Raw genomic sequence first — 72,089 nt, forward strand, 5'->3', positions numbered from 1 at the left:
AAAAATTAAAAACCCTCCTACAGCTAACACATTCCTCACAGATGGCTATGTTCCTCAGTTTCACCAAGAGTACATTTAGTTTATTGTATTCCATTTCCTAAACCACTTACTTATCTTAGAGTGAGTATATTACACTCCCCAGAAAACATTCTCAATAAAGCCACTCTTCTTTTATAAATAGAATGTGCGTGTTTGTTTTCATTTAAAGTAGTAAAGAATCAGTGATCATGAAGGCAGTATGCTATTTTACAAATGTATTTCTGAACATTTTATATATATATATATATATATATATATATATATATATATATATATATATATATATATATGTATGTATGTATAAATATGAGTGTATGTCAGACTTTCAAACTATGCAAAGCTTGAATAGTAAGACAACGATTAAACTGTTCAAATCACAAAGACTTGCATACACAAAACTTTGAATCTCTCAGATTCAAAGAAAAACAAAAACTATTTTTTGCTCTTCTGCAACCTCGGACCTAATGCTGATAATATACACCACTGCACTACAGTGAGAAATGCTCAAATGCCACTCTCCCCACTGCATCTAAACAGCTGCAACATTCGAAAAGTTTATTTAGAACACTGAAGCCAATAATTCAAGACCTCGCACTCTTGAGAATTCGAATGTTTTAATGAAATCACTGAGTGTGTGTGTGCATGTGTGTGTGTGGGCGTGTGCGTGTGCGTGTGTGTGTGTGTGTGTGTGTGTGTGTGTGTGTGTGTGTGTGTGTGTGTGTGTGTGTGTGTGTGTGTGTGTGTGTGTGTGTGTGTGTGTGTGTGTGAAGTGGAAGGAGTAGAACCAACATGAGACTATGGCTGTGTAAGGCATAAGCAATGCTGATGAATGATTTACAGTTCTTCTTCTTCTTCTTTCAGCTTTTTCCCGGTTAGGGGTCGCCACAGTGGATCACCTGTCTGCCCATGATTGGCAGTAGAGTTTTACGGTGTCGAGTTGACAGCCCAGAGCCCAACCTTCTACAAAAGGCACACACACGCACACACTCACGCCTAGGGCCAATTTAGAGTGTCCAGTCCACCTACAGCATGTATTTGGGAATGAATTACACTACAGTCTGTAACATGTGTTGATGTAAGATTTGTTCATTCTAAATTATGGGAGTCATGCTATTATGACTATAATTGTGTACAGTCAGTGTAATGTCACTTTTTTCAGCAGTATGAGTGCACTTCTGTATTCAAATTATTGTGCTGTAATGTTCTGAAAGGGGTGTGGTCAGGTTACCTCCTGCTATGTCTTGTAGTGACACTTCCCTCAGCTACAAGAGTACACTGATGCATTCAGATTATTGTGCTGTAACGTTCTGAAAGGGGTGTGATCAGATTAACTCCTATGACTTGCATCCTCATCCTTCCCCAGCCTCTCACCCTTCTAGCACCTTTGCAATGTTTTTTTCCTCAAGGTGAGACTCTGCAGTTTACAGGTATTAATGCACAACAATAACAAAGCAAAGAAAAAACAGCTATGTAGCAGTACTATTTATTTATTTATTTTATCCATCTATCGAGCTAGCTAGCTATATTTCTTTCTCTCTCTCTCTCTCTCTATATATATATATATATGTATATATCTCCCTTTTTATTGACTGGGTCAGGCCTACTAATTTGGAAACCCATGGTGGTATTTATACTGATTTGAAATTTGCCTGAGGCAATAGGCAAAACTTCCTGATAGGTGCCGTGGGACCTTTTACATCCACCTACTACCAATTCAAACAGAGGGGCCTTGGTTTAGCATCTCATCTGAACAGCAGAAAGATTTTGTAAATAAAGAAGGTGCTTCTCTCCATGTGTAACAGTTTCATTATGGCTTGAAGTCTGACAAATACTAGACCCCTAGAAATATAGTTACTCTAAATTTCTCTGGTATATCATTCGGCTGGATTTTCAAGCAATTTTAGTTTGCTAATTGCCCTTGTCCTCAGACCAGAGGACAAACCATTAGCCTGTACAACTCTAGGATACATTTGACAGAACTTTAACAGCAAAACATCCAGAAATAAAAAATAGAAAATGTAAAATTGCAGACCAGCCACTTCTATGAAAATATATTTCCCAGTAACAGTGAGTTGCAGCACCTCCAGTTACCTTATCAGATGGATATAATGGGTTCCACTGGTTCTGGCCTTAGAAATCATATTCTCCAAAAGAGTGACATATGAAACTGTTGCTTGACAGCAGTCTCTCCAGTTATAATAAATAAATAAATTCACTAATAATATTTCTGATTCCTGCATAAGGAAAGAAAAGTCCAGATTAAAAAAAATGCTTGATGTTTTATGACATTGTGAATTAATGTTTATTTTCAGTGCACATTCTAGGGAGCAGAGATTTAATTAAGTGACCCTGAATGGAATTCTGCTCCCCAGCTTTATATGCTGATGCGGGAATGGAATGCAGTCAGGTTGCACAAGGAGTGCCAACAGTAATCGCTCTTCTTTATATAGCTACAACAAACATTTCCTTCAAATGGAAGCATTTGATGCATGGCAGACATAATATATTTCAACTGACATTAAGAATTCTAAAAACAATCTAATATATTTGAATGGGTCTTTTGTCTACTACTGCTAAAAGACAAACAGTAAACCAAACCATCTAAAGTGAACTAAAGATATTTGCATATCATGTATAATGTATGTGTGTAGCTCACCACACATATTTCCCCTTATACATATATGGAACGCCAACATTATATGAACATATTGTGTAGAGCATGAACTTACAACGCTGTTCTTTTCTGTATCACTTGCCTATGCAGCGGAATGTATAAACACTTCAAACTAAGATAATATGCATCAGACCAATGAGCAAAGAACGAAGGTTACCAAGAGAAACAAATGCTACTCAGTAAGCACCTTTGATTCAAGTCAAAATAAAAACATGGAAAATAAACATTTTTAAACCTAATACTCTTAAATTCATGAAATACATAAAAGAAGTGGATGGTTTACCATTAACATTTCACAGTGCAATTGCACAGCTATGAAATATTCGAACAACAGATGTTCAAATACTTCATATTTCAGCAGTTTACATGAGTGAACAGTATAACTGCGAATGGACTGTGCATTCGCAATTATAACGTTTGCTCATGTAAAGGGATCGTGGTACAGTGCAGTTAGGGAAATACATCCCTTTCCTCACTGTAGTGCGATCTCGGTGTTGGAATATTAAGTTGGGGGGTGTGGTGGGACACAGCCCCCACAGGGTGGTGCAGGGAGGCTTTCCCCCCACAGGGGGGTGCAGGGGGGGCTTGCCCCCTTGCATAAACAGGATTTTAGGCTAGCTAGTTAAGAGAAGGGTGGGATTGCTGTTGTGTCGAAAATGTTGTGAGCGTCATTTTCAACATTAACAGCTGTTTTCCGACATTAGGGACGTTCAGTATTGTGTACTTTCAGCAAAAGACTTCGCTAATAAGTACACTTTTTTTTTTATTTTTGAAATTATGATAGTAAACCGAAGTGGACATGTGAAATGGAAACATTTCTGCTTTCTTTCTCCATTTTCTCCAAGCTTAAGAAAAAGATACAGTAAGATAATTCTCCATGTAACAATTCCTGAGAATTATATTCTCAGACTGTGTACAAATTATGTGTTAAACTTTGCTCTTGAGGTCATGATTTTTTCATGAATAGCTGTCAGAGTATAATTTCCCCGTAAGCATTGTTATAATAAGTGTTTTCCCCTGTCCAGTGTTAATGTTTTATAACCTATTATTCTTTTTTGTTTTTCAGAAGTGCATGATATTTGAGTAGATCTTACCTTTTATATTATACCATGCACTTAAACATTCAGCATTCTCAGGACAATGTCAGATTTTATATGTATACCTTTTAAGACAAAATCTCATAATAAATATCTAGCACATACATAAAAATGACAAACTGTTTGTGGGTAGAGAGCCATTTGGCAGTTATGTTCTGAATCTAAACATCTATAAAAGGATATCTGCCTCTGTAGCAAGCTTTGTATATCATGTTATATGTACATCGAGAAGCTGGTCTTTTATTGCTGTATACAAGCTATTTATTCTAACATATATTCTGTCATAGTTGCAGGCTAAATATTGATTACAATACAAATTTTATTAGATGAATTGCAATGACAAAGCTGAACTATGAAATATATCAGGCATGAAGGGATACAAATGAAACCTTTTAGTCTAATTTAGGCTGTGTTCTTGAAGAGAATAAAGTAGTCAAATTCAAAAGAATCAAGGTGTTTGCAAAAACAGAAATCATTTCCATAAAAGACTGCAGTCCATCACACAAGTAAAAGCATCTCACTAAAGAGAATTAAACAACATACAGTTCTCAGTATTTTATTATATTTTGAAAAGATAGTCAGTAATGGTGCCCTGAATACACCTGCACTGCTATTCTATGGACAGCATTGTATTTGTAAAGCTTTCACTAACAGAATATGCAGATTTCATTTAAAACAAATGGCTATCTTGGAAGACATATGTATTATTTCTGCTTCCTTCTTCCTCCAGAACTCTGAGTGGGGTCATTTGCTTGTTAGAATTGGTCTTACGTGATTTCCCCTTCCATTCTGTTCCATTGAAAAGAACCTAAATGAAGAGAAGCAGTGCAACACAATATGCGAACAATGCATATACAAACATGTTTAATAAATGCCAGATGTAACGCAGTTTGATTAAATCCAGTATCTTGTTTCTACTTTGATGCGTGACCTTAAAGCAGTACAGCTTGGTGAACATCTTAATATTTCTCTAAAAGATGGGTAGCAGTATTGCTTTACGCAGAACAGGTTTTCCCATACCAGATTCATCCATTTCTTTGGCTGGATCACCACTGAGGTGAGCAAAAGAACCTCACGAATGTGGCATTTTTTAACTTCAACAAAGCCATTGACAATGAGCCTCAAATGAAACTGGTGAGAAATTAAAGCATATGGAATGAGGCCTTCCTTAGTGAAGGGATTCTCCATACTGGGATACTATCTCCTTTTAACTGCACTTCTTTCTGCAAAAAATACATCACTCATTCAAACTGGCTGAGAATAAAATACTTCAATTCATACTTAGCTTACAAGTACAAACATTATTGCACTATTCTCAGCTCAGACAATTGGCTACCTATTGCAGCAAGAGCTACATTATTGCTCAGTACATGTAGAATATTAAATGATGGCTACTGCCCACCTCTTCTCAATAGGCTGCATTTAGAAACCAATCTTATACTGTAATAATAGTATTTAGTTGTACAGTTCCCCCATTCTCATTTAGTTAATGTGAAAATAGTTCCAGCTGTTTGTAACAATCCTCCAGAGGAATATAGACCAACTAATGACTTTCAGGTAAACAGCCGGAGATCATCTGTTCAAAGAAAGTAAGTTCAAGTGCTATAGAGACATAGTCTAAAGCAATGGTACATTAGTTCTTATATTATATATATTATATATTATTATATATGGTTCTAGTCCAAAATTTGCAGGTTTCGTCTGTTTGATACTTTAGGACAATAAAAATGATGCAGATATAATTATTCCCAACACCCCCTTTTTCCACAGCCATGTAACATTCACAAACTTATTCCTTGTGGTAACACCTTATTGTGCTGTGAGCTGTACAGTATACTTACATAAATTTTGTATTTATAATGACGTTTACTTTGTATATTTAAGTATTAATGCCATATTATTTCCTGTAAATGCTGTTTACTGTTTTATTTGTTCAGTATCTTACCTTGGCTATGTATTGTATATGTAATCTTTTTCAAATGCCTTAATGGCAGTATTGTTTTTTTCTTTCTGTCTTTCTTTCTTTGTATCCATAAGTGCATTTGTTATTTGTTATTGTGTTTGCATTGCATCCTGAGTCATGTCTGCAGAAAGTTCCCAGGCCAGTTCACTTAACTGGTCAACAAAGTATTAATGAATAAATAAACAAAATAAAAAGTAATTTGAAAGCCAGATGAATGCCTGGAAATAGAGAATATCATTGGAGTGAAATCAGAAATCTGCAGTGTACCAAATGGATCAATATTATGTTAATTTATTTTAGCATATTTGTGTCTGTGTCATGCAGAGGTTGAACAGTAAGAACAAACTGCTTGCTGTTGACATCATGAATGTCATATCTTGATAGAATAAATAAGCCGTTCCTGTAATTTCTTAGTAAATGTCAACCAGTACATGTTTTGGTAGCAGCTGGCATTTAATGCAAACATGTAAATGGTTATGCACTTTGGTAGACATAATCCAGAGAAAATATTTTTGCTATGGGATTAGCCCAGAGAAGGACATAGGAAGAAGAAGATCTGGGACTATAATCTTAGACTGATATAGGAGGAAGAAGATCTGGGACTATAATCTTAGACTGATATAGGAGGAAGAAGATCTGGGACTATAATCTTAGACTGATATAGGAGGAAGAAGATCTGGGACTATAATCTTAGACTGATATAGGAGGAAGAAGATCTGGGACTATAATCTTAGACTGATATAGGAGGAAGAAGATCTGGGACTATAACCTTAGACTGATATAGGAGGAAGAAGATCTGGGACTATAACCTTAGACAGATTTATGCTGTACAAAAGGGCAGTAGTGAAGAATAACATATCACTGGGTGCATAACTTAGAGAATGGACTATATAGAAAGGCTGAGGTCATCCTTTCATTTACAGAATTGTGGTGAGGACATATCTTGAGAACTGCATCATGTTTGGTGAACATGCAGAAAAAAATCAAGCTAATGCAGAGCATGTAACATTTTCAGAATCATTAACAGGAGTTTTAGAGGCAACAATATAAGGAACTATTCCGAGAGCTTAGTATGCAAGAACTAGAACAGAAGAAGGCAGGAGGGTTATTATGGGGCCTTGCCATGTTCTCAAAAGTGCAAAGAGAGGGAGGCATTAAAAATGGAAATGAAAGGAAAGTGATTGATAACAGTCAATTACGGAAAGATCTGAGAAAGACTTCTAGCCCTGTGAGATCCTAGGACAAATTCTAGAACAAATTGCTAGAGGCACAGATGAAGGTTAAGTCAGTAGAGTGGTTCAGGCATGTCCAGTTTAGAAGGAAGGTACAACAGGGCAGGGGTAAGGGAGGCACAGTTGGGTATAGGTTAGTTATAGCTCTTACACAGCCTAGGATGACCATGAGTCATATTCTATTGGTTTCCTAATAAGTGTTTTTTACCAACACTCCATGTTTTATGTATTTCTCACCAAACTACATTTTGCCATAAATAAGTCATCATAGTTTTTAGCACAGACAGGGATTTATGAAAAGTGATGCAGTGGTGTAATTGCAGATTAACCAGTGCATGTTGAATTATACAAAGTGCCAGGAACCTCACTGATTGTGCAATAACACCCTCTAATGAAAACACAATACTAAAAGTTTTACTTTGCATTTGACAGAAATATGTCTGCACAAAATGAAAAAAAATCTCTCACTCATATTGTGTATTCAGTACCTCACGTAAACTCTAAAGAACACAGTTTAGGTTTAGGATAGAAATGCAGTAAGGACACCCTGCCACTGTAGATGCTTGACTACTGTACTGTGTACTGAAACTGCCCAGCCTTGTGCTTTCGGAGAACAAAATCAGCTCTGGAGAATACAAACAGGAAAAACTTTAGGGTTAAAAATAAAGCAGTAAACAGTACAAGTTTTCAAACTATTCACAGTGCTTTTTCAGGTATGTGTAAACTGAAAGGAAAAAGTGTACTTTGTCCCCCTTAGGGACTCTAATCTCCATTTAGCAAAACCTCTGTTATAGTACAAATTAAACATTTCTGATGACTCACTCATAACTTCTCTCCACTCCTTTCTAGTGATTCCATATCCATGTAAGTTAAAAAGAAAAGTTACAGTAAGCGAGTAGTAAGATCAGCCCCAATTTCCCCATTTTCAGTCAAAAAGAACACATCAGATTCACTATATCTACCTTCTCTGCTTGGTCTCTCTCTGTAAAATTCCAGATTGCCTGTGCGAGCAGGTGGCTAACAGGAAAAAAGAGGAAGCATAAATATTAATTGGAATTATTGTACTTTAATAGGTATATAACTCAACCCTTCTGGAAAAAAACAGTAAGTTATTTAAAATACCCCCAGGATTCAATAAACTCTGTGTAGGCTTCAAGCATAGCCTACATGGAGTGTTACCGTGGATGCAATGTTGCTCATCATGCTGCATTGCGCAATGCATATTAATATGGAGCGGCAGACCTAAGCAAGGTTTTGTGGCTTGCAGCACTATTCCTGGCTGTGAACTCTCTTAGGTGAATGCGGATAGCATTTTTGTGTAAAGTTGCTGGCCATAGAAGCTTGCAAGCAAATGTAAGTCCAAGAAGCTCCTCTGTGTGAATTTGTGTGAAATGCCACAATGATCACCAGGACTACACATATCATACCTCTCAGTTGTACGGCATTACGAGATAAGTACCTCATTTGAAATTTTAAAAAGTTCATATTGCACAAAGTTTCACATTGAAAGGGTCTGCCATACATCCAGTGTTATGAAATGTTTTACTGATATCCAGGGTAAATTGAAATGAATCGTATTAATTCATTAAAAGATCTTTTATGCAAGTAAAACCAACACATTTTAACCATCATTTAACCTTCCTAGTTTCATGTTAGTAAGCCATTCATATGTTTTCCACATTTTGCCCATTTGTTCCACATTATGAGAGCTACTGTTCCTCATTTTGGAGTTAGAAGATTGAGAGCTATGACACAGAGAGCACTGATTCTGCTCAAGGATTGTATGAAATCAAAGCATTGCTTTTCCCTTTCTTTAGTTTTCTACATTTAAATTTCCCTTGGCGACTGCTTGCTTGATGCACTGCACAGTGCAAACACTGGATGTAAAGAACCTGGACCAAAAAAAATAGTAAAATAGGAGATGTCATGTAACTAACCTTTTGGCAGTGTATTGCTATTATGTGGACTGGCATGGTCTTCACGTTTGCCTAAAACACATACACAAAGACCTGTACATCAAATAAAACTGAAATTGTATTGCTAGCCAATGTTGCTCACCATTGCACACTCCCAAACACTGTGTCTTTATGATGGTAAGCATTCCGCAACATTTTCAAACACTGTGCACACACCCAGTAAGTGTGCTATAATGGGAATTTGCAGCAAAACATCAGGATACAAAATGCAATTGGCATAAAACCTCATTATGCATTGGGCTTGACCTCTGGTAGTCATGGCTGGTGTTTGTGGGGAGGGAGCAAGCTTCCAGGCTTAGAGGTGCAGAGTCCAGGAGTCCAAAGTGTTTTTTGGACTCTTAGTTAAGCATTGTGGGGCCCGGTTACTGCAGAGGTACTATTCAGGTTCAGAATACAAATCTGAAACGGGATAGTGTTGCTAGGGATTTGACTAGTGCCACAAGTATCCTCTATACTGGTGATCAATGCTGGCATTATTTTGATGACCTCAGGAGGAATAAGAAGGATATCCTTGACCATTAGATTGGGGAATTTAGGACTGGGGACACCCCTCATATGTGTAAGTATTGATTGCAGTGACTACTTCTAAGAGTTAAGAGCTGAATATAGTCAAGACTGGTATTCATAATTGTATTCTGTTCTGTTTTTTTTTCCACAGCTTCCACAGAGACAGCTTTCAATGTGAAGACCCATGCCACGTGATTGGCAAGGATGAGAGAAGCATGTGGTATGTATGCATCAGAAAAATACTGTTATTGTAGCATTAAAAGTTAAAGACAGCTTATCTGGTATTTAATACAGTTGTATCAAACTGAGCATGCACATCTCAACTGTAAAAGAAAAGATGCATGCCTTAATCTGTAACACAAAGCAACAATTCCATATTCTCAAATCACAGTGAGCATGTGTCTCTCAACTGTAAAAGGAAACTATGCATGCATTAGTTTGTAGGACAAAATAACAGTACAGTATTAGAGGGCAGTCAGAAGGTGTGGGTTCAAAAACTACACTTCTCAAATATACAATACTGTTAACTTTTCATCATTATTGCAATGTAACTTCAGACCTCTATACCAGTGATACAAATGGCCTGTTGTAAACTGTAATCAGTGTAATATGGACATGCATATGTGCAATATATGCACACATAAATGACTGCTTTCTGCAATATGTACTATAGTGTGCATCTGTTGTGAGCTGGGTAGTCTTACAATTAATAAATAAATTTGTTAGGAGTTTGTAGTCTTAAAGTAAAGGTAACAGAATAGAGTCAAATAATTGTATCAGTATTTTGCATGTCACATATGAAGTTTTTTTTTTTTTTTTTTTTTTTAATTTATACTTTTTTCTTTATTTTTTTCCCACAGTACAGCAGGTTGGGCCTATCCCACAGGACTGTCCTAGCCCTACTTTTTTCTTTATTTTTTTTCCCACAGTGCAGCAGGTTGGGCCTATCCCACAGGACTGTCCTACCCCTACTTTTTTCTTTATTTTTTTCCCACAGTACAGCAGGTTGGGCCTATCCTACAGGACTGTCCTACCCCTACTTTTTTCTTTATTTTTTTCCCACAGTACAGCAGGTTGGGCCTATCCCGCAGGACTGTCCTACCCCTACTTTTTTCTTTATTTTTTTCCCAAGGTACAGCAGGTTGGGCCTATCCCGCAGAACTGTCCTACCCCCACTCCACCGGCTACAGTACCGCTGCCCAGCACATCTGGGACACAACCTGGCATCACCCACTCTGCTGCCTCTGCACTACCTGGGCCATCAGGTAGTTCTGCCCCACGTGATAGTCTAGTGGTTCCCTCCGGGAGCAGCGGTGGAGGTGGTGATTTTATCATCCGTGATGAACTGACAGGGTTTGTGTATAGGATTGTGCATCTTGCTGTCAGTGCACAACTATGCTGGATGGAGACACTGCTGCTCATCATTATACTTAATAACACAAGAAGGAGATGCAAACGTCAGGCACTGCAGCCATCGGTGCAGTGAGGTGACAGCGGTGACAGTCCAGTGGTTGAGGACTCAATTCTCACTGTCACCCAGGTTGACATCCATGGGTTTTCGATGTCCCAACCCTCGCCCCAACCATGTTGCTCATTGAATTCTTGTGTTCTTCACTATCCCTGTGTCTTGTCTTGTATGGCCTGTCTGTCTGCTTCCTCACCTACCACACTTACCTAACTCCAAAAAAAGGGCACATGGTCCAAAAAAAAAAATTGCCTCATACATAGCTCTCCATTTCAAACATGTGTCTTCTTGACACACTTGATTTGGTCCAATTGGCTATGCAACATGATTGTGTTCTGGTCTCCCCTGTCTCTGAAGGTGGTATTATAAAGTCATATAATATTCTGCATATATGATCATTTTTTAGTGCTGAAGAAATGGATAGCTCTGGTTCTTTCCTACCTCTCTCCTGCCCATTCCTGCCATGCTTCACATTGTTTTTCCCTTGATTGCTCCCCATTTCACCACTTTCCTATCTTCCCCATTTCTTTTCTTTACAAAGTTATTGTGCGATGGTGCGCAACAATACAAAATTATTTATATGTGCAGAATACTACCTGAATTTGCACTGTCACCTCTGGAGACAGGTGTGCGAAATGGAGCTATGTATGGGATGAATATTTTTTTGGTGGACAAATGCCCATTTATTTTTATTTTCTTTTAGAGAGAGTAGAATGTTGGGGAAGGGACATAGGTATCTCTGGGTTGGGTAAGTTGGGTAGGTGAGGAAGCAGATACAAGACACATGGATGGTGAAGGACACAGGAGGTGTGCGAACACCATGGCTGGGGTGAAGGTGGGACCATCTTGGACCCATGGATGACAAGCTGGGTGACTGTAAGAATCAAATCCTTACCCACTGGACTGTCATCTCTGTTACCTCACTGGGCCAATGGCTGCAGTGCCTGTCTGCTTCTCCTCCCAGTATTTTGTAAACATATGGAGAGCAGGTACTCTTTCCAGCATAGAAAAGTATGCAGAAGCACTGAAATCCAATAAACTCTTCTCAACGGGATACAAGATTCTTCCCAATGTGGTGAACAAGTCTTTCCAGCATAGACATGCACCAACAGTGCAGTTCACAAAAATGAATACCGTCTTGACTGTATTCAGCTTTTAGCTCTTACAAGTAGTCACTGTAATTGATACTTACACATCTGTGGGGTGTCCCCAGTCCTAAATTCCTTGATTCAATGGTCAATAATATCCCTCTTCCTCCTCGGGAGTTCATCATAATGGTGTCAACATTTATTACCAGTGTGAGGGATACCTGTAGCACTGGCCAAAACCCTGGCAACTCTATCCCATGCTTCAGATTTGTATTCTGAGCCTGAATAGTCCCTCTGCAGTAACCAGGGCCCATGATGCTTAACTAGGAGTCCAGCAAACACTTTGGACTCCTGGACACTCTACTGCTGAGCTCTGAAGTGCATTCCCTCACCAAGACCACCCCTCCATGCTTATCAGAGATCAAGCCCAATGTAGAATGAGATTTTCCTGCCAATTGCATTTTGTATCCTGATGTTTTGCTACCAATTCCAGTTATCAGTAGGAAAAAATCCTCAGTTCCAGCACAGCTGTAAAAATTTTAAAAACAAACTTTAATCTTCAGTAATTTGTAACAGACATCAGGATGTTTGCTAGGAATTTGACCTTAAAATCTATATTTGGAACTGAAACCAATGGGAGAAAGGCTTGTTATAAAAAGCCAAGTAACTTTAATCTGATCAATCATCCTACAGTTGAGTTATTTTCTTAGCTATGTGAAGACAAAGTAGCTAAATCCAGACAAGAGAAAAAAGGAACAGGAGGATACTTCAATTTAACCTCAAAAGAAAAGGAAGCTCTGAATAGTTTAAGGAAGAGAACTGATATTGTTATCAAACCAGCAGACAAAGGAGGAAGTATGGTAGTGATGGATGCTACTTGGTATAGGAATAGAATGCATGAGATGCTACAAGATGGGAAAACCTACCAAAAATTAAATAGAAGGGAAGTAGAGACAATTATTAATAGGTTTCATAATAATCTGTATAAACTTCTCATGGAAAGACGTCTTACACAAGAACTTGCAGACTTCTTCGAAACTAAATATCCCACCATACCCAGTATCAGTGGTCTCCCAAAACTGCACAAAGATGACCGTAATCCACCTTTGCATCCTATTGTTGCTGTTAGAGGGTGGATCACTGAACTTTTGTCTATATATATAGAAAATGAACTGAAAAAAGTTTTGCCTAAAACTGAAGCAGTATTAAAAGACACTGGATCTTTTCTGATGGCTTTATTTAACAAAACCCAAGGCAGAACTGTGGGTAATGAGATATTGCTAGTCCCCATGGATATTACCAGCCTTTTTACAGTCATTCCCAATGAATATGGGATAGCGGCAATTCACTCCTTCCTGCATCAAGCAGGGTTCAATGCTGATCTCATATGCCTATTGTTGGAATTTGTATTGGAAACTAATGTTTTTGTTTACGGTTTGGAATTCTTTCTACAAACATGGGGGGTAGCAATGGGCACCCCCTGTGCAAACAGCTATTCAAACTTGGTATTGGCCCAATAGGAAACAGAGAAGGTTATGAGCCATTCTAACCCATGGTATAGTCATCTGAAGTATTATGGCCGTTTCATGGATGACATCTTTATCCTATGGGAGGGTAATGAAAGCCAACTGGATGAATTCACTGAATATCTCAATCATAGTACGGGATTTTTGGAATTCAAAGTTAAATCTTCAAGAGAGACTATTGATTTCTTGGATGTGAAGATCAGCATTCATGCCAACTCGAGTCCCACCCACCGCTTTAAATTCAGAGTGGTGGAAGTAATTCCCATGAGTTTATGGGAAGGAGATATTAAAAACAGAACTGAACTACGTGAATCCAGCTGGATAACCAACTTGAGAGCCAACCGTCCACCAGGTCTTAGTAGTGTTGCCCCATTGAAACCTATGCTGAAAGCAAGAAAAATGAGTGTAGCTTCTAGAAAGGAAGATTAATGGATAAATGGATAATTTATGGCAATGGAATATAAGAGCTGCAATCTAATCAACCAGGAGAAGCCATTATTTACATCGGTCAAGCATGCATCCTGGCCATGTCTTTAATAATAATTTTGAAAACCAAGCAATAAGGATCTCTAGGCTCTGCACAAATGACCAAGAGTTTGATTCAGAAATTCTGAATTTGCAATCTAACCTAGAAGCAAGGGGTTATGGTGCAAAAAACCTAATAAAGGTGAATGAACGAGATGACATTCGGAATGGAAGAGGCCAACCATATTTCTCCGACCAAGGACCAGATCTACATAAGAAGAATGCAAAACCAAGGATTCGAAGAAATCAGCTTACCTGCAATTTAACTTACAGTATGGATAACAACAGAGTATGTGGCATCATTAGAAGGTTTTGGCTCATACTCACTGCTGATGAAAAACTTAAAGATATTGTTGGTGAGTCACCTCGATTCACCTTCAAGAATAAAAAGAATCTAAAAAGACTACTTTGTAACAAAGATGGCACTGCTGAACAAGAAATGTCAAATAGAAAGGGTACTTATAGGTGCCATAGATGTAAAGCATGTAATCACTTGGATAGTGACAATATGTTTACACATCCGGGCATGAACCGTATCTATAGTTTCAATACATATGCAAGCTGCAATACACAACATCTAATCTATCTTGCTTGCTGTACACATTGTACTGTTTTTTACATAGGCAAAACAGATCAGTTTTTTTTTTTAAATTGGATCCTGCGTCATCTTACAGATATTAAGAAATTGGATCTCACAAATGCTCTTGCAGCACATGTTGCCGGCAATCCCACCCACAGCTTTAAATTCAGAGTGGTGGAAGTAATTCCCATGAGTTTATGAGAAGGAGATATTAAAAACCGAACTGAACTACGTGAATCCAGCTGGATAACCAACTTGAGAGCCAACCATCCACCAGGTCTTAGTAGTGTTGCCCCACTGAAACCTATGCTGAAAGCAAGAAAAATGAGTCTAGCTTCTAGAAAGGAAGATTAATGGATAAATGGATAATTTATGGCAATGGAATATAAGAGCTGCAATCTATTCTATGCTTTGCCAAGTTGTTCTGCGAATATATTTATATCATTTGCAGTTTAATTATCTGAGGCAGAGAGTGGTAAAAACAAGGAAAGCTGCAGCAGTGATTATCTACAATACCCTTTGTGGTGCAACCTTATTATTATGGCAATGGGATAAAAGAGCTACGAATTATTTTCATGCTTCGTCAAGTTGTTCTGCAAATATATTTACATCATTTGTAGTTTAATTATTTAAGGCAGAGACTTATAAAAACAAGGAATGCTGTAGCAGTGATAACACTCTTTGTGGTGCATTATTTTATGCTGAATTGGTGACCAGGCAGTATTTTCTATAGAACAAGGAGAAAATGGCTAAGAATACTTCAGGAGACATAGAGTATGTTACCCTGAAAACCACATAGATACATGTATTAATTTGCTATACTGTGTAATACACACATAATAGGAATTTATATGCAAGAGCACCAATGCTATTGCACTTATAAAACTGTATCTTAGGTGCTATTTGCTTCTGTGAAGTACTGCATATTGTTGAATGAACTGAATAACAATGTGTTCTGGCAACCAAAGGAATTCAGTCCCTTCGATGCTATTGGATAGCTACAGGACAAGAAAATTGTAGCTTGGATATTTGAAAGCATAAATATGATTGGCTACAACAAGAAGCAGGATTTATGCTGTATGCAAATCATTAACTTTGTTGCTATTGGATAGTTCTGCCGCTAGGAAACCAGACATTTGATACCTTGAGATACAATAATGATTGGCTCACAGCAAGACACAGAAGATATGCTGTATGCAAACTAATGAGTTTTCATTGGTTAATGTTATATGTCTGGAACATTAATTGGTTTATTCTATTGGTTTATTCTGTCTTTAAATTCAGGGTGAGCACAGCTAAGACATATGATCTGATGAAGGCTAGTAAGCTGAAAGCACTTATCAGGGAATTTTACTGTGCTCCTGTTTTTGTTGTTTTTACTGAAGATTAAAGTTTGTTTTTAACATTTTTACAGCTGTGGTGGAATCGAGGATTTTTTCCTACTACATTTCTACATTTATGCTCGGAGCCTTCAGCAATACAGGTATGTTTTCTTCATTTCAATTCCAGCTATCATGTGCTTACTGGGTGTGCAGAGTGTTTGAAAATGCTGCGCGATGCTTACCATCAAGCAAACATGGTGTTCTGGACTGCACAATGGTGAACAACATTGGCTAGCAATGCAATTTCAGGGTTATTGGATGTACAGGTTTTTGTGTATGTGTTTTAGGCAAACGTGAAGGCCATGCCAGTCCACATAGCAGCAATACACTGCCAATGGACTATTTATATGACATCCCTATTTTGCTATTTTTGGTCCAGGTTCTCCACTTCCAGTGTTTGCACTACACAGCACATCGCACACACAACGGCCCAAAAAATGTAAATGAAGAAAATTAAAGAAAGGGAAAAGTAAATGTCATGCTGTCATACAGTCCTAAGCTTTGAATAGCTTGATGTGACCTGTGATGTGCACCATACGTTTGGACTGGAAAATCCTGTAAGAGATATGTTAGAAAGTAGTAATACACACTGTAGGTTCTTACTTCACCCCTCAGAAGAGATAAACGTTTTGACATATTGATGATATCAACTGTCAAACGTTCCAAGGTCAATATAAGTTAAAGGTACTATGACCAGTTAAACACCAAAAATGCAGATATACTAAGCAGTAAGTTAACTATGCACCTGAGCATCAGATACCAAGATTTTGTCCCCTGAATCCAAAATATAGAAAACAAGTATGTAGCACAGTTATCACATGAACAGTGTGTTGTGTGGTGGTCATTACAGACAGAAGTTACAAAGGGATGATACAAATTGTGGTGTCTGAATTCACAACCCTTACAGCAGCATTCACTATAAAGTTGTGACACGTAGATGCTCTCAACTCTCTACATTTCCAAGGCCAATATAAGTCACAGGTACAATAAACAGTTCTCTGACACAAATGCAGATATAGTGAGCACTAAGTTAGCTATGCACCCTGAGCACCAGACACAGATGTTGTATCCCTGAATCAGAATGGTAGAACACAGGGGTATGGCACGGTTATCATCAATTACATGGAGTGTTGTGGGGGGGGGGCAAGAAGCCTAGGCTGACATAAAAGGTCAGTGAGTCTGTATGAGTAAGAAAGCAGACATTTGGACAAAATAACAAAAATTTGCAGATAGAGAAAATGAATAACTGTTGTGTGTGTGTCTGTAAGGGTCCTCCAGATGAAATTAGTGTGTGAGTATGTGCATGAACACAGCCAAGCTGAGTGCTAGCTCTACATCCTGTGTTGGACAGGTGTGAGCCATGCATGGCAGAGGTGGAAGTTCATCATTGTTGTCCCTGACCATGAGAACTGGCTCTGCCAGGAGTTGCACTGGCACTTTGATCTCCAGGACCACGCTCAGATAAAGTGCTGCCAACTGAATGTGACTGCTGTCTGCTGGACAAGGTCCCTTCATGGCAACACCCAGGACCACAACCCTGTGGCCTACTACGTCTGTGTGTGGACAGCACAGTCACTGATGTAGCAGCGGAAGTACTGCCACTATGGGAGCGTGATCAGGTATGACCATGTTGGCTGACAGCAGATGATGTGTTTGACTTATGCCCATGAGGATGCTGTTTCCCTTCCAGCAGTTGTTCCATCACAAACAATGCTCATTCCAATGTGTCATTCATCTGATCCAGTGAACTGGAAACACAGTGGGGCAGTCATACATGTCAGACTGTGCCACATCCACACTCCTGAGCAGTTGTCTGGAGCACCTATGGGAATATGTTTATGCCTCCATGATGACCATAAACATATGTGGAGTGGCAGGGGAAGTGACACCTGCACCAGGTGGAGTAGGCACAGCAGACCCTGTCCAAGCACCCCTATAAATCCTCCTGTGTGGCATCTCACCTACACTTTGGCTATGGCCAGACTCAATAGGCACTGAAGCCACAGTAGCCACACTCCCCTGATCAATGTCCTTCCCCTCCACCTTTCCAAGATCTTTGGGCTTAGTGGACTGGGTACCCATAGGCATACTGGCTGTGTCCAATGTAAATGCAGGGGATGGCTGTATGTCAACCCCTGTGTCAGATTCAACCTCTGCACCCCCTGACGGTGCCTCAGTTTGGCCAACATCATCATCAGACTCTGCTGCCACACTGACATCAGGTGGCACAAGGCCCACCGTTCCACTGTAAGAATCATCTGTGATAATAAACAAGACACACAAGAATACATTAATACCGGCACTATTATAGTGCAATACATGCTAACAAAGTAACGATGCTGCCACTATTACAGACAGTCCAGCAATACACATAACACGCCTGAGATCAAACTCACACACTGCAATATTTGTTTAAATTTATCAGCAGTACTGACATCAAACTAATTTGGCTTACCAACTGCAGAAGGCAAGCTTTCCTGGAGGCCTGAAGGTCCTGAAAGAAGTTAAGCAAGAGGTAAGGACAACAATATCACAATCAAATGTAACACAGGGAGTAATGCATTTGCCCCTTTATAGCTACAGTGAACAAGCATTTAAACAAAAAATGTGGCTGACAAATCCAAGCTAAGCTTATAACAGTAGCAATCTTCAATCCCCCAACCAAATAAATATACTTGACACAGAATTAACTTAGTTATTTAAATTCACTGCATATACAGCAGTATTCAACAGTTCAGATAACAAGGCCTACCTGGAAGCTCCTCTTGGGATGTAGTTGGTATGTCTGACACCCTGGCTCCCTGATCCAGCACATGGTGGACTTCAGTTTCCTGCAAGATTTGTGTGGTCCTTACATCAGCTAGGAGCTGTTCATTGGGGGTCCATGGTGGTTCCCTAGCAGGGCCTCCACCTGTAACCAAAAGGTCATGGCCTATTGCAGCTGCTCTCCTTCTTGCAGCAGTGATTATATCAGTAGTCATGTGATGCACCTGTTCATAGGTTCCGCCATGGCTGCCCACGGCATTCACATTGGCAATAATTTGTTGCCATATTATGAGCCTACAGCATATATCTTGCCTTCCCCTTTGCAGGGGGAAGGCACCATGTTGCTGAAAACCATCAATTATTATATCATTTTTGGCATCTGTAAAGGGTCTTAGATGCAGATTCACACATTTTGATGCCATGATTGTAGATGGCGTAAAAGAAAACAGATGTATAATACACATAAGTATTGCATAACTACAAAATATTTGCTTACATATACAACAGAAAAGGTAGCCAGTCAGTATCACCCAGTGGTAAAACATAATACAGTCTAGAGATGTGAAATACTAACAGTAGGCAGGATGCAAAACAAGGAGAGTAACAAGAGCAAGATATCCTTGTTTGTGCCACAACAGTAACTCACCTTAACCCCCACCCCACAAAAGAACAGACAGATGACCCTTTTGGCTAACAAAATATCTTTGAAATGCTACAAGTGTTGTCAAAAAACCTGTTCCTGAAACATTTCTACATATTTCTCACATAGCAGTCATTTCCATTTATTTAATGCCTTGCCAGCTATGTCTACCTCTGAAATGGCTGGACAAACATGGCCATGACATCAGTACACTTCTAAGTAATGCATACAAATAACAGTGTAAAAACCTGTGTTTCACATCATTGTCAAATACATTTCAGCATATGCAGTATGTAGGTGCCAAAATGGAACTATACCTTGAGAGAATGAATACTCTTCTGTAGAGATATCATGAAGAAAATGCTTGTTCTCAGTGTTTCAAACATACGGAACTAACAGCCTGCCTAGCTACAGGGTTGCCTTTTTATATGGTGTACATTATTAATGGATTTCAGTTCTGAGAAATTACTGCTTGGGAGGGGGGAATCACAACAGCACTGCAGGCTGCCTTACTTCCACTAGGTATGTGAGCTTAGATTTAGAAAGTATTACATGTAAGGTTGGAAATGTAAGTAAGCAGCACACAATTCACAGATTATGCCCCTTAACATCCAAGCTGGCCTTCATTTCTTGGCAGCTCCATATCATATGGTTTTCAACTCATATCCAAACACATTTTAAGGACAATGATATAGAAGGGGTTACACAGTGCATGTCTCAGAGTACTGTGATACAGTCTGCCATGCATGACTGGCTCCACTGTGTTGCCTATTTACAGCATCGGATGAATGAGATGTGAAACAAGGGGTGTTTGTGATAGATCAAGGGGTGTCTGTATAGAATGGGCAGTGTCTGTGATGGAATGTATGTTGGGAGGGCAACAGCATCCTCATGGGCATACATCAGCCAAATCATCTGCTGTCAGCAAATGTGGCCATGTTCAGTGACTCTCACATAATGCCAGTACTTCCAGTGCTCCATCAGTGAGTGTGCTGTCTACACACAGATGTGGCAGGCCATGAGGGTCATGGTCATGGGTGTTCTCTTGAAGAGAGCAGACATCAGTCATGTTCAGGTAGCAGCACTGCATCTGACCATGGTCCTGGTCATCAACATGCTAGTGCAACTCCTGTCAGAGCCAGTTCTCCATGTTGAGGATGCCAACAATGATCTGCCACCTCTACCATGCACGAATCACACCTGTCTGACAGACCAAGATGTAAAGTGAGCACAGAGCTTGGCTGTGGTTATGCACACACTCACACAACTATTTCATGATGCGCACATCACAGTTACTCATTTAGTCTCACTGCCCATTTGTTGTTTTATACATATGTCTTTCTTCTTCTTTCTTACTCACACACCTTGTGTGTCAGGGTAGGCTTCCTGACCCCCAGCCCCCCAACAACATCATCTGCAAGTGATGATATCTGTGCCATATCCCTGTTTTCTATCTTTTGGATTCAAGGCTACAAGTGCCTTCTGTCTGATGCTCACACTGTATAGCCAACTAATTGCCTAGTATATCTGCATTTGTGTTTTTGAAGTGGTCATTGTACCTTGAACTTGTATTCTCCTTGAAAAGTTTAACAGTTTATACCATCAAAATATGACAACATTATACTGATTTTACCTGTGAAGTTTGTGAAGTAAGAAACTTCAATGTGTATCGTTAATTTCTAACTTCTCTCTTTAAGGATTTCCCAGGACAAACATATGATGCACATTATAAGTCACGCCATTATATTCAGCGATTAGGACTGTATGACAGTACTGAAACCTGATCAGAACATTAAAACAGTATAATGATCCCTTTGGAATTACCCTCACTAGACACATGCAGTAGCTGGATAAACCATAGGCCTTTCTTATCAACAAAACAAAGATACTATGAACCATGCCATGATGTATGTGGATAGATTAAAAGCCATGTCACTGTAATGTGTGTGATATAGGATGAGGTCAAATCTGCCTGACCTCTGGCCAACTGTCTAACCCTGGTCTGTTGGGATTACTGCAGATCCAAAACTATCATCTAGTTGATGACATCAGAAGAGTCTGTTAAGGGCAGAATAGGTGTCCCATATGCTGGTGTAACAGGCTCTGGGTAATATCAAGCAACAGCTAACAGGCACACAAACACATGCACAGTTGACTGCAGTGAAAATAGAGCCCCTACCTATTTAGGTGCACAGACTATAGAATACAGTACTTAATGCAAGTACCACAGCACAAGTCTAACTTTTATCGGAGTGCAGGTGAATTTATAGTAGATGACATCAGCAGGCCACGTGGGAGAAAATAGGTTGGGAGGGCTGCATGAAATGGATGTGTAGGCTTGTGCAAGTATCAAAATACCGGCAATCAATGCCCTAGGAGAAGTAATTGTAGGATACTTCTTCTACTCTGCTGATTAGACACACACAAACACAGTTGACTGCAGTGAGAATAGAACCCCTACCTATCCAGGTGCACAGACGACAGAAGACAGTACTTAACACAAGTTCCAAGGCACAAGTCTCATTTATACAAGAGTGCACGTGCACCTATAGTAGATGACATCAGCAGGCCACGTGGTGCACAACAGCTTGGGAGGCCTGCCTAGGCACATAGCTTCATAGCATTATATGAGGCTAGTAGCCTAATAGCACTAATAGTAATAGGTTATTTAGAAGTCAACTGTGTAGCAACACAAGTACCCTTATTGAGCATAGCTGAATGTTTGAGTTTAGAAGAGCGAGGTTGTGAGCACCACCAACTGTATCTGTTCATGATGGAGCACACAATGTTATATATATATATTACACTTTTCAGTGTGGTTGATATATGTGTGTGGAAAAAGGACTGAGACCCAAGGGTTGTAGTGCATGGCGGTGCATGGGGTGGGGGGGCAACACATGAATGTATTCTAAATATGTGATGTATAGTTAGATTTGGCCCTTGGTATGTAATGTTTCCACATGTAGTTTAATGTCAGACAAAGGAAATGGAGAACAAAAAAACAGTAATGAAACATGATATGTACAGTCCCATAGAGCAGTGATCAGCTGGTTTGCGTGATGGTGAACAAAGTGTACACTCATGCAAAATACACCTGTTTGCACATAGGTAAGCATTGCACAAATTTGAGCCGCATTGCAAACATCTGATAGTTCCATCTATACTCCAGGCCTGGTCTTTGTGATGTCCAAGAGCATTAATTGAATATGTCTGGTTTATACTTCTGGCTGTCTGCTTCTTAGGTGGTCTGGTTTGTCCTGTTTCCATAATGCAGTACTTCACACAAACCAAATGAGCACAGCCAAACCTGTAATGTATTTGTTCTCCAGTAAAAGTAATAGGAATAAGAAACTGAAAAAAAGGAGAAATAAATGCAGTGAGGAAAACCAATGTATGACATAAAAAGTAGAACATGACAGTACACATGAGATATTTTTACATAATTCAGGATTTGAACTCTCACATCAATGCATCTTCAGAAAACAAGATGGATACCTCATTCCTCTTTGCCACAAAAACAGCTTTGCAGCAAAGGACTAAAGTCATTATTCACTCAACCAACTACAGCAGAATGTACACTGCTATTAAACCATCAGCTGTTATTTATACTGTACATTTAATTATCGTTATTATATTTGGATGTAGTGCACTTTCTGAGCATACAACCTGTTCATAGGTTCACTGGTTCATAGGTATGTACTAGGCTAATGGCCCTGGAGACTTTACAAGCCTAACCCATAGAAGTGGCCTGGCATCATGCCGCAGGAAGTTAGTTCCCAGTGCATCTATCAAGTAGAGCCACTGGAGTGATCCCTGGGGTGAACTTTCTATTACCCATCCACTCATCAAGATTTCTCTTGAAGAGGGACAGCAAGGTGCTCTGCTTGACGTGTATGGGAAGTCTATTCCAGAGCATGGGCAGTCTCTGGGTGAGGAACCTGTCTGTCCAGCATGTTCTGTTGATTGTGGTAATGAGGTTGAAGTCTCTGAAGCATGTGGTGTGGAGGGATTAGGATTTCTTTAGATGTAGCATTTCTAACAGAGCTGGGTCAGACATGGCTTTGTAAGTCAAGCAGAGATGGCCTCTAAGTAGGCGATATGAGACAGAGAATACAAGGAGTTTTTTTAGTCTGTCCATGTAGGGTATGCATTTAATTCCTAGGATCCTCTTCGTTAGGTACTTCTGTGGTATCTACAGCTGTTGCAGGTGTCTAGTGAGGTACATGCCAAATGGAGCATTATACTCGATGATTGGTCTAATGAGGGAAGAGTAGAGAGAGACAATGACCTATTTCTTCCTGGATGCAAAACCCTTGGAATTAGGATGTGCTACATAGAAGGATTTTCTGACCACAGTGGCAATGTGGTGGTCGAAGGAGAGGTTGCTTTCAACCTGCATCGCCAGATCTCTTATGATGCCTTCAGCATTCAGTGGGCTCCCATTGATGTGGTAATTAGTGGGAAATGGGTTTTTACCAAAGGTGATAAAGGCACATTTTTTGGCTTTAAGCTTAAGGCCATAGTTTCAACACCAATCATTAGTCTCAGTGAGGCCTTTCTGTAGAATGTCTACATCACTTGGGGAGTTAATAATGGCTTCAGCTTGCAGTCGTCTGTGAACTTGGTCAGCCAAAGTCCCTTTGTGTTGGCCTGGACTTCTGAGAAGTAGATGTCAAACAGGAGATGACCCAGGACTGATCCCTGTGGGACTTCACTCATAACTGGTCAGCAGTCTGACTTGGAGTCTGCTACTTTCACACTGTGTGTTCTATCTGTGAGCCAGTTTGCAACCCACCTAGTGATATAGGGAATGATGCCTAGTTTGGTGAGTTTATCAATAATTGCCGAGTGAGAAATGGTATCAAAGACCTTGACCAGATTGTGGTAGGCTGTATGCACTGCCTTACCTTCATCAACAGCCCTGGTGACTGAATCAAATAAATCAACCAGGTTGAGCAGGCATTATCTCCCTTTCACAAAACCAAATTGTGTGGGGTCTAGAGTTTGGAGATTTCCTATATCTTTGTTAATCAGGTCCATGATGGTACATTCCATAACTTTACATATCAGACTCGTCAGGCTAATGGGGTGATAATTCCCAGGGTCTGCAGTCGCTCCCTCTTTATGGAAAGGGATGACTGTACCAGTGCGCCATTCAGTAGAGACAAACCCTGAGGTGAGGCTGTGACTGAACAGGGCACACAGATGTGGTGCCAGTTCACTTTGTAGTTCATGCAGAAAACAGCCAGTGATATTATCAGGTCCCATGGAAGTTGTATTGTTGACCTTGGACAATGCAGCTTTAACCTGTGCTGCAGTAATGCTGGGTGCCTAGCATTCTTCTGGTACTGTGATTGGTCCTTTGAGGTGGGGAACAGGGTTAAACCTGGCACTGAATCTGTCGGCCAGTATGTTGGCAATATCATTTCACTTAGTATAGGAGGTACCATTGTGCAGTAATTCAGAGCAAATTTGGGTATTGCCATGGAGGTTCTTGATAGAGCTAAATAAGGCTTTGTGCTTGTTTTTAGTGTCTGCTGCAATTCTGCTTTCATAGCTGGTTTTAGAGGATTTAATGAGGGATCTCAATTTTTGCTGAGGCTAATAAGGGAGTTTTTCCAGTTTTGGGACTTCACCTTTTTCTGCAACAATTTCTTCCTTTTGTTGTAGTGTTTTTTAATAGCAGGGGACCACCAGATTGGCTTCCTTTTTTTGGAGGAGAACGTCTTTGTTCTGTTGGGTATGGCTACTTCCATGCATTTATGTACATGTTTGTACAGTGCATTGGTGTATGATTTGGCAGTCATGCAGCTATTTTCCAATAACATGGGTGCCACAAAGTTAGCCACCTCTGTTTTTAGTAGTCCAAAGTCAGCTTTGGAGAAGTTTTTCAAGGTAGTTACCTTTCTGGGAGGTGTGTGAGACGTGGATTTCCATGGTGATTAGTTTATGGTTGGATCTGACCAGGAAGGGATTGACTATTGGTGTAAAGCAATGGTCGCCCATTTTAGTAATAACCAGGTCAAGGATGTTGCTTTCTCCAGCGGGGTCAGAATGAGCTGGTCCAGGGCACTGGAATTGATGAATTCCAGGAAGCATTGAGTCAGTGTATTGATGCTTGAGTAGTTTTCCCAGTTGATGGAGGGGTAGTTGAAATCTCCTAGTAACAGAGTATTGGGTTGGACCTTGCTAGATTCCAGGGTGCTTAGGAACATGGAGTGAGAGTCTAAGGACATGGTTGGGGACCTATAGCAGGCTATGACCTGGATTGCCGTCTTACCCCATGTTAGTTATACCTGAAGTATCTGAGATGCATTGTGCTGGGCTACTAGTCTGGAGATGTGCAGATCCTTTATGAATATGGAGACACCACCACCACCTTTGGAGCTTTTGTCCATGTTTCAGGGCCGAAAAGTGTTGAATGAATTATGGCCTGGTAGCGCAGGGGTGCTTTCTGCTGCTTTAAACCAGATCTCCATTACAGCACAAATGTCAATGTTCTCCATTTTGAGAATTGCTTCGAGTGAGTGCATCTTGAGGTTTAGACTTCTAGCGTTGAGCAGCATGATCCTCAGATTACATTTATTTATAGCTGTTATGGTGGTAATTTGGTCTTTGGAACACCACCTAAAAAAGTCACTATAGGGGTGGCAAGAACTTTAGCCAGGGGTGACAGATGCAGGCCATCTCTGGCAAAGCATTGAGGTCTGTCAATCATGTCATGCCAAGCAGACAGATACTGGATCCCCTTAGAATGACACCAGAAACTTAGCCAATTGTTGAAGTCAATCATTTTTTGTTCGTAATGCAGTATCATTCTGGGTGATGGTAGGATACTGCTCAGGGCTAGTGTCATACCTGCCTGTGAGACATAATCCGAGAACTCCACCATGTCTCTTTTCATGTAGTCCAGGGAGGTGCAGCTCAGGTCATTCACACCCACATGTGCAATGACAGAGTCATACTTGTACTTGTTGTGGACTGACCTGAGTGCATGTGCTATGTGTCAGATTCTGGCACCTGATAGAGAGCTAACTGTTACCTTCTCCTTATTCAACCTAGTGAGTGGGACATCTGTAAGAAATCCACCTGGGGTTTCACAAAAAGGTACTGTTTCCAGTAATAAATAAGTCAATATAACAATTGAAGAATGGCTTAAAAAAGACTTTCTTTTCAATAACGCTGACAACAATAAAAGACATGATTATGGCCATGGGGATGGCAGTACGTATTTGACTAAAATAGAAAAGTTACACAACTGTATGATGAAATTTAGGAATTTTAGTGTTGAAAATGCATATTTAAAGGAGTGTCTGAGAAGGGAAATAGTCCCTAAAGGTTTGAGGGTTTATAAATACCCTAATAATGTAACTATAGGCTCACAATTTCACAAGAGTTTACTGAATGTGTTTAACAACTGTGGTTTGGAAATTATAAAAGTCATTATTGAGGAAAATGAGCGTAAACAATGTGAGTTGGGGAAAGAAATAGATGAACTGGATAAAAATATAAAATCTGATTTAATTTTCAGTATTAGAGAGGAAAGAGATAAATATTTCAATATTAGGAGGGATATAGATGTGAAATGTGAGAACATTATACAACGTAAAATAGGAAAATTAAACAGGGATATTTATGAGTATGAAAACAGTATCAGTTATCCTAAACCTTCTAATCAAGGTTACAATTCAGGTGTTACAAAGAAGAAATGGAACAATAATTTTTTTAAAAATAAAGAATGGTATGGTAATAGGAGAGAAGTTGAATGGGAAAAATAATTATTTAATCAAGAATTTCCACCATTAGAACATGGGGGGACTAATGAGCTAGAGACCCAATCAAGGGGGGAAAATTTTCAGAATTGGGGGGGGGGGAAAGAGGAAGAGGGAGATACTAATGGACAATACCCTCCAGCCTGGTAATATTAACATCATTAGTGACTGTTTAAACAATGTTTCAATAGAGGGAGACCATATTAAGTATACCCATAATGATTTTAGTATTTATAATTTTAGTGAAACTAATTTAACTATTCCACATTTTTCCCTTCTAAGTAAAGGGTTGAAATTCATACCTACTACTAAAGGAGACTACACGCGAACTATCCTTGACATTAAGTTGTTTATAAGGAAAATTAATCTAGAAATTCTGGCCTCAAGAGCGGGACTGAATAGAGAAACAGGGAAAGAACTCGTGTTAACTAGAAAATCCATTTACAACCGCCCTTTACTACCACAGCTAAAAGTTTTGAGAAGGTTTTGGTAGATGGGGTTAGAAAGAAAAGTAATAAAGTTTGGGTCAATCATAACCTAAGTAAGGAAGAAAAAGTTGTGCTAAATGATTTAAGCAGAAATCCACTTCTCAGAGTTATGAAACCTGACAAGAGAGGGGGGATAGTTATAATGGATAAAATGATGTATGACGGCAAGATGAATGTCATTTTGGGAATGAGAAAACATACACAGTAGTATCCCTAAATGAGATCAATATCGCTTACAAGCGAATAGACAATTTATTACAGGATTTATTGGTCGAGGGAGTCATTGACAACAAAATATTGAAGTATTTGGAAGTTAGTAAACCAAGAATGGCTACAATATTCGGGATACCAAAAATCCATAAAATATGTAACCCCCCCTTTGAGACCCATAGTGTCTGCAGAGGGTGCTAAAACCGTACCCTTAGCTAAATTTGTGGACACTAAGACAAAACACATTTGGGTGAACAACCAGGTTATTCTCAAGGATTCTTGGGACTTCTTGAGTAAATTAAAACCTGAGATGTACAAGGAAGATATGATGTTTGTCACCATTGACATTATTGACCTCTTCAGTTGCATCCCTCATGTGGAAGGGATGGAGATGTTCGAGTTGAGTGTTTTCAATGGCACGACTCTTTGCCATAATGACAAAATAGCTAGTGTTGCATTTATGGATGCAGTTTTGAAATACAATTTCCTAACTTTTGAAGTCGAATTTTATCAGCAAAAAGCCGGGGTTTCCATGGGAGCTACATGTGCCCCTACTTATGCCAATATTGTGTTGTCAAAATGGGAGGAAAGTTATATATTCAATTCAGAATACAAAAAACATTGGTTGACTTATCATAGGTTTTTGGATGACATTGTCATTTTTTGGGTAGGGGGGCATGCAAGATTCCTGGAATTTATGGAATATATTGGTGGGACAACAAGTTTTTTAAAATTTACACATTCTATCAATAATGAAACACTCCAATATCTGGACGTTGAAGTATATAAGAGGAATGGGAAGTTCGAAACTAAGGTTTTTAGAAAGGAAACTTATGTGAACTCATTTTTACACTATGACAGTTCTCACCCCCTGCATAGTAAAAGAAATATTGTAAAAGGGCAATATGTAAGGGGGTCAAGAATGACTAGTTTAGATGTTGATTTTGAACAGGAATGTAAAAAGTTGGAGAAAATGTTTTTAGAACGTGGATATCCCAAGGACTTCGTTTGTAATATATGGGAAGAAGTCAAAAGAGGTAGGAATGATAGATTCAAGCCTATTTTAGAGAAGGGAAATGAAAATTTTAACCTTGGGGGCAGGGGGAACAATAATCACAACAATCACAACAACAAAAAGTGTGAAGGATATACCAAAAGTTTGGTGGTGGAATATAATGTTTCCAATAAAAAGATGAAAGAATTTTTAGGTATGGAATGGAATAAATTCTCCATCTTGACTGATATAGATGAAGTTATAAACATACAACCAAAAATAGTTTATAAAAATTCAAGGAACATAAAGAATATATTAGAAAGGAAAATAAATATCAAACAACATGGAGATGGTAATAAAATAGGAACATTCAAGTGTGGTAGGTGTCCGCAGTGCCCATATATTATCAATAAGGGGGAAGTATACATTGAGAGCAGAAAGAGATGGTTAAACAGTAACAATTATTATAACTGTGATAGCAAAGGAGTTATATATCTTGTTATATGTCAGAAATGTCAATCCTTTTATGTGGGGAAGACAGAGAGACATTTAAAAAGAAGGATATATGAACATATATACGATATTAAAAAAGGGAAATGTACAAATGCACTTTTTAAACATTCCATCAATTGTTCTGAATTTAAATATGTATTCTTTGTCTTGGATCAAATCAAACCTGACATAAGAGGTGGTTTATGGGAAGAAATTTTAGAAAGCAAAGAACTTTGGTGGCAGGTTAACCTCGATGCTAGTATGAGGCCTGGCATGAATGAGTTTATATCCATTTCTTCACTTTTAAAATTAAGAGCGAACAATATTTGATTAAAAGCCTAAGCAATTGCTATATATGGACACTAGAGGGGGTAAGCACACACATACATACACAAGACAAGCTAGGGAGAATTTGATAAAATAAACATTTAATGTGTTGGTCTCACTGTTCTTGGAAATATAATATCAATTCTAAACTTTTAACTTTTTAACAAATAATGTTTTAGTATGGAGGTTTTTAAACTAACTATTTATTTATTTATTTATTTCATTGGAATTACATATTTAGAAAGAAACCTGAATTGTATGTAGGTTAATACTGAGTAAAGCACAAGACACTTTAAAAGGAAGACATTAATATGTAAGAATAAGGCAATGTGATTTGTTCATTTGAATTCTAACCAAACTTTTGGGTTCGTCGTGGATTACCTGGTCTTTACATTCATTGGAAGGAGTTTGTTCGTGGCTTGTGGCATTTCTTGTTGTTTTTTATTAGTTTTGGGAACTGCCTACTTTGTTGGATTTATCAGTATTGAATCACCTATAATTAGTGTATTGGCAAGGTGTTTAGCCTTAGGGGCTTAGGTTGAAGGGCACACTGTGGAGGTGAGCTATATGTCCTTTGGTTTGCGCCGTGTTGTAGTGGTCGAGTGCATTTCTGTCTTGGAGGTCTCTACTGTTTGGGTACATTTCTATTGAGAGCCTCCATGAAGGTGGGTGTGTGGTTTGTGTTTTTATGTGAGAGCTGTGATAGCGGATGTTCTGGAAGGCTATGTGTTCCATGTGGTGTGGTGCAGGTGTTGACCTTTTCCTCTTGACCAGCTACTTCAGTCTTGGCTGGAGAGTGCACAGCTTCCAATTTGGTGATATAAGTGCATATATTACAAGTCTGAGTGTTGGGAGGTAATAGGAGAGGGTTGTCTGTTTACATGAGGTAGTTGCTACTCTTCCTCAGAATGCCCAAGTGCACCAGGTTAATAGGAGAAAGCACAGGGAGCTGCCTTTAATCACGACAGGTTTGGTGGTCATAACTACTAAGTACTGGAGCTATTTCTATGAAGAATGACTAGTGCTGATGGCACTTAGGTGTGCTACAAAGATTGCTACAAAAACCTGTTGAAGTGCAAAGTGATTAGGCTATTTGAAGTGTAAGAGAGAAAGAACTAGCAAGATCTAAGGGAAAAACTGAAGAGCAAATGAGGGCTTTTAAACCAGAAAGTTGGAAGGATCATAGGAGGTTACTAGGCTAATGGCCCTGGGGCCCTTACAAGCCAAGCCAAGCCAAGAGTTTATCCCCAAAAAGGAAACCTTAGTCAGCACCTGTCACCCCTGTCAATGAGGGACAAAGGTGGGACCCCTGGGACAAATTTGTGGTTTCTCATTCACTCATCAGTTGCACTTGAAGAGGGTCAGCGAGGTACGCTGTTTGACATGCATAGCAAGTCTAGTCCAGAGATGGGGCAGCCTCTGGAAGACAAACCTGTCTCTCCAACAGGTTTTGTTGCTGTCACATATTAGATATAGGCCTATTGAGCAGGTAATGCGCAAGGATTTAGACTTATAGATATGGAGCATCTCTAGTAGGGCAGAGTCCAATATTGCCTTGAAGGCGAGACACAGATCACCTCTGAGCAATCTGTATGAAACCGAGTAAAGTGATAGTGATTTGAGCATGTCCTCATAGGACAGGTATTGGAGGCCATGGATTCTCTTTGTGAGGTATTTCTGTGGCTTTTCCAGTTGGTGTAGGTGTTTGGAGAGGTACATACCAAATAGGCGTTATATTCAATTATGGGTCTAATGAGGGAAGAGTACAGAGAGGTAATAACCTCCTTTTTTCTGGATGCAATCCCTTTACTTATGAGATGAACCAAGTAAAAGGCTTTTCTGACCACTGCCACCACATTATGGTTGAATGTGAGATTGTTGTCAACCTTAGTACCCAGACCTCTCACCACAGGTTGTGTGTTTAGGGAGTTGCAGTTGATGCGGTAATCAGTAGGGGCTGTGTTTTTGCTGAATGGTATGATAATACATTTTTTTGCATTTAACTTAAGGCCATAACGTTGGCACCAGTTATTTGTAGCTGTGAGACCCTCTTGCAGTATGTTAACATCATTTGGGGAGTTAATGACAGCACCCTACTTACAGTCATCTTCAAACTTGAGCAGCCACAGGCCTTTTGTCTTTGCCTGGACCTCTGAAAAGTAGATGCAAAACAGTAGGGGTCCCAGGACAGATCCCTGGTGACACCACTAGTGACTAGTCTCCTGTTGGAGGTGGTGGCACCTATTTTGACCTTGTGGGTCCTATCTGTGAGCCAATTGGCCACCTATCTGATGTGATAGGGATTAACACCAAGCTGTGTTAGCTTTTCAATTGTGTCAAAGGCCTTGGCCAGATCTACAGAGATGTGAGGTATGGGAGAAGTACTGGAGATGTCAACTAGGCCTTTGGGGGGCAATAAGGGGGTGAAGTTTGCACTGAACCTATCAGCCAGCAGGTTGGCTAAGTCAGTAGGGTCAGTATATGTGGTACTATTAAGTACTAATTTGGAACAAACTTGGGCTTTACCATGGAGGTTCCTAATGTAACTGAAGAAAGATTTGTGGTTTCTCTTTGTTTCAGAGGCCAGTTTCAACTCATAATTGGCTTTGGAGTTTTTCACTAGTGATCTAATTTGCTTGTTGAGGTTGAGGAGGTAGATTTTCCAATTTGAGATTTGTTCCTTTTTACCCTTGGACAACAGTTTTTTTTTCCTTTTGTTGTAAAGCCTGTTGATAGAGGATGTCCACCAGACAGGATTGTTTTTCTTTGAGGAGCAGGTTTTAGTTCTTTAGGGTATGGCTGAGTCCATGCAGTTATACAGGTGCTTGTATACTGCACTGGCGTACTGTTCAGCATAGATGTCTGCTCCTTCTGAGGGGGGAGATGATGTGAAGCTGCTGATACCCTCCCTAAGGAGAGTGTAGTCAACTTTTGAGAGTTTTTTAGCCTGGTTATGTCTGGGGAGTGGATGGGTGGGATAGAAACTTTGAATGAGACATGCTGATGATCTGATCTCACCAAGGAAGAACATACTATGGGTATGGGAGTGGTGCAATGGTCACCCATGTTGGTGAGAACTAAGTCCAGTATGTTATCTCCCCTTGTGGGGGATGAGACTAGCTGGTCTAGTGCATTAGAGTTAATGAAGTCAAGGAATTTTTGGTGAGTGCATTAGTGCAGGAATAGTTCACCCAGTCTATGGTGGAGTAGTTGAAGTCACCAAGGATCAGGGTGTTAAATGGTACCTTGATGGAGACAAGTAGGTCCAGGTAGGAGCAGTGGGTGTCCTGAGACATGGAGGGGGGTCTATAGCTGACTATAACTTGGATAGGTGTCTTGCCAACTGTCAGTTGCACCTGCAGTAATTCCAGTGTGTTATGCTGATAAACCAGCCTGGAGGTGTGCCTGTCTTTAATGAAGATAGAGACTCCACCACCCTTAGCCTTTCTGACTTCATTTGGGGTCAGAAAGTGTGGAATTAGGTATAGCCTGGTAAGGCTGGAGTGCTCTCAATAGCCCTGAACCAAGTTTTCATGACTGCACAGACAGTGGCATCTTTCTGTGTGAGAAGAGCCTCCAGTGAGTGCATTTTCAGATTAAGGCTCCTAGCATTAAGTAGCATGACCTTCAATTTGTTTTTTGACAGATCTTTTATGTTGGAAGATTTGTCTTTGGGACATAGTCTGAAAAAGGTACAATGGGGGAGACAAGAGCCTTGGCCAAGGTCCAGAACCCCAGGGTTACAGGTGGAGGCCATCTCTTGCAAAGCATCGAGGCTTGTTAACCATGTCATCCCAGGCAGACGATACTGGATCTCCTTGGAAAGGCACCAGATACTAAGCCAATTGTTGAAGTCAATCCTTTTTTGTTGGTATTGTGGCATCATTCTTGGTGAAGGCAGGATGCTGCTCAGGGCCAAGGTCACTCCAGGCTGGAACACATAGTCTGAGTGCTCAAGCATGTCTCTCTTCATATAGTCCAGGGAGGTATGTCTCAAGTCATTCACACCAACATGGACAATGACAGAGTCATACTTGTACCGGTTGTGGAGAGACTTAAGTGCGTGCATGATGTGGCAGATTCTAACGTCTGGCAAACAGCTGACTGTGACCTTCTCCTTGTTGACCCTGGTGAGGGGGACATCAGTGTGTCTCATTATTGAGTCACCAATGACTAGTATGTTTGGTTTATTGTTATGCCTTATGGGCTGCGTTGGTTTATTTTTATGCCTAATGGGCTGTGGAAGGGATGGAAAAACTGCCCAAATGGCCAATAAACTACAATTTGTGGGCCAGAAACCACTCCTCTTGTGGTAGATAGGCTACCTAGTGCTTACCACTCTCACTGATAAGCTAGAATGTTTCTCTCCAACACAGAAATGCTTGGGGGGGGCTCAGAAGCTTACAAACAGTCCTGGATACAGCAAATCTGTATCTAGACTAGACTAGTTACAAGAAAAGAGGGAAACTAGCTCAAAAATGGGCTTTTAAACCAGAAAGTTGAAAGGGATGGAAAGACTGCCCAAATGGCCAATAAGCTACAATTTCTGGGCCAGAAACAACTCCACGTGTGGTAGATAGACTACCTAGTGCTTACTACTCCCACTGATAAGCTAGAAGGCTTCCCGTCAACATGATTATGTTTTCAAATATATGCCTGTGTCTTACATTTCTGTGTTTCTTGGTAATTCATCACTTACCTAACCAGTAGTTTGAGACACGCAGTGTGTAAGCCATTCGATATCTTTTCCTTAAATTGTGTGAGGATATTAACTGGGGGAGTGATATAATATGCAGTTGCCAAGAACTACAGGCCAGGTTGGGTGGCACACAAAACTATATAATGTTCTTTTGGGGTTAGAATGGGTGAGTTACTGTTATGGCACAAACAAGGGTACACTGCTCTTTTGGGGGAACAAAGCCCAGTTGATCTTATGTCAGAAACAAGCATATCCTGTTCTTTTAGTGGAGGGCAAAGTTGAGTTACTGCTATGACAAAAACAAGGATATGATGCGCTTGTTACTCTCCTTGTTCTGCACCCTGCCTACTGTTTGATTTTAGGAAGAGTTGTGAAGTCAGAAACTGCAATGTGTATCATTATTTTCTAAATTATCTCTTAAATGATTTATGAGTACAAAGGTATGGTGCTAAACTGAGGGCATGCACTAATCATCAGCATGTCTGAGAGGGATGACAGTGTGAATCTTTGATGCCTGAGGCCTAAGACTTACTAATGGGAACATATAAGTAAAATCATTGCTCGCTGTCACATGTTAAGGTAGTTTCTGTAGAAATCCAACAATATTTACCTGATTACTATACCAAGTTAAGAATTTCAAGGATATTCCATAATATTATTAAAGAATACAGTCTAGGTTTAGGATTTACCTTGCAAATGCAGCAGTTGAGAAAGTTTTAGTTCAGGGCTGACCCTGTCTAATGCAAGCAGTATACAGCCCATACATGGGGAGGTAAAGGTTGTGTGAATTGCCTGGCATCAATTTTAATATGTGTATGTGAATAGGAGAATGGTATTAGGCACCCAGGTGGTCAGTGAATGTGCTATGTGTTGTCTCTTAGTCAAAGCAAGCACATACTGAGCATGCCTACATCTGCCTCCACCCAAAGCAGGTGTTGGATCCCCCTCCGAGTCACCCTCTGTGTCTGTGATGACCTAGGTGTTGGTGGGGAGTTATGTGTCCCTTCCCCTTGCTGATCCTACTGCAACTGTTTCTGCAGGATTAGATTGTGTAGCATAACACATACTGTGAAGATTTGTGTACATGGATTATACTGCAGTGCTCCACCAGATGTACCTCTGCACCAGAACCATGACTTCAGCAGCCCAAACATATGCTCTATGAAGTTCCTTCTGTACCTGTGTGTGCATGTCTGAGGGGTGTCATCAACCACAGTTCCAGTGCATAGCCAGCATCCTCCAGTAAATGGCTTGTGGGATATCCCCCTAGCAAGCATCTGGTATAGCTGTGATGTGTGCCAGGTATGAAAGTCATGATAACTGCCTGGGTTGCCAGCACACACATTCAAAGATAATTCCCTGGGCATTACACATGACTTGGAAGTTGATGGAGTGGTTACCCTTGAGGTTAATGTTGATTCTACCCTGCTCATCAGGTGGTGCTTAATGTGTACATGAGTGCAATCTATGTCATCCAGTACTTCAGGGTACCTGTTAGAAATGTTGCATATTGCTAGCCCTCTCCTCAGAACTATGGGGAAAACATATGTTCTCAGTACCATGTATCAGCATAGCATCCAGGAATTGGTGGAGGGTCCTGAATGCTGATGTCAGTGACACACCCATGATGACCCCAGTTGGTCTTTGAAAGATACCTGTAGCTAATATTCTAAAGGCCAGACATACCTTAGTTTCCACTGAGATGAGTTCTCAGCAGATGGCTCTGGCTCTGAGATGTGGGCGGCAGAGCTCACAGAGTTCTTGTAATGTGTCCCTGTCCACCCTGTAGCACTCTACAATCTCCAGGTCATGTAGCATCTTAAAAGTTACTCTGGGCCTAAACACTCTTCTCCTTCTCAGCCTAGGCCTATTGTCACCAGCACCAGCAGCACTGGCTTCAGCTTGTAGTACATACATATGGAGCAAAGCTGCAGCAGCCCCTAGCACTGCATCCCTTTAAAATTTCCTTGTCTCTACTCCAATGGTATTGAAGTATTCAGTAAAAAACAGAATGTAGGCTACATGGATGCTTTATAGCTTGTTGAATAGCTCCACTGTGCTGAAAATCACCTGCTTATGATGTAATTAGCACCTATGAAACACACCTGCTGCTTAACTGAGTGTGTTAACTCTGTTGCTGCTCATTAGTATGCAATGCACACTTCCGCACCTCTTTGAGCACCTCCATGCTCCTGCTTGCACCTACACGTAAATAAGTTAAACACAGGCAATATTGTTATTACTTTCCTCTGTTCCTATTATATCACGCAAAACATGGAACACAAAAACTGATTTAAAGTTTGCACACCCTGTATTAGAACCCAAAATCATCTGTACTCCAGCCATACACATACAATTGCTACCAGAGAAACAGTTACATGTCACCCATAGAGAAACCTGCCTTTCATTCCTCTATTTCCTGTGATTGTTCTAAGTGCCATATCATGCAAATGACAAAATATAATTAAAAAATAACTTAAAGCATACAGAGACGACACATTTTAACAAAAAATAAAGAGGATGAAACAGAACTTGTGAATTGTGCACCACTTGCATGTGCTTTCACCCTTACAGACCTACATGTACACCTCTGTATGTATAACCTGACACACACCCCCAATGTCATCATTCACTGTTGCCATCCATTGAAAACAAACACAGTGGAAGTGCCTACATAAAGCAAACATAATTACATGGTGACAATTTTTTGTGATTCGGTAATTCTAATGAGTTTTCAGTTCATTTGAATCTTCTCCGTGCTGACAGCCCTGAAGTTTTCGAATATATGGGCAACAGGGGGACGGAGTCTAAATGGTTGTTTTACAGTTTGTTGAATCACTCCACCATGTTGGGTTGCTTCATTAGCCTACAATTTAGCTACTTATGCTGTAATTTGCATGCCACGGAATTTACCATGTTTGCTCATCACTACATGGAGTTTATTGAATCTAAAAATTTACGCGGCTATGTGCACATCAAAATGACTGTGTAGTCTTTATTGAATCCATATGTATATATATATATATATATATATATATATATATATATATATAAAAAGAGAGAGAGGAATAGATATATAGATACATGTGTATACACACACACACACACACACATTTATATATATATATATATATATATATATATATATATATATATATATATATATGGGTCCACTTTGCAATTTCAAAATACTGAAATCTCAAATTTCAGTATTTCGAACTTACAAAGCCGAATACTCACATTTCCGAAACCGGCAGAAGTGCAAAATTCAAAATACTGAAGTACGGATATTTCGAATTTCTGCTTCCGGTGGTACAGAATGTGGATGTTTGGGTTTAAGTTTGGTGAGTTTGTTTGTGTAAGTATGTTGGTTAGGGGTTTAGTGTGTAAGTGTGTGTTTGAGAGACTGTAAGATGTGTGTGTTTGTGTGTGTGTGTGTGTGAATGTGTGTGTGTGTGAGTTTTGTTTGTGTTACTGTTTGTGCGATCTCGGAGTTAGAATATATAAGTAGGGGGTGTGGAGGGTGCAGGGGGGCTTGCCCCCTGATTATATGTAGTCTACATTAGTTTGTTTTATTGTGGGGGGAGTTTTGTGTATGTTTATGTCTGTACTGTATGTGTAGCGTAAGTACGGGATTTTGAATTTCGCGGTTGTGTGTTTTCCAGTTTGTGAGTTGTGGTTGGGTTTTCAGCTTTGTGGTTTCAGACTACTGAAATTCAAGATTTCAGTATTTCTAAATTTCAAAGTGGATCCAAAAACATATAACGTCAGTAGAAACTGGGTGCAAGTAGCCCCCCACCACACCCCCCAATATATATATATATATATATATATATATATATATATATATATATATATATATATATGTTGGTTACAAGTATTTTTTCGAATGTTCAGATTGTTGAATGTTCATTTTGCTTGGTTTTGCTGGCTTTTGCTGAGTTTTGCAGCTTTGTCGACATCTGTGTGTGCAACTTTGCAGTGCAGATGAGGAGGTGAAAATTTGCCCTTTACCCACTGTTGAAATTTCAGAGTAGGTATATATGAGTTGCATGGAGTCTGTGGATTGAGGGGGTACTTACTCCTGCACAAAATATTTTTTTTTTATGTTCGATCTTTTTAGATCAATGTCTTTTTTTTAATTTCAGGGTTTTATTTCAAAATAGGTTATGTGTATAGTCATGTGGCACAACAAGTAACACATTTGCCTTTGCACTGGAAATTCATAAGGGTGTGGGTTCAGTTTCTATGACAGGTGATTGGATTACTGATACTGGATTACTGACACTGCACTGCAGCATTAGAGGGGTGCTGCACTCCCCAGTGTGACATCCTTCAGATGAGATGTTAAACTAGGTTCACATTTGCTTGAGCTCAGGTGGATTTTATAGGTTCATAGGAGGTTACTAAACTATTGGCCCTAGGGCCTTTATAAGCCTAGCCATGTTATACCCTTGTTCCCTTATTGACCAAGTTGTATGGTCTATATTTGCAGCATGAGTCTATGATCAGCACCGACTGCCCTTATCCAAGAGGGACATAGGTGACACCCCTGGGGTAAATTTACTGTCTCCCATCCAGTTGTCTAAGTTATACTTAAATAGGGTCATTGTTTTATGTGAATTGGGAGTTTGTTCAAGATGAGTGGCAGTCTCTGGGAGATATAGCTGTCTCTCCAGCATGTCCTGTTAATATCGCAGACTAGGTTAATATCCCTAGAGCAAGTGAATCTTGTCCCATTTGACATGCGGATATGCAGCACTTCCATTGGACAGGGTCTGAGACTGCTCTGCAGACCGGGCACAAGTCGCCTCTCAGTAGCCTATAAGATACAGAGTACAGTGACACGGCCTTTAAGTTTGCCCAGTTTAATATCCCAGTGCACCTATGTAAAAGGGTAGGGAAAGTTCCCCAATGCCCTGGCCAAATCTCCCCTAGTAGTAGAAACACCACCTGATGTCTACTTGAAAATACATATACATACACACACACACACACACACACACACACACACACACATATATATATATATATATATATATATATATATATATATATATATATCTCATGTCAACACCAAATGATCAAAATTATGCACATTGACACACTACTATGCATGCGCCAAGCATCAATCTCAGTGCATGAAAAAAAAAGAAACTGCAATAAATCATTGATTTTTCAGGGAAGGAAGACCCCCTGCACCCCTATACCCCTGCTAATTATATATAGTAACTCTGAGATGACACAATTCTCTGGAAAAGGGCAAATTCTCCAACAATGAGAATAGTCCAATTTCACATGATTGTCGATACCTGTCGACCATCTGTTTAGTTGACCATGACTGACTTTTTAAAAAGTAGAATTTCACATTATCAAAACAATATGATCAACTGTTTAAAAAGTTGTACATCCACAACAATAGTACAAACAGTGTTTTTGCATGGGGGAAGCACCCTACACCCCCACATACCTTGTTAATTATATATGCCAGCTCCAAGATCGCAGTATAATGGAGAAAAGGGCACATTCCCCAATCCCCAGCATACTACAATCTCAGTACAATTCATTCAACTTTTAAACTTCAATCACATGGTCTTGACCATGTGAAATTCAACTTTTTCATGTAAAAGAGACCCATATATGGACAAATTAATTTAACTAGTATATTTTGGGGAGGTGAGAGGAAACTGCATAGCAAAACAATATCATGTAGACACAAGGAAGTTATTGCAAACTCCACATAGAAGCTGGCCAGATGCCAGGACTGAACTCTAGACCTTGAAGTTGTGAGGTAGAGATTTTACTGCTGAGCATCTATGCTGCTACCAAGTTGCTTACTGGGAAGGGGAGTGGCTAATCAGTCATGCATTCACAAATACATTTCTGTCTCTGCTCTTGCAAAGGCGTCCATCAGCATTTTGAACAGTAAATTGACTGATTCTATTCCCCTCCTCTCCAGCACATGTTTAGTGATTACTAAAAAACAGAAGATACTGTATGACACTTTAACATCTAATTCATTTTATAGCATGTTTTACCTGGAACTAGAATTTAAAATCTGCTTATCTGTTGCTTCTAACTACACTTTTGCACATAGCCCCACATCCCACCTCCTTGGGGAAAAAAGAAAAAGAAAAACTCAAAATGTAAATAAAATTTAAGTAATTTGCAAACTTTTTTTTTTTGGCTCAACCAGAGATTATTTTCTAATGTTCTTGTCTCTAAGAACTTGCACAAAATATGCTATTAATTGCATTGACTTATTTTTGTGATTATACTGCACAGAGAATTATGCAGCTAATAAGATTAGAATCTAATGTATTTGTAGAATTCAGTTGCACTATCTGAATTAGACATTTGCTGTCAGGATGAGAGAGAGTTACCTTTTACATACTTTATTACTCTGTCAATGCAGCTTAGTAAGTGATGGAATTCTCTCCTAAGTGGTATGTGTCCTTCATATACTCCCCGCCCAGCCCTTGGAGAACATAATGAATCATTTAACTTTTCAGAGTGGCACCCTATTCTGTTTGAAGCTACCATGATGATTCACTGCTTTTTCCTGTCCTGCTTATGGACAAGTGCTAGTTCCTCCCGCCAGCTGTCTTTAAGATGATATACAAAGCCAGTTCTAGGCAAAAAGCCAGCAAATGAGCCCAATGGCATTATAAAGACAAAAAATCATGCTGTTCTCCACCGAAAAGTACAACAGTGTAAGAAGTGAGCCAAAAAAAAACAGTATGTTTATTAGTGAAGTGTACAAAGTAGATTTTTCTGATTTTATAAATTCATAGGGTGAAGTCTATCTAATATCATTTTAAGGAGGAAGACAGATGTTCTTCTCGGAAGCCTAAAGTGATCAATGAAAAAAGTGAAACGTCAAGACCTCATTACAGAAAAAATGAACTGTTAACAATGTGAAGTAGTTACACAATTACCAAAGGCAAAAATCTTGTCAAACTGCATTGAGAATTAAGTGTAAGAGTTGTCTAAATGTGTTGCAAGAGGGAGCCTAGCACTAGGCGAAGCAAAATGTGCAGTATGAAAAAAATAAAGGGGCAGCTGTCTAACAACTTTAATGAAGATGGAAAGGGGCAAACTACACCAATCAAAATAAGAAATGTAAGGAAGGGACATTGTATGGTAATCTATTAGAAAACATTTATAGAAATGTTTGCTAATTGTGAGTGATAAGATGATGGTGTTATAAAAGGGTTTAAAACATTTTCAAATTACAGCAATATAATGCATAAGTGATTGAATCTCTGTTGTTATCAAAAATGATGTATCATTCACAAAAACAATTGTTTTTACAGACAAGAAAGTCCACCACTTTTTGTTTCCTAACCCTAATACATATTTGTTCTATCTCTGGGGGCATATATATTTTTTTTAAATCAAAATGACAGCATAGAGACTTTTTCTGAAGCTAGAATTCAGATACCTGCTTTAATTCATATATGAAGTGATCTATATTCCTATGAAAATATGTTTACATCCTGATATAAAATTAATGTGTTCAATAATCTTTAAACTATCACCACTACTGGAAAAAGTCAGTTTACGTATTATGAAATGTGAAACTTTAATCTGTACCCAAATAATAAATAAAGGTAAAAAAATAAATACATTTGTACTAGAGCACAGATGGAAGGAACACTTTGTTTTGCCATCAACTGTACATTTAATTTAAAGGGCTCTACTAAGTTCTTACTTAAACCTGCATCTCTCCAATAGCAGGTTTGGTTCAGGACTCAGCCAAGAAGAAGTCAAACATCGAAAAAAAAAAATACATTCTTGACTGTGTTGTATGTTAGTCCTTTTAATGTTGGACTAATTGCATTCATGTCCATTAGCAAGGCATTTTTGTTAGCAGCCACAATGACTGCTAAGAATACTACTCTCCAGATAACCTCCTTAACCCACTGTGCTCATGTAATCCCACCCAGTAAGCTGTATGTAACTGAATCCAGCCCTATTCTGTCCATACAGCAGCTATAGCTCTTAAACAAAGTGCAACCTGAATACATATTCAAGACAACGGAGTTTCTTAAGTTGCAGTAACACATTTCCCACCATTAATAAAAAGAAGTTCACCCCATATACTCAGTGCTGCTTGCTACTCCATTCCATTTGCATAGAGGGATAAAACCCTAACTGCATCCCTGATTATGCGGGTTCAGGTAGTAACGTGGGCACCTATTGGAGCTGGTACAGGAGAGAAAAACAGTGACGAGGCTCAGCCTACTCATCTTTCTTGGGGGAAGATGGGAGTGACACATGCATGGAGTAAAGATTCTTAGGCAGAACCCCTGATGGAGGCTGGAGACCACACAGAGGTGCTCATCTGAAAGGGAATAGGGATTCATAACAACATCATACATGGGTATGTGGTTGTACATTGTAGAAAGGCCATGGCACATGAACTACAGGGATTGTCAGTGACATGTACAGTGGAGAGTTATGATTCTGGAACCTCCCACCAGTCTGTAATTCATTTAGCTGGCCACAGTATGACAATTATTCCTATTTGCTCCACTCCTTGGCTAACATGACTTACTACAGCTCTTGCACTTGAGCGGGCAATGTTAACACTTGTCTCAGACATGCAGGGACATTGTAAAATGCTGCTCTGTTGCCTGTTCTGGGTCCCCACCTGCAACAGGAAGAGCTGTGATTGGTCCCATTAGTAAAGGACACCAATAGATGGATGGATCTATGGCCAGGAGCAGATACTGAAATCCACAGTTGCTCTACCCACACACAAAAATAGATAGCTAGAATATATAACTGAGGGGCTGGCTGGAGGAAACCCAAGGTAAAAAAAAAAAATAATACTGTTACTGAGGTATCAAATCCCACATTCTCAGCTGTTTATATTCAGCAGAGCCAGACAGTATTTGCTATCAAGCCATATTGTTTCAGACTGCAACTGCAGTTCTAAAATAAAACAAGTTTTACAAAAAAACAATTTATAACTTTTCATCCAGTTTGCTGAACACTCTCAACCAGTAACATAATATTATAAGTACTGATGTATATGTTGATACTGAGGTGACAAGTCCTCCAGCATCAATGATTTACACTGAGCATATCACAGATACTGCTGAACTTACTTACATTGTGAGTTTGCTTGTTTTAAATTGTTTGTTGGTTCTTTGACCAGTGTAGAGGAATAGGTTCATAGATTCATAGGTTGGTACTAGGCTATTGGCCCTAGGGCTTATACAAGCCTAGCCATAACAATTCCCTGGCTATTTCTTCCCACACTATTTACTTCCCTGGACCCCTGGGCGACTGACAGGATCCCCGGGGTGAATTTCCTTTCTCCCATCCAGTCATTAAGGTTCCTTTTGAAGAGTGTCAAAGAGGCACTCTGCTTGACATATATGGGCAGTCTATTCCAGAGTCTGGGGAGTCTCTGGGTCAGGAATCTATCCCACCAGCATGTTTTTGTTTATTGTGATGACAAGGTTTAGATCCCTGGAGTGTGTGGCTCTGAGGGATTGGGATTTTTTTAAGTGTAGCATGTCCAACAGCTCTGGGTTTGAAATGGCCTTGTATGTCAAGCAGAGATCACCTCTGAGTAGACGATATACGACAGAGTATAGCTCGAGTTTTTTAAGGCGGTCAGAGTAGGGCATCTGGTTTACGCCTGTGATTCTTTTAGTGAGGTATTTCTGCAGCCTTTCCAATTGTTGCAGATGTCTTGAGAGGTACATACCAAACGGGGTGTTGTATTCTATAATGGGTCTAAAAAGGGATGAGTACAGTGGGACAATGACCTCCTTTTTTCTGGATGAAAAGCCCTTAGTGAAGAAGTGTGCCACATAGAAGGATTTCCTGACTGTTGTGGTGATGTGGTTATCGAAGGTGAGGCCACTGTCCACCTGTGTCCCTAAGTCTCTTATCACACTTTCGGTGTTTAGTGTACTGCCACCTATGTGGTAATTCATGGGTACATGTTTTTTCCCAAAGGGGATAACTATGCATTTCTTGGCATTGAGCTTGAGCCCATGGCTCTGGCACCAAGCATCTGTTTCTGTAAGGCCCTTCTGTAGAGTATCCACATCATTTGGGGATTCAATAATGGCTCCCAATTTGCAGTCATCTGCAAACTTTGTTAACCAGAGTCCCTTAGTGTTGGCCTGTACTTCAGAAAAGTAGGTGCCAAACAAGAGCGGTCCCAGGACTGAACCCTGAGGTACTCCACTTGTCACTTGTCTGGAGCTGGATTTGGAGTCGGCTACTTTTACAGTGTGGGTTCTGTCAGTAAGCCAGTTGGAAATCCATTGCATGACATAAGGATTAATGCCCAGCTTAGTAAGTCTATCTATGATTCCAGAGTGGGGGATGGTGTCAAAGGCCTTGGCGAGGTCCAGATAGACTGTGTGGACCGCTTTACCCTTGTCCACAGCTCTGGAGACTGATTTGAAGAAGTCAGTCAGGCTTAGGAGACAAGATTGGTCCTTCACTAACCCAAACTGGGTGAGGTCCAGTGTTTGAAGGTTGCCAATGTCTTCGTTTATAAGTTCCATGATAATACGTTCCATGGCCTTGCAGATCAGGCTCATCAGACTGATGGAGCAGTAGTTCCCAGGATCCAAGGTGGATCTCCCCTTGTGGAGTGGGATAACTGTAGCTGTGTACCACTCAGTGGGCACGAAGCCTGAGGTGAGGCTATGATTAAACATGACACTTAGGTGAGGTGCCAGTTCATTTTGTAGTTCATGTAGTACACAACCCGGGATGTCATCTGGTCCCATGGATGCTGTATTCTTAGCTTTGGAGAGTGCGTTTTTTACCTGTGTGGCCATTATTACCAGAATTTGGCAATCTTCTGGTATTGAGATAGGCTGTTTAGGGGGTGAGAGGGGGGTGAAGTTGGCACTGAATTGATCTGCCAGGATATTGGCAATATCCTTGGGATCAGTGCATTTAATGTCATTCTGTTGTAGCTCAGAGCAGATCTGAGCATCGCCATTTAGATCCTTGACAGTTATAGAATACCTTGTGGTTGTCTTTGGAATCTTTGGAAATTTTATTTTCGTAACTAGCTTTGGAGGATTTTATGAGGGATCTCAGTTTCTTACTGAGGCTGGTGAGGGAGTTTTTTGCATCCTGAGATTTTCCTCTTTTCTGCAACAGTTTCTTCCTTTTGCTGTAAAGTTTGTTTATGGCAGGGGACCACCAGATTGGCTTCCTTTTTTTGGAGGAGAGCATCTTGGTTCTATTTGGGATGGCACAGTTCGTGCATGAGTGGATGTGCTCATACAGTGCCTTAGTATAGGATTCAGCAGTCAAACTTTCAGTTCCTGTCTGCATGGGTGTCATGAAGTTTGTCACTTCTGACATGGGTGGCATGAAGTTGGCTTTGGAGAAGTTTTTTATGGAGATTTCCTTATGGGGGTTGGGGGTGGGATGTGGATTTTAAGGGTGATTAGCTTATGGTCAGACCTGATCAACAAGGGGGTGGCCATAGGTGTGGAGCATCAATTTCCCATGTTGGTAATGACCAGGTCTAGGATACTGGAGCCCCTGGTGGGACTATGGATTAGCTGATCCAGGGCACTGGAATTTATGAATTCCAAGAACCATTGGGCAAAGGTGTTGGTGCATAGGTAGTTTTCTCAATTAATGGCAGGGTAGTTCAAATCACTCAGTATTAAGGTGTTTGGTTGTATCTTAATATTTTCCAGTATGTTTAGAAAGGCATAGTGAGAATCTTGCAGCATACTGGGGGATCTGTAGTAAGCAACAATTTGGATTTCAGTCGAACCTAGTGTTAGTTGCACCTGGCGAATTTAAAACACATTGTGTTGGGCAACTAGTTTGGTGGTGTGAATATCCTTGGTGAATATGTACACTCCTCCACCTTTAGTGTTTTGGTCCTGGTTTGGTGGCTGAAAAGTGTGGTAAGAGTTGTAGCCTGGTATTGCAGGGGTGCTCTCTCGAACCTTGAACCAGGTCTCAGTTACTGCACAGATATCGATGTTCTCCATTTTTAGGAGTGCCTCGAGAGAGTGCATTTTGAGGTTTAGACGTCTAGCATTGAGTAGCATTACCTTCAGATTTTGCATGCTTGTACCTGTTATGGTGGTGGTTTTGTCCTTTGAACTTTGCCTAAAAAAGGCACTACAGGGGTGGCAAGAGCCTTAGCCAGTAACCTGAATCCCAGGGGTGACAGGTGCAGACCATCTCTGGCAAAGCATCTTGGTCTGTCGATCATGTCATCCCAGGCAGGCAAATACTGGATCCCCTTTAAATGACACCAGAAGCTTAGCCAATTGTTGAAGTTAATCATTTTGTCCCTATATTGTGGTATCATTCTGGGCGAAGGCAGGATGCTATTCAGGGCTAGGGTCATACCTGCCTGGGCCACATGATTTGAGAGCTCTTCCATGCCTCTTTTCATGTAGTCCACAGAGGTATGTCTCAAGTCATTCACTCCAAAATGGACAATGACACAGTCATATTTGTACTTGTTGTGGAGTGACTTGAGTGCATGCATTATGTGGCAGATCCTGGCACCTGACAGGCAGCTGACTGTAATTTTCTCCTTATTCAGCGTGGTGAGTGGTACATTAGTGTGTCTGACTACAGAGTCACCTATGACTAAAGTGTTAGGTACATTGTCTTGCCTTAGTGGCTGTTGCTGGGTGGCATACTGGTGTTGTGAGCTATGTGACACATGGTTGTGATTGGTGTTTGTTTGCATTTCAGCTTTGGAGGTCCTTGTTGTTTGGGCAGGTTACAGTTAAAGGCCTCCGCATATGTGGATTTAATGTTGCTATGTGTGAGTGTTGGTGGTGTGGGTTTAGAAGGGCTATGTGTTGCGTGAGGTGCATCTCTCACAGGTTGTAGTTTTGGGTGGTAGGAGGAGAGGGTTGTCTGTGTACATGAGGCAAGTGTTGCATTGCCCCAGTATGCCCAGATTCACCAGGTGGACAGGTGAAATCACTGGAAGCTGACCCTTGGACATGCCTGGTTTGGTGATTTTTTGCAAAATAAAGGAGCTGTTTTCCCTTGCCTTAGCATGGTACTTTGCAGTTATAGGCTGTTTAGTGCCTACAATTAATTACTCCTTTTTAAAAAGGAGAGTTGAGTGCTATGATCCAGAGATAACATATTTTAGTCACTACCTAGGCCAAAAAGTTTATAAAAATTAAAAACTAAACAGTTCATAAATGCAGATTTACATTTCATACACAACTAAATACTGAAAGCTCTGTTATTAAGGCATATGCGACATGTTTACAATAGAAAAATGAAAAAAATAAACTTAGTAAAGTTGTACATGTTTGCACAATACTGTCTTACAAAATATACAAATACATGCCTAAACACCTGAACAAGATTACGAAATGTGCAAAGTGCATTATAGTATATACAAATATACAATATGGGCTTGGGTGAGAGAAAAATAATCATCAGCTGTATTTTATTGCAGTGGAGAAAGAGGTTGGAGTGAGTTATTCATAAAGAATAGTTATTGCTGTTAATTGTGTGAAACAGTAGTAGATATATATATATATATATATATATATATATATATATATATATATATATATATATATATATGTGTGTGTGTGCGTGTGTGTGTGTGTGTATGTGTGTGTCATTTTGCATGCATTACATCACACATTCTCAGTACAAGAATAGAAAAACATCAGTCACTAGCAGCAAGAGTATTTTTTGGTCTGTGAAGAAGAGGGGCAGAGTTGGTTCAGGATCAAAGATTATATGGTGTACCTCTAAAATGAAGGTGGGTGGCTTGCTGAGGAGAGATATTTAGTACCATGATGTTATAAATAACAATAATAGCAGTAATAATAAGATAATAATAAGATCATCTCCTTAATAGGAATCCAGTTAACATTTGAGAGTTCTATACAGCAACGTTCATGACTGGGTGATAACAGAATGAATCTACATGAATAATTATAAAGAATTTGTTAAGTCTTTAAGATTTTGCACAAAATGAAATGAAAGTAGGGGTGACCATGTTCATCCTGGGTGAGGAGCTTAAGGTTAAGTTAGTGAGACACTGTAGCATCAAGAAATAAATTGATTGATTAATTGATTTTGGGAAGGGCAATATGATTTGACATTGAGAGAGTGAGGAGTCCAGATAGATACCCAGATAAAATGATTGCAACTGTAATTCTAATGTAAATTACACTTTATATGACAAAGAAACTACAAACAACTTCCTCTCCCACCCTATGTGCTACCTTCCCAGTAATCTTAAGTAACGGTAAATATTCAAGACAGCTGATTGGTGCATACCTGTAGTCTAAATGTCTGTTTTGGATTGCTCACACCAGCATGTGATGGCCATAACTCTCAACCTCTTAGACCAAAAAAACTGGACAAAGCCTAAAATGATGGGGACAAATAGGGACAGATTTTAAATATCACTCTTACAAACTTAGAAAGTTGATAGAATATGTTTTACATTAGCATGAATTTTCTGAAGGATGTGGAGTCTTAAACTCAAATATTTGTCATTATTTATGACTTCAATCCTACTGCAGTGGTGGTGCTGCGGTAGCGTTCTCGCCTCACAGTAAGATGTTGTCCTGTTCGATTCTCAGCTAGAGTGTCTTCTGGGTGGAGTCATGTGTGAATGGGTGTACCTTTGTTGAAGGTTGTGCATCAGGGCTGGCAACTCGGCATGTAAAAATCTACTGCTAATGATTAGCGGACCGGAATTCCACTATGGCGACCCCTAACTGGGAAAAGCCAAAACACACAACATTTATGACTTCAATCCTCAGCTATTTGTCAGAAAAGTACAGATTTTAGGAGGAACACGCCAAAAATATGAGGCAAAAATTTGGACATTCTGAGAAAATCTGTACAGTTGAGAGGTATTGTGACCCTACCTCGGAAAGCACATCTCTCAGCTGCACTCCATTCCAGTAGTTCCCTTATGGTGCCTAGTTGTTAACGAGTACATATGTTTGAGATTCAGCATATTTTTATATTACACATGCGTCTGTGAAAGAAACCAAGTAGCCCATGCTTGAGTTGTTGGTAGCTAGGGTGGATATAAAACAGTAGCAGACATTCCCCAATGTCCTGGACAAATTTTCCCCTATCATTATGAACACCACCTTGCATCTCCCCTGAAAAAGAGCATCGGTCTAGTGGGACTATCCTGCTCAACAAAGTGAAAATAATCAAATTAATAAGTTCAAATATTTCACAAAAACAAGGTATTCAAAATATTCTAAATGGGACACAAATCTGCCACAAGGTTGCTTCTTTAAATACTTAGTTCCACTTTCAATATAGTGGCAAAGCTGGATGCACAGTTCTGTACTCAGAAGAAGCAGGTGTGATTAGTGTAGACAGGTAACACAGCATTCTATTGATACCCCAGGTGCTGGGTGTAGCCCTGGTAGTCACTGATACAGAAACAGCAAGAAGGCACCCAGGCAGAAGGAAAGGCGAGGTAAGCAGTATAAAGCAGAAATGCCATGTGTATGATAGCCATGCACTAGACAGACAGTAGGTGGACACTTTTTCTTTAAAATGCTTCTGTACAGCATTGCACTTTTCAAAAAATGTTATCTGCAATGGAAAGACCATATGTACAGCATAATGTTGCACTTGTGGTCTAGACAAATTAGCTACAAAAACACAGAACCTCAGCACAAAAGAAGATACAAGTAATCATAAAATATATTGTTGTGACATCAGCATCATATAGCCAGCCAAAGAAAAAGAAACAAAAGTGCAAAATCATACTGCAACCAGACACACAGACCCCACACTACCATAGTCAAATAACAGAAGCAATCTTCTGAGTATATTAAATAGTTACGATGGCAGTATGAACAACATAAGCTGAGGTCCAGTATATGGGACTAATTTGCATGCCAACCTACAAGACAAGCTTTGCTTGGTCAGAACTCAATGACAGAACTGTGCTTTGGCAAAATGTTAAACTTTTGTGGTTATTATTTATTTTAATTTTATTATAAGTTCTTCACAGTTTTATATAAGTAGGGGAGTGCAGGGGATATAGTACCATCAATGGAGATGGCTGGGGTTCACCCCCACGTATGTAAAGATGTTCATAACAGGTAATGAGCATCGCATAAAAGAAGGAAACCTGAACAGTGACACTGAGATACAGCATTCCAGATGAAGGGTAATTTGCAAGAAATGTTATTACTGTTGTGCCAGAGTAGGAGACCTGGAATATGTTTTACTATGAAAGCAGGCTTTTTTGGTTAGCTTCTACTGTGCTTGAGGAAAAAAGAGGGTCACTGCTGTATGCACTGATGTGGAGTAGAATATTTGGTACTATTATTCACTGTTGTGGAAAAGGAAATTAGCGTAACTCAAAAGCTTGGACAACCTCTCAGAAGAAACAGGTAAAAATGTTAGAAAAACATGGTGTGTCAGAGAGATGGTCTTGCACAAATGTTCTGTACAAAAAACTTATTTACATTTCTTAATACAGAGAATCTGAAGATGCTAATATTCATAGGCTAAGAAAGCTAACTTTACACATGGGGTCTAATAGCCCATTTACAAAGACTTGAGGATCCATTGAAAGTCTCTCCATGAACATACCCTGCAGTAATTCTTATTGATTTTACACCAATATCTGAACATAATATTAACATAAGGACACCAAAATATAATAAATCAACATATGGGCAGAAAGTAGAACATGTGGAAAACATAAACAACATCAAACAGAAAACCAGTCATCAACATATTTTCAAAATGCACAAGCAGGACTCCATAAAGAGCAGAGCATAATGCAGACTGGGAAAAGTAGCATGACTTATTGAGTTGCATACCTCCAAACTGTCCAGATTTTTGCCTCGAAATTTTGGTCTGGGATGATCTGAGGAATTAAATCAGTAAATAATGTCATACATTTAAATTTCAGACTTTGTATCCTTTAGAAAATGCATTTTCATGCATTCCCTCTTATTCTAGCAACTTTCTTAGTTTATAAGAGCAGCATTTAAAACCTGTCCCTATTTTTGGCCTTTGTACTCCATTATGTCAGGCTTTGTCCAGACCTCTTGGGCTAAGAAGTTGAGAGGTATGTTGAGTGTGGAGTTATGGGAGAAGTAATAGACGATAGTGGACAAAAGAAACAGACAAAAGGAACAACACAAGCAAAGTGGGGCATCTAAGATGTATAACTTGGTAGATCATGAAAACCGATATCTCTAATGTGACTCCTCTAAGTGTTACCTGACAGACATCAGCCTGCAGCTAGTAATTAAAGAAGGTATGGCAGGTTAGACACTAAAGAATTCCAAACTGCACAAAAAGAAATGAAGGAGACTTGCTTCCACAAATGGATGTCATGGAAGTGGTCCCCAGGAATACTGTGGGTGAGATACAGAAAGCTGGTATCCTGCGTCATTTATTAAGGACTTACATTTGGTAACCATTTGTCAGTGTGATGTGATGATATAATGTTGTCACTTAAGAGCAGTTCAGGAATATGTTTTTCAGTACTTAATAAATGAGTTACTACAATGTAATTGTGATACATAGTAATTCAGTAACAATGCTATTGCTGCTTTATCTATAAATGAATTACACAAATGTGTTGCAGGAATATAAAGTGATTCAAAGACATTGTTCTTGGTACACAGCATCTGAATTACATCAATGTAGTGCTGATACACAAGAAGAATTCAGAGACAGGGTTATTGGTCCATAGGGAAATGCTGACTGACAAAAAAGAGACATTCAGTGTCTGGGTACTTATACAACGGCATTTTTTACATAGCTGCACATCATTTCTCTGATCATACATGCATGTAAATGTGAAGGATACTGCTGAGGTGCGTGGCAGATGATAAAGGTAACTACATAATTCAGCAATATATAAATGCACAGTATAATGTGTTAAACTGTGTGAAAGTTGTTATGCAGAGAGTAGTGTCTCAAAAAAAAAAAAGCTGGTACAAGTTGTCATATGGATGGTTTGCTATACTGGAATAACAGAAGAAAAAAAGGCAGATTTTAAGAAATCAGCAGATATGAATGTGCCCACATATACATTGTCAGCATGACTTTCAAGGCTACATAAATGGGGAGCTTTAAAAACTCAGAAATAAAGATGGACAAAAGTAGCAGCAGTCTGAAAACATAGGCCTAGCATCAGCTAACACATTTTGAGAGGTAGGAAGCCTTGGACATACTGCCAAAAACACTGATAGGCCAGTTTCTCCAGTTCATGCCACACATAAAGGTTGATCTCAGTAAACCCCAAAAGTAATGTGACAATTTACTTGCAACCTACTGGAGTCATCTAACAATCTTCATCACATGACAGGATATGCAAACCATCCTTAAAAATACAACTCTTATTCTGAGTGGAGTCTGCATGTCCTCCCCACGGTCAAGTGGCATTCGAAAGACATGCGTGAATGGGCATGCCTTTGTTAAAGGTTGGGCATTGAGCTGGCACCTCGGCACTGTAAAAATCTACTGCCAATCATTAGCAGACTGGAGTACCGCTGTGGCGACCCCTAACCGGGAAAAGCCGAAAGAAGAACAAAAAACATTCTGAGCCACTACCTTAATACAGCCAAGCTACTGAAGACCTAGCTAAGGAGGAGATGATCAAAGAGCAAAAGTCTTGTTCTCCTTTGTAGGAAATAAATGCTTTTTATTTGCTTATGAAAATCCCCACATGGTAGCAATGGCTGCCCCCAGATAAAGAAGTTAGTGTTATTGCTAAAGCAGGCGCAGTTCTAAAACAGGATGCACATCAACATTAAATAAGTGGCTCAGAGTGATGCACCCCTGCCTAATGTTTTCTGGTCTATTAAGATCTCTAAGCTGATTCTAGACCTGTATACTTAAACAGGTGTATCATTTTCCCCTCTCGCTTCCTGGTCTCTACAACCTGCAGTCTTACCAGTAATAATACCAGAATTTTTGGAACATGTTCAAGCCTGTTATCACTATATAACCTGCCTTCTTCTGTTATGCCTTACCCACATTTACTTTATCCCTGTGTAATCAACAAGAGCTAATAGTGGCATCACATATTTTGCATGCATGAGAGTGTCAATGCAGCTCAGAAATAACTATACTCCATACCAGGGAGATACAGTGGTGCAGTGGTTAGTGTTGCGGCCTCACAGTGCTTGATTCTCCAGTTTGGTTCTTGCCTGTGGTGCAGAATGCTCTCAAATAGTTGTGTGTGTGTGTGTGTGTGTGTGTGTGTGTGTGTGTGTGTGTGTGTGTGTGTGTGTGTGTGTATGCAAGCATTAAAGTAATTGAAGGTTCACAGTGCTACCCTGCTTTGCACCCTCTATCTACCCCACCAACATCTTATGTACTAGATACACAATAGTGTGCACAATGTTGCCCTGTAGTGCATTGTGACCATATAGGTGATCCTCTTCCCCATGCATGTCCTGCTGTAATTTAAATATGTCTGAAACCATTTCTAAAAGCTTCATCTTCCTTTCAGCAATAGGAAAACATCTCCATATATGTATTCTAAGAGATTACCAAACTGCTTACCCTTTAAATAATGCAAACTCCTCAAGTGCCTATTGCAAGATACAGTATGTGGGCATACAACTTGTGGCACTGTGTTCCGTCCATGCAGTGACCCATCTGTCACTAAAATGGACAGTGTTACGAGTGACTGCTCAGTACCCTGCTTATTTCACACTGCAGTGCACTGACTGTGTACTGACAGATACGAAAGCCTGTATCTCAACTGGGCATCTGTTAGTACTGTTGATAAGGTACCTGCTGTACTACAGCTGGTTTACAGTACAGTGCGCAGTTCTGTTTCTCACCCTCTGTGTAGGTATGCAGACTCAGAGCTTCTCTTTTGTATAAGCATTCTATCAGTGTAACCACCAGATTCAAGGAGGATCAGACTTATACCATCAGTACTAGCACTCTGAATCCCATCCTGTCACTGTAACTGGCAGATTTAAGGAGGATTTAAGGAGGATCAGACTTATACTATCAGTACTAGCACTCTGAAACCCACCCTGTCACTGTAACTGACAGATTTAAGGAGGATTTAAGGAGGATCAGACTTATACCATCAGTACTAGCACTCTGAATCCCATCCTGTCACTGTAACTGACAGATTTAAGGAGGATTTAAGGAGGATCAGACTTATACTATCAGTACTAGCACTCTGAAACCCACCCTGTCACTGAGAGGTTTAAGGAGGATCAGACTTATACCATCAGTACCATCACTCTGATTCCCACCCTATCACTGTAACTGACAGATTTAAGGAGGATCAGACTTATACCATCAGTACAAGCACTCTGAATCCCATCCTGTCACTGTAACTGACAGATTTAAGGAGGATCAGACGTATATCATCAGTACTAGCACTCTGAATCCCACCCTGTCACTGTAACTGACAGATTTCAGGAGAATCAGACGTATACCATCAGTACTAGCACTCTGAATCCCACCCTATCACTGTAACTGACAGATTTAAGGAGGATCGGACTTATACCATCAGTACTAGCACTCTGAATCCCACCTTGTCACTGTAACTGACAGATATAAGGAGGATCGGACTTACATTATCAGTACTAGCACTCTGAATCCCACCCTGTCACTGTAACTGACAGATATAAGGAGGATCGGACTTATACCATCAGTACCAGCACTCTGAATCCCACACTGTCACTGTAACTGACAGATTTAAGGAGGATCGGATTTATATCATCAGTACCAGCACTCTGAATCCCACCCTGTCACTGTAACTGACAGATTTAAGGAGGATCGGACTTAATACCATCAGTACTAGCACTCTGAATCCCACTCTGTAACTGACAGATTTAAGGAGGCTTGGACTTTATACCATCAGTACTAGCACTCTGAATCCCACCCTATCACTGTAATTGACAGATTTAAGGAGGATCGGACTTACATTATCAGTACTAGCACTCTGAAGCCCACCCTGTCACTGTAACTGACAGATTTAAGGAGGATCGGACTTCCATTATCAGTACCAGCACTCTGAATCCCACCCTGTCACTGTAACTGACATTTAAGGAGGATCGGACTTATACCATCAGTACTAGCACTCTGAATCCCACTCTGTAACTGTAACTGACATATTTAAGGAGGATCGGATTTATACCATCAGTACTAGCACTCTGAATACCACTCTGTAACTGACAGATTTAAGGAGGATCAGACTTCCATTATCAGTACTAGCACTCTGAATCCCACCCTGTCACTGTAACTGACAGATTTAAGGAGGATCAGACTTATACCATCAGTACTAGCCCTCTGAATCCCACCCTGTCACTGTAACTGACAGATTTAAGGAGGATCGGACTTATACCATCAGTACTAGCACTCTGAATCCCAGTCTGTCACTGTAACTGCCAGATTTATGGAGGATCGGACTTTATACCATCAGTACTAGCACTATAAATCTCACCCTGTCACTGTAACTGATAGATTTAAGGAGGATCATATTTATACTATCAGTACTAGCACTCTGAATCCCACTCTGTAACTGACAGATTTAAAGAGGATCGGACTTACATTATCAGTACTAGCACTCTGAATCCCACCCTATCACTGTAACTGACAGATTTAAGGAGGATCGGACTTCCATTATCAGTACTAGCACTCTGAATCCCACCCTGTCACTGTAACTGACAGATTTAAGGAGGATCGGACTTATACCATCAGTACTAGCCCTCTGAATCCCACCCTGTCACTGTAACTGACAGATTTAAGGAGGATCGAACTTATACCATCAGTACTAGCACTCTGAATCCCACCCTGTCACTGTAACTGACAGATTTAAGGAGGATCGGACTTATACCATCAGTACTAGCACTCTGAATCCCACTCTGTCACTGTAACTACCAGATTTATAGAGGATCAGACTTTATACCATCAGTACTAGCACTCTAAATCTCACCCTGATGCTATAACTGACAGATTTAAGGAGAATCAGACTTACACCATTAATACTAGCACTCTGAGTCCCACCCTGACACTGTAACTACCATAGTTAAGGAGAATCAGACTTACACCATCATTAGCTCTATGAATTCTACCTTGTCAGACACAGCTGACAGCACAATGACAGATAATTCACATGATTACACACAGTATGATGAATAGGAGGTTATAAGTAAGTTGAGCAGGGATATTCTAGAAGGGATACCACAATGATGAATAACTTGGGTTAAAGATAGCAGTACAATATGCGCTATGTAGGAGGTAAGAACAAAACAATGAAACATTTATAAGGGTTCTCAATAAGTGTTGAATAAGTGCATTCATATGCAAGAAAGTGATACAGGAAATATAAAATAAGATGATCAGTCTGAGATGTGAGCAGGGAAGGTCAAAATGAATAATCAAATTTGATTTGATTATCAGAAGTAGAGTTCCTCCCTAACCCAGTTCAAGTGTAGGTGGAACAGTTGGATGGGGAACAGGAAATCCATCCTTGGTTTGGCAAGTATGTCTCTAATGGGCACAGGCAGCCTGTAAATGATTCATCTCCCAAGCCCCTACTTACGCATATTAAGGGTACCAGAACTTGTCAGAGATTTGGGATGCATGGTAAGGCTTAAAAAAGGCCCTTGTGATCATTAGCCTAGTACACACCTAAGAACTTATAAACCTATGATGTTTTTATTAGGTACTGGGATAGAGTGCATGATGAAATAATTAATTAATTAATTAATTAATTAATCAATTACTCAATTGTATTTGTTTATATATAATTATGACTTTTTGTATATTTGAATCACTGTATCTGAAACAAAATAAATGGAAGTCTTCTAAGTGCAAGCTGCTTACATATTCAGGCTGTGAAGTACAATAAATACACCAGCAGTTGCCTACATGAAAATACGATGATAAGAAATATACCATTCAATTCCAGAGAATTTTCCTTCATAACTATAAAATTGTATTTACTGGTCTGGGATGTTTTCTAAGTGTTGCCTCATATTTTGATAGACACTTTAATAGTTCCCAAGCAAATTCTCCTAAGTACGAACCAGTAACACTGAAAAAGAAAAAAAAGACATGAAATTACAGAGAACAGAGAACATGACTGTAATACTCTAACAGACCTATCAACTAGGTGAGCAGTACAGTCATTGTTGAAAAGTACTGTAAAAGTCATAGGTACGCAGATCCCCAAGACAAGAATAAAGCTATAGAAACAGAACAGTATGCGTTTCGTGCATTTCAACAAGAACTCACTGTCACACCTAATGAAAAATATGTCTCCATACTTGATTTGGGCACAATAACCTAAACAGGGAACGTTCTATGATGTCTATATTTAAAATGCCCTTAAGAATGCACTAATTCTTGAGACTTCCATCTGGTATTTTGATAGAATATTAAGTGTTTCAGAAAACTGCTGAGCTGGTGAGCAAGAGAATTCATGGTGTTGTTGACATCAGTGATAATTTATTAATTTGGGGTGAGAGCTTTAAAGAGCATGTAAAGAAAGTGGTTCAATTACTGCACAGCTACAGACAGCATAACTTCAAAACGAAGAAGCGAATTTGTAAAATCTGAGTTGTAGAGCTTAGATGTATGAGTCGTGTTTTAATTCCTGAAGGTTTAAAACCCGATACAATGTTTAAAATTGTGGAATTTCCTGATTTTCCAAGTACAATGCAATATCTTTCAAAGTTTATTCCAACTCTGTCAGAAAGAATCATGCCATTAGGAAAATTATCAGAACAAGACAAGGCAAGGATTTGAAATGAGAAGAAAGTAACAGTTTTCAGTTTTTCAAAAAAGTTAATTTGCAGAGTATTCACAATGAAATGTTTTGATGCAAATAAGCCAACTGCAAAACATATTGATACCAGTAATAAGCCAACTGCACTACAGATTGATAATACTCAAAATGGTATCAGTGCTCTCACTATCTCTGAAAAGAAACCAGTAGCATATAGTTTCAGAGCTGACAGAAAAGATATACTTAGATGGCTTACAATCACTTTGTCAATTGCACTTTGTGCAATTGACATTTGTGCGAAACTGCCTTTGGCAGAACTGAACTTACGAATGCCACAGTGTTGAACCTTGCAATAGCAAGCATTTGCTGTTGTAAGGTTCAACATTGTGGTGCAGATCGCAATATAGTGGGGATCGGGAAATGTACCCTTTCCCTCACTGTAGTGCGATCTCAGACTTTGTATATATAAGTAGGGGTGGTGCAGGGGGGGTGTGCCCTCCTGCAAAAGTGTTTGTTAATGTTGAGCGGAAGTGCAGCATTCCATAAAGTTGACATTTTCAAAATTTTGACTTTACTAAAATGCTGCCTTCAACATTTTTTGTGTTCGGTGTTGAGATTTCCAAACATATGATTCGGACATCTTAACACTCGAACGGAGTAGATTCGAATATTTGATAGTAAACCTACTTAGACAGAAAATCAACTGCTACCTGAAGTGTATGTAAAAATGTCATCATTAACTGACAGGAAGTATGAGTAAATAGACAGTGTCCAAGAACCATAAAGACTACAAACAGAAAGCCATCGCATAAAACAAAGCCAAGTTTGCAAAGAATGTTGCATTTACAGAAATATGATCTAAGAGTGATCTGAATGACACACTTAGCAGATATGCTGAGTCCTTCTTCCATAAAGTAGTAGAAAGAAGATCTGCTTAAGATGATGTGAACGTTTATTGGGTTATACAAGAATTACCCATGACAGAAAGGAGGCTTAAAGAGCTTCAGAAATGTACTGGGATAGATGCAGAGATGAAAATCTTAATGGAAGTTGCAGTGAAGGGCTAGACAAAGAGGTGCCATCCAGAAACAAATTCAGCCTTATTTTTTATTTAAATGGTAGATACATTGCATGGCATGCTTACTGTTCAAAACAGATAAGACGAAGTTTCAGCTCATTTGAGAACAGAAGTTGGAAAAAATGCATGGGTTTTATTTGAGACAAATGTTACGTAAAGAAATAGTACAAAAGTATGTATGTGTTATTATTGACCAGGAAGTCCTGTGGAGATAGCATAAGTAGCTGAAATGGTTCAGGTTCAATTCATTAAGAAATATTTTTCTGATGCATGTTGAATATATTATTCAATATTTTCTGAAGTCACAAGTTAACAAATACTATGCATTAAGGTATAATAAGTGCTGAAAGCTATACTTACAAGGAATGGTACACCAGATGTTATTATATAAGACAGTAATGTGCAGTGTGCTGATAGTGAAAATAAGTTTTGCAAGGTAAATGGAATTTATTCATGTCTACTTCCAAATGTACACAGTCCAAAGTGATAATTCAATGAAGATTTTTAAAAGAAAAAAAAAGAAATAAAAGAAAATTGTGTAGATGATAAAGCACTTAATGAGAAGCAAAACTGAACTAATGTTGACTGTCACACTGCATTACTAAAAAATGGAAATATTCCATTGAAAAGTGTTGGGGGAGCTCCTACCCGTGTATAAAAAGATCATAGATTCAAAGAAGTTCTATACACACATCATAATCTCATGAAAATAAAAATCTTATTCAAGACAGACTGCAAAAGATTCAGTTTGAATAAAGAAAAAATTGAGCAGGCTTATAAGAAGAAGATAAGGTGAGAACTCAGCAGAGCTACTATGAGAAACAAAGTGAAACGTGTTTAAGGAAATGTATGCTGCCAAGATTATTAGCCATGAAAACATCAGATAGCAGAGAAGGCAAGAGAAACAGGACACATCTTTTAAAAACAAATATGTGTTGAAGTGATTATAAGAGATAACGTTTGTTTGTTCAGTCGTGCTCCATGTGTCTAGAGAGATGCGCTGAGGGATGTCAAAGACAAATCATTTATTGGAATTGTCACAGCAATACTTAAAGAGAAAACTTACTAGTCCTATCTTCTCAAAGTACCACTATAATGACTCGTGTGTATTGCGTGTGTGCACTCAAGCATTTGTGAGCACGTATGTATATGTGTGTGTGCATGTGTGTGTGTGTGTGTGTGTGTGTGTGTGTGTGTGTGTGTGTGTGTGTGTATGTATATATATATATATATATATATATATATATATATATATATATATATATATATATATATATATATGTATGTATGTGTGTGTGTGTGTGTGTGTGTGTGTGTGTGTGTGTGTGTGTGTGTATATATATATATATATATATATATATATATATATATATATTTATATAAATATACACATACCTATATATATGTGTGTGTGTGTGTGTGTGTGTGTGTGTGTGTGTGTGTGTGTGTGTGTGTGTGTGTGCAGCCATATGTGTGCCTGTGTTCATATGTGTATATGTGCGCATGTCTGTGGATTTGCTTATGTGTGCATGTTTGCACACGTATGTCCATGTGTATGAGTGCTTGTGTGTTGTGTTTCTCCACAAACGTCCATGCATATACACACACATGCACACATACATAGGCGCATGTCTACACATATGTGTGTATGTGCATGTTTGTTTCTATGTGTGAGTGTGTGTGTGTCTGTCTGTGCATGTGATCATGTATTGCTGTGTGGACATGTCCTCACCCACAGGGTGTTTGAGATATAGAAGACCTTAAAAAAGCCAGCTTGATATGGTGACAGTTCAGGAAATGGGAGTAGTAATGCTTTACAACTAGTGTATTCTGTTGCTATTATTATATAAACTATGAGTTTTAAATGTATCTTTAATGCAGAATGAGTCTAAAATATGTATTTACTTAATGCTAATAATTAGTAATGCAGGATCAAACAGGAAACTGTTTAAAATACATATTTATGCTGGATCTGTTCCACAGCAAAAATTTACTTCAAAATATAAATATTTTGACTTACTGAAAAAGGGTGTGGTAAATATAGAGTGCTTATTTAAGAACCTGTTTCTTTAGAGTTGTAAAAAATACCGGGATATAAAGCAAGGAGGCCTGGTAAAATGAATAGCTGACAACACATTATATAAGGCCACTTGATTATTTTTTAACACTTCTAAATGTTACACTTATGACTAGAATTTGTTAAAAGTATGCACCTTTTATTTCCGTATGTATCTTTTATTTCCTTTTTATTTTTTCCTTAAACCTAAGTAAAACCTCCAGTAGTATTTTAGTCAGCTGATTAACTAGGTTTAATTTTACGGATAATAGTACTATTAGTCAAAAATGAAACAAGTGAATATTTCTAACAGAAGTGAAAATATTTTGTGCTGCTGGGATACAGTAAGCCTGCATTATAAAAGAAACTCTGGATTGTGGCTTGACCTTTTTGCAAATGCCACCATTTTATTGTGAAGAGTTGCAGAGCTGCTGTCTATTTGCTTCCCAAGCTGCTACTGCAGCAGTCAGTGGTAGCTTTGAATGATAGAAGCAGCCCCCAAGGCATGCAAAAAAGCTGAATCTGTTTAAATAGTATTGAGGCATTATGATTTACATTAATAGCCTTTACAGTGTTATACAGTAGGATATAAGTACACATTGAAAAAAGATCGTCTTTGTTCCATTAAGCCTGCCTAAGCAGTGTTCTGCTTCCATTTCCTCACTTTATTCGTCTTTGTTTCATCAAGCCTGCCTAAGCAGTGTTCTGCTTCCATTTCCTCACTTTATTCAGCATCTTTATCAGCTTTACATATTATCACAGCATCCATAAGCAATGAATTTCTTAACCTTACCATCCATTCACTGAAAAAAGAATATTTCCTGATGCCTGTCTTTGACCTTCTCTCCACCAGTTGCTACACATAGTCTCACATTCACAATCCTTCTGTGCTATACTACAAACTGTCCTTTGGCAGTTTGCAGCACCTTTATTATTTCTTTAATTTTCATTTTTAGTCTACTATCTAATTACTCCATGCTCTAAGCCTTTCTCCTTAGCTCCATGTTCTGCACATTCTTAACTCAATACTATGCAATCAGTATGCAGATTATTACATGTCTAGCTAATAACCAGACAGTGACCAAAGATGAGAATCAAACCCTGAACCTTAAGTCTATGAAGGAAACATGTTAACCATTATACCAACTCCCAACTGTTTAACTTACTGCATTGGTAACCTAATACTGCACACTCTAAACAAACTAGATATTCATCTCCCAGGATGACGTGCAAAACTATACACAGTAACAAATTCTCATACATATCATGTGCCTTAGAAGTATGCCATCTACAGTGAAGATTCCACACCTTTGCTAGAGTGCCATAGAATTCTCCCAGCCTCTGTTACTGCTTTGTACCTTGCACAGAATGATTCAGCTTTGTAGGGATTAGAAGTGCTAGCGTTTGGAGGCCTCTGTCTGCCCTAGAGAAGCAACTGTGACCCTATACATTTTCTTTTATTCATCAAACCATTTGACAATATAAACCTTTACATTTTCCACCTAACTTGAAAATGATTCCTACCTGGCTACCCTGCAAAAATGCAATAAGTTATTAGAGGCAGTCTACAGCAAGCTCACAGACATGGTTAAAAAATTGCATCTCACTCTGAACTGCAAGAAAACCCATTACTCAATCATTCTTCACTTGGCAGCCCCCCTGCAACTGTTACCTTCTGTCTCCAGCAAACTAACTAGTTCACTGCCTAACTCACTGCTTTTGGAGCCCATTTGATTACCCTTTAGTTTTCAAACAACTTCTTGTGAGACATAATGTCAAAACTAGACTAAAGCCTCAGTGCTCTTTACCCCTTGGGTTTCTGTTGTCAACCATGGTGGTATAAATATGGTATTTAATGTAGCATATGGGAAGTTTTGACCAGCAAGTTAGCTAAGATGAATTAGCTTATCAAACAGAAATGGAAATGAGCAAACTATGTAAATACAGAGTTCTTATCTACAATTAAAGTGTGCATTTCCATTCTTTCTAGACTAGGGTCATTATGTAATGAAAGACATTAAGATGGGTATGGAACTTGCATTCCTGATAAGCATTGCCTAGGAAATAGCTGAATAAAGCAGTACAAAAAGAAAACCTAAGGAAATTGCTTTATATGGATTTTAGAAAAGCTGCAAAGACTGAATATAACCAGTTGTTTCAGGATTTCATTTTCATGCATATTCGCAGCATGATGGTATTGACAAATTTTGAGGATTAGATTAAAAAAAGTCATGCTTGGGACAATATACTGCCCTGAAAGAAAGAAAAGAAATCAATGTTCCGTCAGTTCACTCTTTTGAGATTTTGAACATTTCAGTTCGATTAAATTGGATTTGGCGTTTTCAGCATTCGATACGCTGATACAGACCCACCTAAGCATGGGGACAATTGTAAATTGGTGGAACACATCAAAAAAAGTAAGCAATTCCCTATTTAGAGCACCATCCTTACTGGCAGTCCAAGTAGCCACCACAGTGATAAAGACACTGAAATCCAGTGCAAGCCACATTACCACACACATAGTTTTTTGGTTTGGATACTAATAACATGAAGGAGATACTAGCCCATATCTTGCATATCTGTTACTACCAGGCATTCCACTGACTGAAAGAAACAGAAGAGGTTTGTTTTTGTTTTTGTTTCTGTCCTTTTGATTCTGAACTGGTATGGCTTACTATGCCTTAGAAGTATGCATTATCCCTCTGCCCTCCTCATCTTCAGAATGGATATGCTAATCATCATCCATCCCCCCTTCTTCATTGTACAGTCCTTTGCAAACATACTTCTTATGATTAATAGGTTCATAGGTATTTTACTAGGCCAATGACCACAAGGGCCTTTTTAATCCGAGCCATGCATTCCAAATCTCTGACAAGTTCTGCTACACTTGATAAGTGTAAGCAGGGGTTTGGGAGATGAAACATTTACAAGTAGGGGCCTGGGAGATAAACCATTTACAGGCAGCATGTGTCCATTATAGACATAGGTGCCAAATCAGGGATGAATGTGCTGTTCCCATCCAATTGCCCAAGTTACACTTAAATTATTTTAGAGAGGATCTCTGCTTCACATGGATGGGGAGTTTGGTCCAGTTACAGGGTAGTCTCTGGGATAGATACCTGTCTCTCCAGCAGGTCCTGTTTATATTGCAGGCAAGGTGTTCTTTGTTTTGTGGATATGCAGGAGGTCCATCAGAGTGGGGTCTGACAATGCACTGTATGCCAGGCATAGATTTCCCCTCAACAGCCTGTAGGAGACATAGGACACGTTACTTATACCCTGCATTATTTTAGTGAGGAACCTCTATCAGTATTCCAGCTGTTGGATATACCTGGTTAGGTATATACCAAAGAGAGCATGGTACTCATGATAGGTCTGATGAATGTTGAATACAGTGGAACAATGACTTTCTTGGCCCTAGATGCCATACCTTTGTTTAGAAGTTGCACAACATAGAATGATTTCCTCACTACTGTAGACATGTGATGGTCAGACACTAGATTACTGTCTATGTGTGTGGGTCAACTCTAAGGGATGTGTTGTCAGTATGGTAGTTATAAGGGGTTGATGAATTCCTGAAGGATACTATTATGCATTTCTTGGCTTTTAGTTTTAGTCTATGCTTCTGACACCAGTTATGCATCTGTGTCAGCCCTTCCTAGAGAATATTTGTGTCTGTGTGGGATTCAGTGAAAGCTCCTAATTTGCTATCATCTGCAAATTTAGTCAGCCAGAGGCCGTTGACTTTGGCCTTAACTTCAGAGAAGTAAATGCCAAAATGGAGCAGCCCCAGAACCACTTCCTGTGGGCTTCATTTGTAACTGGCCTTTTTGTGGAGGTAGACTTCCCAATTCTAACTTCCTGGGTCCTGTCTATGAGACAGTTGGTTATCCACTGGTTGACATAAGGATTTGTACCTAACCTCTTGTGTTTGGCAACAATCCCTGAGTGGGGTATTGTGTCAAATGCCTTGGTCATGTCAAGGTAGGCAGTGTGAACCATTTTGCGCTCATCCATTACTTTGGTGACCTTCTCAAAGACATCCACCAGGTTGAGGAGGCATGACCTGCAATTGACGAAATCAAATTGGGTTGAGTCCAGTGTCTTGATGTTTACTATATCACTACTGATAATTTCCATGATAACTGTGATATCCAAATCCTCCCCCACTACTTTGCACCATACAATGTCTGCAGCAGCAGCCAATATGTTATTGTCCCCTATCAACCCTTATGTGACCCTCATTCTATTTGTAAACTTTATATTTACTGTGAGCTGCACACACAATTTCTTCTTATTTTGCATAATTCGTCTGTCCTGGCCATATGAATTTGTCAGGTCCTCATTAATGACCGATTCTGCCATGACTGCATAAAGGGTTTATTTGCATGGAATCCTTCATTATCACATTACTCATCCCCAGCATAGTGGAACAGTGCAGGGCAACAATTTCAAGATGATGTTCTGTGCTACAGTATGGTATGCCTCCCTCCCCCTTTTTCTTATTCACTATAAGGAAAGTTTGGCTCAGAATACAGTTCAAGACAGCATTCCTTATTAAAAGATAGGCTCCAATGTGCTCCACAAAACATTGCAAAATCCAGTGCCTAGTAAGTCCTTTAATATGCATCCCAGTGGAAAGGATACTGATGGCCTTATGTTCTATGACATCCATCAAGAAAGGAATTAAATAGGCAAGTTTCTACACCTTTATTGTGAGTTTCTGTTCCAAGCATCTGAAATTTATTAATTTCCCCAGACCACTAAGTAAACAGTTTCCAAATTACTTTTTGCTCATGCTGTCATTGAACTGTTTATAAATTAATAAAAATATATAATCCCAAACTAAAATGAGAAATAAAAGTGTGATACAAGTAAATTGGTCTCCCAAAATGCAAATGAAGCAAAATAGAACAAAGGGAGATACCAGACCACAGCAGATAAAACCATACACAAATTTATTCCAATAGCAGAAAGAGTGAGCACTTTCACAGCCAAAGCTGCTTCATCAGACATAGAATCATTTCATTTCCTGTTATTTAAATCCATTCTAGTCAATCATAAGTAAACAACAGTTAGTACACAGTTAACCAATAAAGCACTATTGATCAAATATTTCAAGCTCTAAAAAGTTGTTGTGTCTTTCTGCTTAGGGTTCCCCAGTTAGGGGTTGCCACAGCAGAACTCCGGTCCGCTAATGTTTGGTTGCGGATTTTTACGTGCCGAGTTACCAGCCTTGACACACAACCTTCAATGAAGGCATGCCCATTCATGTATGGCTCCACACAGAAGATGCTCTAACTGAGAATTGAACGTGACAACGTCTTGCTGTGAGGCGACAACGCTACCGCAGCACCACTACTGCGGGTATTTCAAGCTCTAAAAAGTATGTGTTAAAAATGTATGTATATGTTACAAAAATATAGTGAATATAAAAACACATATAAAAATATCCGCACAAAATTATCTTTTGAGAGGTCTATTAATTAGCAAGGGTTTAATAGAAAGCTTATCATTAGGCCCTTACCAATTGTAGCTCTCATCCTAATCCCAAACTACTTACCAGTCTATATATATGTGGAGGGGGACTTGTCATGTACCTTCCACATCAATAAACATTTTAAATATATTCCCAGTGGAAGTAAGAAATAACTACAGTCATGTACAATAAGGATGAAGAAAAAGGTAGTCAGTCAATGTTATTTCTAAACGTAATATATGCAATGCAGCAAAATTACAATTACTTTGGTTTTGTTTAAATGAAAAATATAAGATCAGACTATTCATCCAATATGCAACTGAATGTCTGCCAAGATAAGCAATAACAGATTTTTAAAAAAAAATATTTCCCAAATCACCTTCCTGTTTACATCTGGTGACTTTTTTATGTTATTTATTTTTTTTTTTTAGTGAAAAAGTCGGAAACATTCATAGCTATAGGTTAGCATGGTGGAGGACTTTTGAATGCCCATACCAGCCCCCTTGCATTGTGAACTATGAACGGTTTTTTGTACGTCACAGACATTTTTCCCAAGCAGTAGTGCTTTCTGCTTCATGCTGTGCATCTAAGTACTCAAGACTCCATGAAGAAATTTTATTTCCTGTCTTACACCAATTGAGACTCTCACAGCAGACTCCTTTGACATTCTTTTCCCAGTGGAGGTATGTTAGTATGTCTCACTCTGTCTCCCATCTCCTTGCCTATTGGGCTGCTGAGCTCACTAGATGAAGTTGCTTCTCAGCAGCTCAGCCAGGGACAAAATCTCTATACTATCACAGCTGTCACTGGCAAGCAGTAACAGGCTTTTTACAGTCCCAAAGTGTATTTTTACTTAGTATTGCTAAAAAAATTGTTGAAATTATGTTGCATTCCTTTGTTGACTCCCAGGTAAGAATATTGGCAACAGTTTCCAAGTACAAATAATATCATCAGATGATGGATGTGCCATTAAAGCACTGCAAAAAGAAGAGACTTAGGTGGTCAACCCCCCCCCCCCCAGTTTAGAACAAGCACAGCTAATTTAACATGAAGTTCACATTAATAATAAATGCAGAGGCCTAAAAAAAGAACAACTGAAGGTCACAGAGGAATTCTGCTAGGGATCATGTTTTGTAAGACAGAGGCCACGGAGTTAAGGGAAAAATGCAAATTAACAATGCAGAAAATGTATCCTATAATAAAGACATTCAATAACCTGGTAACAAGACATTCATTAAGAAAATGGAAAGCAGATTATTTCGAGAACTTCTGAGCAGCATTTAAAGTTATATGTGTGGAAGGATATAAAGCAGTTAATTATGGAGGTGCTTCAGCTAATTCAGATGACATGAAATTACAATTCTTTGTAAAATAATTAAAATAATACAGTAGAATTCACAATACTATTCTCTACAAAGGCTTATGTACTGCCTTTGCAGATGCCCCCACCTCCAAAGGAGGGTCCATCAGATTACGACTGCCTCTCTTAATCAAGCAAATTCTATAGACTATGCAAAAGATTAAAGGTTCATTCTTAATTTCTTTTTTGGGTATTCCAGTTTCCTGACAATGCCCAAAGTCATGTAAACTGATTCCTCTAAGTGCCCACCAATATTCCAAATGTTATTTTTTCCTTGCTAATGTGATATGCTCAGGTGAAGAAATGTCGGAGGAATCCTAGTGCAGTACAGATGGTAGTGCAACTACTTTAATATGACTATAGATCATCAGGCAAGTCCTGTACTTGTTGGCTAGTCAGAGTAACAGACATCAGGCTCACCTAATTGCAGAATGTAGTATTGCAACACTGTAGGATGTAACCTAGTTGGGGACCAACGCTTTTCCAGAAAATACCAGAAATAATCAAAATGTTTGTTGCTAGCTCTGCAGATTGTTTAAGCTGTGTTAATGCTGCAGATGACCTGGGTGTAATTACCAGTCTTGGTGGTAGAAGACCTAGCTGACAAGAGATGGGAGTGAGCAACCAAAGCCAAGTCCATCCCAGGAGAAAGGTTTTAAAGAAGTTCTGGCTCAAGAGCTCCACCATGTGGGAAGTTCTACAGCTGCAGTTCTCATTCTGTGACACGAGAGGGGGCATGAACTTGTCAGGAAGTACGCATATTCTAGCTGGGGGCATACATGCATGAAGACTCACACTTACAAAGGTCCAAAGTAGCTGGCATTGCACATTGCATATTCCCTTTGAGTTGGAGGGGATACAAGGAGCATTCAAAAAATTTTCCTAACCCTTATTAGATAACAGCCATGATCTTTAGCACTTCTACCCTGGTATCCTATGAGGAATGAATGGAAAGATAGGAGAATTGAGAGTTTTATGGTCATGGGGGAGCAGGTTCTAAAATAGTTATTTAAAGATGTTTGCTCTTACAACAGAAAAAGTAGCTATGAGCATCAACATGACCATCTAACGTAAGTAAACCAAAACAGAATTCCTTTCATCTCCATCCACATCCCTGTAGCAAGGTGTTGTAAAGTACCACTGTTCTGGCAGCTGTCATGTTGTACATGGTGTTTAACACAAAAGATTAAGGCCATTGCCTGCTACCAATTTTATCCTGTAGTCATGGGTTTAATCCCTTCAATGGTGTGACTCTAAGTAGTCATTTAACCAGTCAGTACTCCCTAGTCACCCACAAAAAGATGCTTTAATAGCTTATAGGTTTAACCATTTATTAATTAAATTGAATCATATAATGTATAGTGAATTTATCACTGAAAGGCAGTTACATTAACTAATGACAGAAGCTAAATACTATCATGTCATACAAATATCAAATGGACCTTGATCTGACGTAGTTTCCCAGAAAAGCTTGTTTAAACATTTTCAGATAATACAAACAAACATACTGGATGAAAGAACCAGAGTCAGCATGAAAATGTGTGTAAACGCAAATATGACTTGGTGCTGTTTCAAATGTCACAACTTCTAAACAGTGCTACAAAACCATTCCAGGTAATGTGTTAAAATTGGTATTTGCTAAATTTAAGATTGAAAGACATCTGAGCTCTAAAATGTAATGAAGTATGCCATTAAGGTATATTTAAATGCTGTCAATGAACATATGATACAGCTAGATATATCTATATGATGTCATGTTCAGACTGCTTTATGCACATATGTAAGCACACATGTAGGAAGCTTCTGCATGACATGACAAAAGGTTTATAGAGGGGAGTTGTGGATCCCTAAACAAGTCACTTGTTTTTTCAGTATTAAAGTTGATAAGAGGAGCAGGACGTAACACACTTGGAGCCAGAATATTAAAGCCATTATGGTCCAACAGAAAACAAAATCAGGCAGCTATAGGTATAAAAGAAGACAAGCATTCCAGCTTTGGAGCTGAAGAGGGATAATGTCCTGACTACAACCCAGGCAACCTATGTTTGGCTACTGCCTCAGGTGTCTGATGGAAATGACAGAGGAGAATGAGTGTTTGCATCCTAGGCAGAAGAGGGGGCAAATGTGGCCTTATACTGCTACAACCTCTTAGGAGTGGGATGGCAATGCAAATGTATGGCTTGGGGATGGGCAACAAGCTCACAAAGCCACCTCTTGGTAGTAGCTTTCAACAAGGGTGTGCAGAAGCTTGCATTTACATTCAGAAGATATTGTGAGCCTCTTGAGTGAAAGAAGTTGCATAGCTCTACACCCAGGAACAGGGATAGGCCATTACACATGTTATCATTGCAGAGATGCCAGTGAGAGCATAAATTGCTCTCTTGTCTGCCTGAATAATGACCCCTCTAGACCACCCCCACTCTGATCCCAGGGTGAAATTCTCAGATAAGGTAATAATTGAGCCATGTCAACCTGTGGGAGGCTTTATGTCATCAAGCTTGGGGGGAGGGACACACAAATAAAAAGAAAAACAATCAAACATACACAAATTCATTGACATAAAAGTTTTTTGAACACAGGCTGTAGACAATAGAAAAAGATGAACAAGAAACTAAAACTGCACAGCCAAAAAGAGTCACAAGTGACAGAAGTAGAAGGTAAAATGATCCACATGTTACTATATGAATTTAAGAAAATGGTGATGCAGCACCTTCTATAATACAAATGCTTGAATCAGAGAAATTTAATCACAGTGTTTTGAAAACGCTGCCTTTCTATTCTGAAGTTGTTGAAAAGAGGAGGAAGGTAAATACTTGATATCTGAGGGGACAAAATCAATAATTTACTTTTCTTCTGTGTAACACAGACCTTGGATATGAGTATAATGAAAATCAGGGCCTAGTACAAGTGCTCCCGTGCTAGTATTTTGCAACACACTTCCTCACTACCACATGCTCTAAATGACAAGTGCCCTAACTCTGACTAGCTTGATCTTACTCAATTACCTAGCACCCTCCTCACCACCAAACCCTAGTACATTGCATCAGTGTCCCACTGTAGCTCTAATCCTAAAACTCCCATCCAGTCCCTAACTTTAATTTGAGTCCTCGCTCCATAACCCTAACTCTAACCCTAAAACTCCCATCCAGTCCCTAACTTTAATTTGAGTCCTTGCTCCATAACCCTAACAGTAACCATAAAACTCCCATCCAGTAACTAACTTTAATTTCAGTCCTTGCTCCATAACCCTAACTCTAACCCTAAAACTCCCATCCAGTCCCTAACTTTGCCCTGAGTCCTTTCTCCATAACATTAACTCTAACCCTAAAACTTGTATCCAGTCCTTAACTTTACCATGAGTCCTCACTCCATAACCCTAATTCTAACCCTAAAGCTCTCCTTCTCCTCCCGAAACCTAAAGTGCCCAATCACTGCCTAACCCTTAAACTCCTTTTTCCACTCACTTAATCTAAATTCTCGAATCACTTTTTTTACTGTAAAACTATACTTCCCATGCCCCTTCCTAAACTTAAATTCCCTGCTTGCTCCATAAACCTAAAAATCTACTGCCCCCTTCCTTGCCTAACCCTAAAACTTCACACCCAATTCCTAACCCTAAACTCCCTTGCCATTCCCTACCCCTAAACACCTAAGAAGTGAGGTGGGTCTAAGAGGTACAGAGGCCTTGACAACCACCTTTCACATAAAACTTTAATTTTGCATATATTAATTACCAATCTTTTTTTTTTTTTTTGCATTTAAGGCAATATTTTCAGCATTGCTCAGAACATCCATAAGAAAAGAAAACAGATAATAACATTAAAGGCACATATTATGCCCAAACTAATATTGCTGTGATAGTTTACAGTTTGTTCTAGTTGTACATACAGAAATAATAATGTTTTTTAAACTTTATTTGTGATTACTTTTAATTCTAGCAAGTAATACC

The sequence above is a fragment of the Protopterus annectens genome, chromosome 11.part0 (assembly GCF_019279795.1).
Source record: "Protopterus annectens isolate FY-2018-M chromosome 11.part0, PAN1.0, whole genome shotgun sequence".
Lineage (NCBI taxonomy): Eukaryota > Metazoa > Chordata > Ceratodontiformes > Protopteridae > Protopterus > Protopterus annectens.